Genomic DNA, 53,420 nt, shown 5'->3' with positions numbered 1-53,420 from the left:
CATTAGCTGGGAAGTGGAGACAAGTCAGCCTGGCAACCATACTGAGGAAACCTGCCAGCCTATCCCCGTCTGCTAATTATGTCTGGGAATACTAAAGCCTTGATGTCATTTCAGCTTGGTTGATCCTTGCTTTCTTTTCATGAGGTCTTTGTCCCATCCACTCACCATTTTTTTGGTCATCTTAATGTTCCGGGTGGTGAGCATATATATTTGCTCAATTTTCTATACCGTTCTCCCAGGGGAGCTCAGAATGGTTTACATGAATTTATTCAGGTGGGCTCACTATCTATCTAAAGTACCTGAGGCAGTGGCGGGATTAAGTGACTTGCCCAAGGTCACAAGGAGCAGCGCGGGTTTGAACCCACAACTTCAGGGTGCTGAGGCTGTAGCTTTAACCACTGCATCACTCTAGAAATCAAAATGTAGCAAAAGGGAGCCAAGTGTAGGACAATCAAGCCATTGTGACATCACTGATGAGGTTGACTCATATTGGTGGAATGAGGCATTGTGACACCAGGGAAAGGGTTTGGGACTTGTAGACCACCTTTTTGTAGTTTTACAACCACATTCAAAGCAGTTTACATACAGGTACTTCAAGCATTTTTCCCTGTCTGTCTCGGTGGCCTCACAATCTATCTAATGCACCAGGGGCAATGGGGGGATTAAGTGACTTGCCCAGGGTCACAAGGAGCAGCGCGGGTTTGAACCCACAACCTCAGGGTGCTGAGGCTGTAGCTTTAACCACTGCATCACTCTAGAATTCAAAATGTAGTAAAAGGGATCCAAGTGTAGGACAATCAAGCCATGAGGTTGACTCGTATTGGTGGAATGAGGCATTATGATGTCACAATAGCAGAGGCTTATCAGAGGCTGAAACTTCACACTATTTATTTATTCAATTTTCTATACTGTTCTCCCAGGGGAGCTCAGAACGGTTTACATGAATTTATTCAGGTGGGCTCACAATCTTTCTAATGTACCTGGGGCAATGGGGGATTAAGTGACTTGCCCAGGGTGACTAGAAACATAGAAATAGACGGCAGATAAGGGCCACGGCCCATCCAGTCTGCCCACCGCAATGACCCTTCCCCACCTAACTCAGTGAATAGATCCCACGTGTCTATCCCATTTGGCCTTAAAATCAGGCACGCTGCTGGCCTCAGTGACCTGAAGTGGAAGATTATTCCAGCGGTCAACCACTCTTTCAGTGAAAAAGAATTTCCTGGTGTCACTGTGCAGTTTCCCTCCCCTGATTTTCCACGGGTGCCCCCTGGTTGCCGTGGGACCCTTGAGAAGGAAGATATCTTCTTCCACTTCGATGCGACCCGTGAGATACTTGAACGTCTCGATCATGTCTCCCCTCTCTCTGCGTTCCTCGAGTGAGTAGAGCTGTAACTTATCCAGCCTTTCCTCGTACGGGAGATCCTTGAGACCCGCGATCATCCGGGTGGCCATTCTCTGCACCGACTCTAGTCTCAGCACATCTTTTCGGTAATGCGGCCTCCAAAATTGCACACAGTACTCCAGGTGTGGTCTCACCATGGATCTATACAATGGCATAATGACTTCAGGCTTACGGCTGACGAAACTCCTGCATATGCATCCTATGATTTGCCTTGCTTTGGAGGAAGCTTGCTCCACTTGATTGGCAGCCTTCATGTCCTCACTGACGATCACCCCTAGGAACAGCGTGGGTTTGAACCCACAACCCTAGGGTGTTGAGGCTGTAGCTTTAACCATGGCACCACACATGCCAATCTTATGAATATTTATTGTGGATATCCTGAAAACCTGACTGACTAGCTGGGGTGTCTACAACTAGTTCAACCCCTCCACTATTCCCACTTCCACTTTCTTTTAGTTAATGCTTCCCAACTGGTCATGCCACTGTCTTGAAATTGGGGAGGTGGGATATAATATGAGAATTTATATGTTAATCCACTTGTCCCTGGGATTGGTAGTGTTGAATCTTGTTGCTCTTTGGGATTCTGACAGGTACTTGTGACCTGGATTGGTCAGTTTGAATTCATCTACTGTAGATCAGGCGTTCTCTTCCAGTCCTCGGGACATATCCAGCCAGTCAGGTTTTCATGCTGTCTACAATGACTATTGAATAAGTAATGTGTACAGCAGTCCTATGTACTGTTATGCTATCACTCGTGTTCTCCACAAACAGTACTTCATAATATATTCATTTATAATTTTTACTTATTCATTGGTCTTCAGAAGTACCAATGATCGGGATGGTGTGGAGCTAAAGCAGAAGGGGGGACTTTTTCTTTGTACAGTCTTCGGGCGAAACATGTCAGAACAACAGGTCCCTTCCCGATAACTATTAACAAAGCGAAAACTCAGAAAATGCAGAAAAAAATAAGTTGAAAGATTATTTATTTATTTACTCAAGCACTGACGTATAGAAGCACTAAAGCACTTTATATAAAACATAACGGTCTAATGAGGAGGCTAATGCCACATAGTATTTGGCCACTCAAACCAATTGAATAATACTCGCACTTCTGCAGACCAATGAATAAGTAAAAATTATAAATGAATATGTTATGAAGTACAGTTTGTGGAGTCCACAATGACTATACATGAGATTAATTTGCATACAAAGGAGGCAGTGCATGCAAATATATCTCATTTTTATTTATTTCAAACATCATTTTCAAAAGTTTAATAATGTCTTTCTTTACTGAAATAAGTATTTTTAGAATTAGAGGAATGGAAGGAGAGGGGGGTGGCAGGATCTAAAAGATATAATATTCTGCCCAGGAAAAGGATCTAGGTGTCATTTGTTGAGGATGCGTTGAAACCCTCAGCTCAATGTGCGGCGGCTGCTAAGAAAGCAAATAGAGTGTTAGGAATTATCAGAAAAGGAATGGAAAACAAAGATGAAAATGTTATAATGTCCTCGTATCGCTCTATGGTATGGCCGCACTTCAAATACTATGTGCACTTCTGGTCGCCGTATCTCAAGAAAGATATAGCAGAATTGGAGAAGGTGCAGAGAAGGGCGACAAAAATTATATAAGGGATGGAACGACTTCCCTAAGAGGAAAGACTAAAGCGGCCAGGGCTCTTCAGCTTGGAGAAGAGACGGCTCAGGGGGGATATGATAGAGGTCTATATAATACTGAGTGGAGTGGAAAGGGTAGATGCGAATTGTTTGTTCCCTCTTTCCAAATAGTTAATGGGCTTGATAGACCTTCGATCTGTCCCAGTATGACAGTTCTTATGTTTTTATTGTGGATAGCATGAAAACCAGCTGCTGTGGTGTGTTCTGAGGGCTGGGTTGTGACCCCTAGGCTAGATGAACCCTTGATCTGATCCAGTATAGTATCATAGCAATTTTTATGATCTTATGAAAAATGAATGTGAGAGGAAATCAACTGGGCAGACTGGATGGACCAACTGGTTCTTATATGTTGTCCCCTGTTGTCATTTTGGCAGCCCTTCCCTGAGCCACTTCCATCTTTTTTTATTATCCTGACAAAGGTGTGGCTTCCAAAGCAGGGCACAGTGCGTTGGGTGGGGTTTCGCCGGTGACCTATAAAGGGACTCCATTACTTCTGTTTGCCAGCAACACAATATATTTTTTTTTTTCCTAGCTGGCATAGATTTATTCCCTATACATTTGGCACTGCACAGAATTTGCCTGAGCATCGGGCGAAAACTCCACTGAGCAATCATGGTTTGAGCCTCTGCCAGAGTGGGGGTGGGGCAGCTGCTCAAGCCCTTGGGTACCACAGCCAGCCACTACTTCAGTCTTACATGTGCAGCTAATGGTGTAAGATCAACTTTGGGGCACATCAGGCACAAAAATTTCAAGTAAGTCACTGCTACTGTTTTTACTCTCTCATTATTCGAGTGAGGGGGATGGATGGTTTTCATTGCTCATTTTACATCATCTTGAAAAGTTTAATCATGTCTTTCTCTGCTGAAAGAAGTATTTTAGAGTTACAAGGTAGAAGGAGAGGGGGCGGCAGGATGTATCCAGAATTGCAACCCTTTGACTTGGTCTGTACGCTGTAGTCTGTCTTGAAGATTTAGTATGAATCTGTAGGGAAAGCTAGTGGAGCAGAGAGGCATGGGAGAGCTTTCCAGGGCTGCGAGCTTGTGTTGTGTTTAGTATTGAAAGAGAAGGGATACCCCTGTCTCTCAGCCACTCTGGTTCACCATCAGTTGGAAGGGCAGAGCTCTGTGTGCTGAGAGGCCATGTTCTAGCTCCTGGAACATGCCTCCATCTGCATTCGAAGAATATGTGACTACAGAAAGAGAGTGTGAATGGAGAGTAAATGTCACCCTTGCAGTTTTCTATAGATATCTTTTTGCATGTGCATGCATAAAAAAAAATAACAAACATTGTAATGCTAGTGTATCTTCCTTTGCACACTCTTTCTGTACTGGTACCATGTTGGAACACAATGTCATGAAATGTGAGGGGTGGAGGAAAATACCAAGCACAAATAAAGCAAAAACGCTCCCCACAATGGTACACGAAATGAAAAAGATACTGTGATGTTGTTACATGTATTGGCTTATGTTCCACTTCTGAAAAATCTTTGTTTTAAGGGTTCCGTGTTTGGATGAATTCATTAGAAATGTATCTATAATTCAGTAATATTCAGTGCACTCAGTCTGCATGCACAGTTACACAGCCAAAACAACCTCGACCCATTTCCTAAAAGAATAATACTATGTAGAAATAAAACCATCAAGGAAAAAAAATAAGCTGCTATTCTTTTCCTTTGTTTTAATTTCTACATATTACCTTGGCGAGTGGACAAACGCGGCCACCACAGCTTTTCACTCAATAGTCATAAAATCTGCGGCTCACCGACCGACTCAAAAGAAAAGTTTGGCACCCTCCCTCAAGCTGGTCTACGGGGCAGTCATCCCTGAACCCATTCTGGAACAACAGTGTCATATCAACCTAAAGCAGCTTTCAACTACCTAGAGATCAAAACCCCCAACATGAGCAACAGCAGAAACTTGGAACTTCCCTACTGTGTGCTGGTTGTAATTAGGTTATTTTGTTCTGAATTGTTTGTACTTTGGTGCTAGAAAATTAGCAAATGGAACAAATGAAATGAGAATTTTAAAAAAACCATAAAGCAAATATATTGATAAAAAATAGATTGTAGTCTATTATGTCAGTGGGAACCCTGGAGATTTTTTTTTACTGTAGACACTATCCCTCTAATTCTGTAAACTTGTGCATTCAATTTGACAATTAGCACACAAAAGTTGTATGTGCAAGTTATAGAATATTTTCAATTATGCACATAATATAATAATTATCTGCTAATTAGCATTCACAATCACTTATTGGCTATAATTAGTGTTAATAGTAGTAATTAGCAGTTTGCTGCGTAACTGCCCTGATATTCTATAAAGTATTTTAGCCCGTTACATTAACGGGTGCTAGAATATATTTCTGTCTGTCTTTATTTCTGTCTCTCTTTCTATCCCGCTGTCTTTGTTTCTGTCTGTCTCTCTCCCTGGCCCCCTTTGTCTGTCTTTCTGTGTCTCTCCCTGTCCCTGTGTCTTTCTTCTTTTCTTTCTGTCTCCCTTCCTCCCGCTGGTGCTAGAATATATGTCTGTCTGTCTTTCTTTCTGTTTCTCTACCTACCCCTGTCTTTTTCTTTCTGTCTCTCTCCCTCTCTGGCCCCCTTTGTCTGTCTGTCTGTCTTTCTGTCTCTCTCCCTGCCCCTGTCCCTGTGTCTTTCTTCCTATCTCCTTCCCTACTTCCCTGTGCAGCCTCTATTTTCTTGTGCATCATCATTTTTTCCCTCAGTCTAGCTTCTCCTGCCCCTCCTACACTCAGTACTTTAAACTTCGGCCCGGCCTGTAGTTCAGGGGTTTCTCGGGCTGACCGCCACCCGTTGCTGGTGGCTCCATGCTCGCCCGCCGCGGCCTGCAGCCACCGACAGCTGCCGTGGCCGACTTCCGCCTCGGGGGAAGAGAGAAAGAGAGAGAGATTCACACACATGCGCACACCTATCTGCAGTGCCCTACAGCGCACAGAAAACGGGAGCACGCAGGTGGGAGTGCGCATGCGTGGCTTAGGGTTTTATTATATTAGATAATAATAATAATTTATTTGTATGCCGCCATTCCACGGAGGTTCTAAGCATCTCACAACACAGGAAACAATACATACGATTCCATCAAAATATCCTGGTGAAATACAACGAGGGGCTATACATACATTTCAATAATACATCAAAGTAAAAAGCATGCCATATAGATAGAAATGCAAGTGATAAAAAACATAATTAAGTTAAAAGAAAACCATTAAGATATCAGCTTATTAAATAAATAAGTCTTTAACAATTTCCTAAAATCTAAATAAGAAGAGGCTTCTAACATCATTTTACCAAGCCATGTATTCAATTTGGCGGCCTGGAAAGAAAAGGTTCGATCAAGGAACTTCTTATAATGGCAGGATTTTACAGAAGGATATGTAAGTAATTGCACTCTCCGTGTGTTTTTATTAGAATGACTGTGCACACAAAATCCATCGCACGCAACTGCAAGGGGACATCGACCTGGGAGAAGGGTGGGCAGGTCAGGGGTGTACGTAGCCAACGATGAGAGGCGTGCACAAGAGCCGTGCAGATAAGGAATAGAGAATGACACGGTGACAAATTTCATCACTGTTCCCGTCCCCGTGGATAACCGCGGGAAACCATCTTCATGTCATTCTTTAAGGAGAGAGGGAAGAATCAGAGTATGAATGGCCACAACCACTGACCCGCGAGCTTTGCTTTGAAGAATGCTGGTGTAGAAGGACTGAGGTTGAAACAGACACTACAGAATGACAGTCTCTGGTATCCAGAGCAGATATTGTGATGTCATAATGCCTCATTCCACCAGTGCCTAAGAGCCAATCACGTCAGTGATGTCACAATGGCTTCATTATCCTTGGCTCACATAAGAATCAGAGTATAAATGGCCACAACCACTGACCCGCAAGCTTTGCTTTGAAGAATGCTGGTGTAGAAGGACTGAGGCTGAAACAGACACTAGAAAATGACATGGGATTATTTCCCGCGGTTATCCGCGTGGACGGGAACGGTGATGAATTTTGTCACCGTGTCATTCTCTAATAAGGAAAGAGACCCACACACGCCGAATGATGCGACTATCAGAGTGACTCATTGAAAAATAAATGAACCCAAACTTGCCCGACGTGCTCACATTTTGCCTAAACCTGAGGGCTAACACCCAAAGGGGAACAATTAAAAGCGCTTTCCCCTTATCAGGGCTTGCACGATTAGCACGGCAGTTTCAACGGCAGTGCATTCAGTATAATGGCTCTCTTCCTCTCTTTCACCAAACCTCACCTTGGATGAACAGAGTTTTGCAACCTACAGAAAAATTGGCTGCTAAAAACGCTGACGGGCCTTAGTATATGTATCAGAATATGAGAGCTTATATGAAATCAAGTGAGGCTTCTTTCTGACAGCACAGCATATGTCCCAGGGCTGTTTGCTGCTTCTAGTTTCCATGAGTTGGCTGGGGACGATTGCAATTAGGTAATGAATTCTAAGCTGTTATTATCTCCAAGAGGAACTCTGTTTTCTCCTTAGACAGCAAAAGGGGAAAAAAAATTACCGTAAACATCCCGAGTGGCTTGATTATGCTGCCACCAATTGCCAGCCTGGGACTTTTCAACTTAGAGGAAGAGAAACTTACCCTGTATGCTTTTCAGGACCTGCTGGAGATGCATCATTATTTTATTCTGGTTGCTATTCTGAGATTTTGAGGATAATTGTGCAAAAAGATGTTTTTATTGGTAAATCCTGGGTGTGAAAGGCATTTTCTACAATTTTCTCATGTGGTGATGATGAGGAGATGCTTACTTTGATGCTGTTTGAGGGTAAGAGTGTTTGGAGGAGTTTGGACAGAGCATGAACTTAGAAACAAAGGTGGGGGGGATTTTTTTTAACTCTTTATTAATTTTCCATTCAAAAACTGTACATTAAAATATACATACAATTGACTTCAAGACAGCACTTACAATCGATCAAAGAAATACTACAAAACATTCCCCCCCCCCACTCTAATTCAAGAACAAAAAGAAAGTGGATGCATGCAGTAAAAATCATAAACAGCACTTTCATTTGGTCAATGAATACCAGAAAATATAATTACCCCCCCCTCCCTGGATGTGTAAATCAAATAGGAAATAAGGGGATAATCCAGCTAATCCGTGTTAACAAAATTTGTCAATGTACCCCACGTTAATTTAAATAACTTATTATTACACAAAATTTCTGAATTCATTTTCTCATATTTGTAACATAAGCATAAAGAATACCACCAACAGGAAAAATTAAGTCTGTCCCAGTTTCTCCAGTTCTTGGTAACCATTTGCATGGCTATTCCAGTCATTATGGCAAATAGTTGACTTTTATATCTATCCAATGGAGGTTTAGGCGACAACAATGTACCACAGATCACCACCTCATAAGACAACGCTTAAAAAAATTGGCACAGAAAAAAAGTCTCTCTTGGCACTATTCTATAAACCACATCATTAGGCATGGTTTATAGACTACATGTAGTGCCAGTCAGTGGCGCCCCCTTTCCTTTTTAACTTCTCCAGCATAAGCAGTATACCGATGTCAGTGTCCTCTCACCCTATGAAGTCACTTCCTAGGCGCGGGTCCAGGAAATGATGTCAGAGAGAGCGCTAATGCCGACGCGGGTAACAACCTCGTGCCGGGGAAGTAAAAATGGTCCGTGGGAAGGCGAGGAAATGTTTAAAGCAGTGGTTCCCAACCCTGTCCTGGTGGATCACCAGGCCAGTCGTGTTTTCAGGATCTCCCTAATGAATATGCATGGAGCAGATTTGCATGCCTGTCACTTCCATTATATGCAAATCTCTCTCATGCATATTTATTAGGGCTAGCTTGAAAACCCGATTGGCCTGGTGGTCGTCCAGGACAGGGTTCTTTTTGGAATATTAGCACAGGAAGAACAGAATGATTCCGACAGGGTCGTTTTCTGGGACATCTGTAAATATTCATGTGTGTCCATCCCAGAAAATAGTTCTACCCAATAGTTCTGGGTAGAATTTCTCATTGGAGGCATGGTCAGACATACTGAAGTTAGTACAAACAATCCACTCTTCTTGCCATGACACATGTTTTAGAACTTTGTTGGATTCACCTATGAGTGAGCAAACCAGACAAAGTTGCCATATCAACCAGCTGGTCCTGCACACCACCTCCCCTGGGCACCATTACTGCTCCTGGGATGAACCTCAATGCTTTGCTAATGAGCTGCCGCCTTGGCAACATCACTGGAGATCAGAAACACAAGGAAAAACAAGGTGATGGTTTCATGAGGGAGCGGGAAGAGATATCCCAAAACAGTGTAAACAGATCTCAAGAATTCATAAATGGCAGGTAGCTATTTACTTTTAAAGAGATAAGGCTTAAAAATCAACATAAAATGCAACCCAGAAGGAAGATCGAAATGGCTTCCCTCTTTCCCAAAATTTAGGACACAATGCAAAAACCTGAGGGAACGGTACAGTTTAGGGGCTGAAGAACTTATGTGTACTACGGAAGAGTGATTGCATGTGATCTTAAGGTGGCCAAACAGGTTGAAAAGGTGACAGCAAAAGCTAGAAGAATGCTAGGTTGCATAGGGGGGAGGTTTGGCCAGTAGAAAAAAGGAGGTATTGATGCCCCTGTATAAGACTTTCGTGAGACCTCATTTAGAATATTGTGTACAATTCTGGAGGCTGCACCTTCAAAAAGATACAAAAAGGATGGAGTCGGTCCAGAGGAATGCTATTAAAATGGTATTTGGTCTTCGTGATAAGGCGTATGGGGACAGACTTAAAGATCTCAATCTATATGCTTTGGAGGAAAGGCGGGAGAGGGGAGATATGATAGAGACGTTTAAATACCTACGTAATATAAATGTGCTTGAGATGAGTCTCTTTCATTTGAAAGGAAGCTCTGGAGTGAGAGAGCATAGGATGAAGTTAAGAGGTGACAGGCTCAGGAGTAATCTAAGGAAATACTTTTTAACAGAAAGGGTAGTAGATGCATGGACACTCTCCTGGAAGAGACAGAGACTGTGTCTGAAATCAAGAGGGCCTGGGATAGGCACGTGGGATCTCTCGGACAGAGAAAGAGATAATGGTTACTAAGGATGGGCAGACTGGATGGGCCATTTGGCCTTTATCTGCCATCATGTTTCTATGTTTCTAAGTAGTGCCTCAAGGATTTGTCCTAGTACCTGTTCTGTTCATTATCTTTCCGAACAATACGAGGGGCCGCTGAAAGGTTCTCAGCCCAACCAACAAAGTTGGGGTGGTCTCTATCAAGGGCTATAAACTCCAGCAGTTTTCCACTTTTTTTTTCATTTTGTATTTTTCCGCCAGAACAAAAAAAGTGGAAAATTACTGGACTAAAACCCAGATTCTCTAATCATCGCTGATTTTTAGTGCCAGTAGGCACTCAATCTCAGTAAAAAAAAAAAAAAAAAAAGCCTTTTAAATGATGTTTTTAACTGAATTTCATGGTACTTACCAGTGCCAAAAAAATCGGTGCTGGAACCACGCCTCCATAGGCGCTTTAGGCTGCCAAACACCTCTGTAGGTATGTCTAATGCCAGAAATGGCGTTATGTGGCCTAAAGCGCCAAAGGAGGACCGATTAATGGCAAAGATATGTGCTTGAAATGTAGGTCTGGAAAACCCTGCTCTACATTTCTGATGCCTGTCTTTCCCAGGGGCGCAATTCTCTATTCGGCACCATCACGTGACTGAAACAGGATCGGTGGCCGCTGATATCAGTGCTGTATAGAGAATCTGGGTCTAAGTGTATAGACTAGAGAATAACATGGGGACAAATTTTTCCCCAAACCCCGTGTGAACTCATTTTCCCACCCCGTCAAGTTCTTTCCCTGTCCCTGCCCCATCCCTGCAAGCTCCGTGCTCATCTGCACAAGCCTCAAACCCTTTAAAAATCATAAGTGGCAACATTCTAGAGCTCAGATTGTGATGTCATATGCCTCATTCCACCAATGCCTAAGCCCCTCCCTCATCCACCCAAGCCTCAAACACTTTAACATCATAAGTGGCAACATTCTAGAGCTCAGATTGTGATGTCATAATGCCTCATTCCAATGCCTAAGCTCCGTCCTCATCTGCACAAGCCTCAAACACTTTAAAATCCTAAGTAGCAACATTCTAGAGCTCAGATTGTGATGTCATAATGCCTCATTCCACCAATGCCTAAGCTCCGTCCTCATCTGCACAAGCATCAAACACTTTAAAATCATAAGCGTTCGAAGGCTGAGCAGTTAAGGCAGAGCTTACAGGAATGGGGCAGGGACAAGGACAGGGACAAAACTCACGGAGACAGGATAGAGAAATTAAGTTCCTGCAGGGGTGGGGAAAAAATTGTCTGCGTGTCATTCTCTACACTGTACCACTCAAGAAATCAAAATGTAGTAAAAGTGAGTCTAGTATAGGACAATCAAGCCATTGTGACATCACTGATGAGGTTGGCTCTTATTGGTGGAATGAGGTATTATGACGTCACAATACCAGCTCTGGTTATCAGAGGTTGAAACTTTTCTCACTATTTCTTCAGTTTTCTATACTGTTCTCCCAGGGGAGCTCCAAACGATTTACATGAATTTATTCAGGTACTCAAGCATTTTCCCCTGTCTGTCCCGGTGGACTCACAATCTATGTACCTGGGGCAACGGGGGTTAAGTGAGTTGCCCAGGGTCATAAGGAGCAGCGTGGGATTTGATCCCATAGCCTCAGGGTGTTGCACCTGTGGTATCCTCCTACTGCTGCCCTAAGGGCTGTCTGGCTGGCTCAGGGACCTCAATATCTATCCTTTTGATCTCCAAAGGAGTGACTAACAGAGCAGAAGGCATGGATGGGTAGACTGCATAGGCCAGATGGGCTTGATTTACCTTCATTTTTCTTTTTCGTACGTCAACAACTACTTTTCACGTGGCCGAACTATGCAAACTGCCTTTGTTCTCAGAGATACAGCTGCTCAGTGATCATTGTGAGTAATACCTTGAAAGCCAGACCTATTTGCACAGCTTGCTAAACAACCTGAGGATGTGTTTACTGATTTTTGGACTCTTTCTGTGCATCCTTTCATAGCAAGAGATTATAGAGTAAAATGAAACACCATCTATGGCTGAAATTGTCATGAGTGGAACACACAGATACTGGCTCTTGCTCTTTTCTGGGTCTCGCTGCGTCTGGGTAGGCTCTACCCGCCTACCCAGATGCATGGTGAGACCCCGAAAACAGCAACAATCATGACGCCAGCCGCAGAAGTCTAAGAGAACGCAGACACTGGCTTCTGTAAGGCATGGCGTTTCTGCTTTTCCTTGTTTCTTCTCTTTTTAATAGAATTACCACTTCCCCAGTCAAGCAGGGGCTGCATAAAACAGGCTACGAATTTGCTTATGGGAGAGGTGAGGGTGCCGGTAATCAAAAGCTGCTTGAGAACAATGCACTGACAGTATCCGTCTAACCTTTTATCAAAAAGGAATTTGATATTCAAATTCTTATAGCCCCGCTGTACATGTTCTGATTTTTCTCCTATGAAACTTGGCATGCATTAGCCTCCCTCCCCCCTCCCCCCCCCCAGCGGAGGGCAACAGGTTGTCAAAGATTTCTGTGTGGAAGTTTCCAGTTGCAGCTACCAAGTCCCAATTAACATGGAGTCTGGGAGTTTTGGACCAGTAAGAATAACATAACATTAGGAGGAGTGTGTGGCGCAGTGGTTGGATCTACTGCCTCAGCACCCTGGGGTTGTGGGTTCAAACCCTGCGCTGCTCCTTGTGACCCTGGGCAAGTCACTCAGTCCTCCATAGCCCCAGGTACGTTAGATAGATTGTGAGCCCACCGGGACAGATAGGGAAAATGCTTGAGTACCTGATTGTAAAAACCGCTTAGATAACCTTGATAAGCGGTATATCAAATCCTAATAAAAAAAAAAAATTATACAATACTCATTGTACAAATGTAAATTGTGTCCCATTTTATGGGAATTGGAGAAGTGAGAAAGAGGTAGTGAAGGTGGCATGCTCCTATAGCTTTTCAATAATTCAAAATAGGCAGTTCATCTGATTTATGGGCTGAACAAATATGATCATATTAGTCCATTAGCTACACTGGCTGCCTTTCGAAGCTAGGGTGCTCCAGCTTACCTGTCTTCACGGTTTGAACTATACGGGATAAAAAAAGTCTGCTTGAAGAATCAATTTCTTTGCTTATCCTACACTAAAACATTGCCGTTATAAAAGATTTCTTGACAAAACGTTTGCATTTTGGGCAGGCAAACTGAACAATCGGTTAAGTACAATCATTTCCCAGACTCAGTCTTATTACGCCTTTCGAAAATCTATGAAAACATAACTTTTGAAAAATTTGTAAATTAAACGTCAATTATACTCTGTATTCACTGAACTGTTCAGTCTCTCTTGAACGTGAACCGCCTAGAACTAAATGGTTTGGCGGTATACAAGAATAAAGTTGATCATTATTTATAGTGTGTTAGTGCATAGTGGCTCACTGGGGCAGGAAATCGAACTCAGTGTAAAAGTGAACCAGAGAATTTCATTGCGCTGGTTTATTGAGGTTTTTTTTTTTTTCAAAATGTACCTTTAAAACACGACCGTTTGAATCTTAAACAACAAATTTCAAAACTCCTGAGGAAGGTACCCTGAGTACCGAAACGCCTGCAGCGTTGAGTCGCTGAATGGTTTTATGTTACTGACAATAAAGACCCCGACTGGAACGTCTCGACCTTCCAAGTTTATTTAACGTTTTCTATCCTGCCCTAGAGAAAACCTTGAAGGTGGCTTACAATCGAAAACATAATTAAAATACACAATATACAAAAAATAACGCATAATACAAAACACAAATCAAAAAATATTCTTTTGTCTTTCAGGATTCTCACAGTGCTACTCATTTGTTTTGTTCATTTGAATGCTTCAGTGGGATTTTCCTGCTGCTTCTAGTGGCCAAATCATAGCCACATACTGTAATTAGGTGCCGTTGACTTACGCCTTAGCCGCTTGATGAATTACAGATCTAAAAAGAGATCGGTTTTGTTCTAGTCCATTAAGGTCCTCCAGCGTCATCCCTGTGGTTGTTTTCAACATGTCCAGCCATCTGATTGCCTGGTTCCTTCGATCTTCCCAAACATGATGTCCTTCTCCAGTGATCTTTCTCTTCTGACGGTCGTAACTTCATCATTTGGCTTCGAGTGACGTAGCTGGTTTGATCTCTTCCAGAACTGATTTGTTAGTTCTTCTGGAGGTCTACGGCCCACATAAAATCCTTCTCCAGCACCAAAACTTAGATGAGTCAATCTTCTTTCTGTCTTCTTTCCGCAGTGTCCAGCTTTCGCATCTGTAATTGACCACTGAGAAAATGAATGTGTGGACGTCTGATCTTCGTTTGGAATTTAGCCACCTGCATAACTTAATAGATGATGGAAGGGAAAGGCCAACTTTACCATTCAGTCTAGTCAGTTATGCTTATCCACACTGCTGAGGGTGTAGAGCAGGGGGTCTCCAAAGTCCCTTCTTTGAGGGCCGAATCCAGTCGGGGTTTCAGGATTTCCCCAATGAATATGCATTGAAAGCAGTGCATGCACATAGATCTCATGCATATTCATTGGGGAAATCCTGAAAACCCGACTGGATTCAGCTGTCAAGGAGGGACTTTGGAGACCCCTGGTGTAGAGTATCCCACCTGCCAGCTGTTCAGAGTGACTGATAGCAAAGGACCCTCAGTGCTTATTCCAGGCATTCTTGGAGTCCATTTCTGTTTTAGCCTCCGTCTGTCATTTCAGGAGGGACTCAGGGCATTTATTATGCCTTCCCTGAAAAAAAATATTGCCTGATGTTAAGAACATAAGAACAGCCTTACTGGGTCAGACCAATGGTCCATCAAGCCCAGTAGCCCATTCTCATGGTGGCCAATCGAGGTCCCTAGTACCAAAACCCAAGGAGAAGCAACATTCCATTATCTCTGAGTAAACAAAATTCTAGAATCTCAAAGAGTAACAACATTCCATGCTATCGATCCAGGCCAAGCACAGACTATGGACTTTTCCTCCAGGAATTAGTCCAAACCTTTCCTCGGTTGGCCCCCTTGCAGCCTTGTGTGGTTAGAGCTACAGCCTCAACACCCTGAGGCTGTGGGTTCAAATCCCACACTGCTCCTTGTGACTCTGAGCAAGTCACTTAATCCCCCTTTGCCCCAGGTACATTAGATAGAGTTTGAACCCACCGGGACAGATAGGGAAAAATGCTTGAGTACCTGAATGCAAATCACTTAGGCTATAAGTATTAAAAATAAATAATAAACTCTGTTCTATCTCTGTCAGCCAGCACTGCATCTAATTATATCTAGCATCTTCTGCAGCTGGCCATCTTTTCTACCCCCTCAACTTGCTGACGAGTTCTCAGACCAACCAACAAAGCTGGAGCCGTCTCCATTGAGAGCTATACACTTACCCTTTCCTTTACTAACGCAGAACGTGTGTTTTAGCGCCGGCAGCAGCGGTAACTGCTCCGACGCTCATAGGAGCAGTCACCGCCACTGCCGGCGCTAAAACCCATGTTAGTAAAGGAGGGGGGTTAGTCCAGCAATTTTCCACTTTTTTTCGTTCTGTATTTTTCCAACAAAATGAAAAAAAGTGGAAAATTACTGGACTAAGTGTATAATCTTTGATGGAGATTGCCCCAACCTTGTTTGGTTGGAGTGAGAACTTTTCAGAGGCCCTTCATATATGCTTTGGAAATGGGATTTGCAACTGGAGTTTTGGATACATATATTACCACCCTACATTTTAATGTCATGTTCAGGCTTTCCCATAACTCAGTGGTGCAGACAGATGATTTGTTAAAATGGGTATTAAGCAACACGGATGTTGACCCTGCCCTCGGTTCTCTCAGCCCATGCGGCGACCATAGACCGGATAAGCCTGACACCAAAGTGGAGGGGGGGGGGCAATGCCCACCCAGGTCCATCCCCCTGATCCAACCCTAATGCCACTTCTTAGAAATAAAGCTGAATATTAGCTGAATAGGAAAATCATTGCAGCTCATATGCAGTCTGGATAATGCCAGATCTTCTAGGCTCCCATATATGCAGCCCAGTGAATTATTTCTTAGTTGTACACAAAATACAACAATTTGCATATATACAAGTTGCTAACGGGAGCTCTGTAACTCAAACTAATCATAGAAAAGTACTATTTACACAGCCCAGAACTCCTTATCATCCTTACAGAGAGCAAATAAAAACTTAATTTAATTCTTCCAGAGCTGAATTTCCCTCCTGGTCTGTTCTTGGCACGATTAAATGCACAGAGATAATTAGCTGTGTGGCATAGAACATTCTAATGAATAATCCTATACACAACATAGAAACATGATGGCAGATAAAAGCCAAATGGCCCATCCAGTCTGCCCATCTGCAGCATCCACTATCTCCTCTTCTCCCTATTGGCTAAGGCTCAACATTTGCATCTCCTCTTCCTATAGGCTAAGGCTCTTTACATTGTGATGTCATAGAGCTTTATGGTTATAGAAACATGATGGCAGATAAAGGGTAAATGGCCATCTGCAGCATCCACTAGCTCCTCCTCTCCCTATTGGCTAAGACTCTTAACATTTGCATCTCCTCTTCCTATAGGCTAAGGCTCTTTACACCTGCATTGTGATGTCATAGAGCTTTATGGTTATAGAAACATGATGGCAGATAAAAGCCAAATGGCCCATCTAGTCTGTCCATCCACAGTAACCATTATCTCTTTCTCTCTCTGAGAGATCCCACATGTATGTTATAAGTGTTTTGAGCCATAGAAAGAATTTCAGATACTAGCCCTTTGTTCCTAGGTCCTTGTGGCAGGGGGGGTGTTGTGTAAGTCAAAAGAAGAGCTTTATTATTGAACAGCAAAGTAGCACAATCTGTTCATATCACAGACTCAGGCTAAACTGAACTGACGATCATTTTCAGGCGTCTTCAGTTCAAACTACGCACACGTAAATCCAGGCCAGGATCCAGCTGGGCAATCAGGACTGGGGTCTTCACAGAAAATAAAGGTAGGGTTACCAGATTTTACAATCGTATAATCTGGACCCAGGGCCCCGCCCATTCCTCTCCAGCCTTACCCTGTTCCACACAAGTCACGCCTCATTTCACCCCATCCCTGCCCCCTCTCCCAACCTTGACACGATGACATCCACGCATGCACAGAGACCCTACAGATACAGCCCCGAGTTTGGGGAAGGAGACACAAAGTTCATGTGGGGGCAGGGCTGGGAGCAAAAGAGGCGGGGCCGGGGGCGGGACCACGTGTCTTCTTTTTAAAGGTGGAAATCTGATAACCCTATTTGTACCTTTGGCCTTAACTGAATGAATGTATGCTGATTCTTTCCTTTTATTCATTGGAATTCCTTTCATTTTCATGATTTATTTATGTACACGGCTTTGTTCCTTGAATGGGTGTAAGCTCTGTATATCAAGCCTAGGGTTACCAGATTTTCGGGAATGAAAATCTGGACCCATGGCTTCGCCCCCAGGTCCACCCGAGTCACACCCCGCTCCACCCGAGTCATGCCCCATTCCACCCCCAACTCCGTCTCCAGCCTGGTTGCATGTCGGAAGGGCATCTGCACAAGTGCTGGTGTGAGGTGATGATGTCGCACGCATACTTAGGACGTCACCAGGTCACATTCGCGCATGCACAGATGCCATCCTGATGTCTCTGCTACCTGGAAAGCTTTTGAAAACCCAAAGTGCCGGGCTTTGAAAAGTCATACAGAACCCCCTGACATGTCCCCCGCCCCCTCCTGATGCCCTCCTCGGCCATGGCCCTCCAATGGCAGGTCTTCCTGATGGCGGTAAAGACCCGCCAGCCAATCTCCTGCCTCCTAACTTCCCCGGCCGTCCCCGCGCCTACGACGGGCTAGCACGCGGGCCTCCCAGCTCCGCGTTGTTTGCCCGTCAAGACGGGCTCTCGGGCTGCCTATTAATGCATGTTTTTGTTTTGTTTTCATCTTAACGTGCTTTAAAATTACATAAATAGAATCAAATGACATCTGTCAGCCTGCACTTTCTGTGTTTGAGTCCCGGATTCTAAAGTACCTACTAGTTTGCAAACCTTATATCCAAGTATCACCAAATGAACTTCTGATTTGCCCATTCTGTTAACTGAAACACTCCCCAAATCCTCTTCATAGGTAGAACTTGAAGCGCGTCATCTGAAAAGATTATGAGTATGTAAGGGACAGAGATTCAGGCGCATTCTCTCGCCTTGGGGGATGGTATATTTAATCCTCGGGAGAAGGAAGAGGCGTATTATATTTATAAGTTGGTCCAAAAGAGGAACCACGCAATTAAAAGAGGGAGCCCCACTCTCCTTTTCTGCAGAGGTCACTCCAAGGACGAGGGATTAATGATCCGGGGGAAGCCTCTTGCAAAGAATACTTGTGGAAAAAACTTCATGTTTTGCATAGTAGAAAGAAGAAAGCGCCTAGAAAGGTTATTTCAAAAGAAGGTAGGGTACTCAAGATCTAGCCGCTGTTTTAACCCTTTAATTGGCAGATGGTGAAAACGACTGCTTTACGTAACTTCATGTTGAACGAGAGCAACAGTGCCAAGGTAACGGGTGTTTGGAGATGCAATTGCAGATCTCCCATAAGAGCCATAGAAGACACGTTGCTTCTGAGCAACAAAGCCAAATAAAGGGTTAAAGAAAAGCGTTCCCCGGATCATGGAAATCTTTCCTTCACACTGATTCATGTGTGGAATACGTGAGAGGTTGTTATATAAAAGGAGATCTACGTGCAACGTCAAAAGGGCAGGGCCAGCACCCTACTGTCCTGGAGCCCATGAAGAAGAGAATCTGACATAGAGCCATGAAAATATGTGTTTCTTTTCCTTGCAGGATATCAAGTGGCCGGATGACAGACAGACTGGGGATGGTTCTGACCAGCCGGCAGGTGCGACTCCTTCAAGGTACAGACAACGCAGGCGTGCGCGGCATTAACTGGCATAGAAATTGTGACCAGCTAACAGCTTGCAAGCTGTGTCACTAAAATCATGGGCAAGAAAGATCTGTAAGTGGGCCACAAATACAAGCACCCCCCCCCTCTCCAAATCAACTTAAAGCAAGAAGTACTAGATTAAAATCTCCTGGCTTGATTTTATGATAGGTTTCCTCCCCTCCCCCTATTACTTTTATATAAAGTGTTATCATACATTTTATAAGCTATTCTTTTTATGGGGGGGGAATGTGCGTCTTCTATTATCTTCATGTGTCTTCCCATTTTTAATGGGCTTCTTCCTGCTTCAAACGAAACTGGAAATTCAATGTTCTCGACGCTTCTCTTATTCAGTTAATCCTTTAAAATACAATGTCCACATTTATCATGGCGGACCCAACACGGGCCGTGTTTCGGCAAAATACACCTTCCTCGGGGATCCGAGAAATTGAATGCACAACCTTTGCAAATGTGGAATAACGTAAATGTCTTGACAAACCAATCTGAGCACTGCAGAAGCAACCTGCTGCCCCTTTTCAGTGGTCTGTGTTGTGCTGTGTCTTACCTGTTCTAGAGAGACCCCACTGCTCCTCCCCCACCCCCACAATTCCCCTTTCGATCTTCCCCTTGTTCACACTGTCCTGTGCTGTACCAGTTGCAAGGCATTACAGTTCCCTCGCGCAGTCTGGGCTCTGTACAACAAAACGTGTTTTACTGATTTCCGCCCCGTGTCCTGGAGGCTAGCGGTTCTCTCATACGCCTCGCCCGGCTGGTTGTGGAGGTGGCATTGGACCACTGCTCTCACCCTCTTGCAGATTTCAATCCCTTATTCCATCTCAGCCTCACCGCTTCTCTTCCCTCAAAGTCCACTCTATCTGTCTTTTTGCACCTCTGCCCCTCCACGTAACTATCATTTACTGACTCCCTGATAAGTCCCTCTCTTCATTCCTCACTGACTTCGACTCCTGGCTTTCCCTCTTTTTTGAACATCCATCTCCCTCCCTCAACCTTGGTGATTTCAACATTCTTGCTAACAACCAGTGGTGTGGTAAGGGTGAGCGGTGACCCTCCCCCGCGGAGGCCCCCTTCCCTTTATCTTTTTGACTTCTCCGGCATGAGCAGGTTTGCCCACGTTGGCGTTGGCTTACCCTTTGACATCACTTCCTAGGATCGGGTCCCGGAAGTGATGTCATAGAGAGTGCCGATGCCGACGTGGGCAGCAACCTCATGCTGCAGTCTGTCTCATTTATGGCCTCAAGAAATCGGATAATGTAAGCTCGTATTACAAAAAAACTACACTGGCTGCCAGCGGAAGCACGCCTTTGCTTCAAAATCATAACAGGCTCATCCCCAATCTATCTATCTCATCATTTCGAATTTCCAGACACAACTTGTCGCCTACTTGTTCACTTTCCATCCTTGAAGGGCTGTATCTACAAGAGATTCCTCGATGGAACATTATCATTCCAAGCAGGCACATGGAATAAATGTTTAACCGACTTTATCTCAAACGCACTTTCCTATCAAACTTTCAGGAAGTCAATTAAAACCTATATCTTTGATAAATTTCTCTGCCTTGATGTATCTTTAAAATATTTCCAGATAAACTCAATTAATCTTACCATGCTTATGTAATTTCAAAAGTTTTTTGTATTATCACTTTCTGTATAGTCTCTTCCTTTGTAAACCTCTCTGAATTGCTTGTGGTATTGCAGTATATAAAAATAAAGTTATTATTAAAAAGGTACAGAGGAAGGCGTGGGGCGCATGTGCGCAACAAGGAGAGGAGCTGGTGAACAATGAGCAAAGATAGTTGGCTTAAATCTTACATGGTCAAGATAAGTTTAAGTTGTCAAGAACCAGCTGCTTCTCTTCAGCCAATGGGGATAGGTGGAACCTGTAATAAGGCACATCTGTGTGCAAATTAATAAAATAAACCACGCTCTGATATTTCTCTTCCAGGTTTCCTTCTGCTATGCACTCCGTTTGTAATGGGAGCTGGAGATACTGGAGGGGGATATACACCAGCCGCCAGTAACGGAGGCACGGGCCCCACGGCTGGCACACCAGTAACAGGTAAGGAAGACCCTGAGACTCTAAGCTCGGCCTTCAGCGGGAAAGAGAGAGTGATTGTGCCACGCAGTGGCTTAGTAAGGAGAGGCGGGCCACCCTGGGCACGGTCTTCCTAAGGGCATGGCAGCCCCCCGCTTGCTCACTCCTCACCCCTCTCCTTGCCGTGCGAATCCCTTTACGGCACTCTCTCTGATGTCACTTCCGGGACCCCGCACCAAGGAAGTGATGTCAAAGGGGAATAGGGGGAAAGGGGAGGAGGCATGCTCGCGGCAGGGGAGGAGCACCCCTCATCCTTACTACACCACCGGTGCCACGGACATACCACATCTTGAAAATCAGAAATATGCAGTGGGGCCGGACTCATATAATACAATAACATAAAATACAGTCTCGTCGCTTGTATTACGCAAATACCCGTAAAAGTTCAATACAGAGTCCATACAGGGATGGAACATTATTAGGAGATACAACATTCAGCCTGACGCAAAAGATGCGACATATGGGAACTGGACTTAAAATCAAATTAAAACAGTCCTCGGTACGAACTTATTCAGCAAAAATGACTTTACTTTCTTCCTAAACACCGGTCATTTCTTCTCTCTATAATATGTCTCGGAAGAGTCTTCCAAAACTTAGCTGCTTGCTAAAGAAGAGATAAGTCGAGTAACCATTTATATCTTACCCCTTTTAATGCTGGAAAATTTAACAGAAATAGATTCCACAGCTGGATATTTGCGGGGTAGTCATTTATTTTAAAAAATTTCTATTCAGATTACAGCAATTACATCGTTGAAGTCGTCGTAGCAATAATACACAACAAACTTTCACAGATCTGCAAACCTAGATCAAAAAAGATAAATTATATCAAATCTACAAATATGCTCTAACAAATAGACAAATAGGTTTTCAGGAATTTCCTAAAAGCATTCCACAACCGTAGACCAGTTTTTTTTTATAGTGTATGGCCAGTGGTTCCCACCAGACCAATTGGGTGTCCAGGCTAGTCCTAATGAATATGCATTATATGCCAATCTCTCTCATGCATATTCATTCTATGCAAATCTCTCTCATGCATATTCATTAGGACTAGCCTGAAAACCCGACTGTCCTAGTGGTCCTCCAGGACAGGGTTGGCAACCACTGGTGCATGCCATGTAGTATTAATGCCAGTGACCATATCATACAGTGTCATTTGATAGTTTGATCAATCTATCTGGCCCTCCAGAGGCTTGAGGGGAAAGAGCAGATGAAAGACCTTCTCTTCCATCCAGTAGCCAGGATAGAAGGAATACACACAAAGCAGCAGCATTTCTCCATGTTTACAGCCTTTGTAAAGTTGATGGAGCCATGAAGTCCATCCTCCTGAACTAAGCAGTCAGATCTTCTAAAATGTCGTAAAGAACTGGCCCAAAGAAAACAGAGAAGGTGACCAGTGGTGCTCAATATTTTTATTGTATCCAAGACCTGACATGTACGTGTTTCGGCAAAAGGGCCTGTTTCAGGGGTCGCTTTCCACTTCCATAGACAACTCTTCAAACAGCTCTTCTGGCCAGGTGTTGTCCTCCTTGCTGTTCACACTAGCGGTGTCCTCACCAGGCTCCTCCCCGATACCAGACTGTCCTGATACCAGTGGTGTAATAAGGGAGGGGCTGGACCGCCCCAGGTGCTGTCTTTGCAGGGGACACTAGCGCCTCTCTTCCTCCCTGCCCCCTCCCCGCATACTTCTTTGAACATTTGCCGGCTCGAGCACCATTTTCTACTTGCCGCTTGTGCCGGTGTCAGCCCTCTTATAATGTCACTTCCGGGTCACAGGACCAGGATGTGATGTCAAAAGGGAACCGACATCAGCACGAGCAGCGGGTGGAAAATGCTGCTCGCGCCGGCAAGCATTTTAAGAGGTACACAAGGGCAGGGGGATGCTCAAGCATTGGAGGGAGAGTGGGGGAGCGCACGACGGGGTAGGCACCATCCTCCCTCATTACGCCACTGCCTGGTGCCCTAAACTTGGGCACCGAAAACAGAACTCAATACTGTTCTGTGATGGGCTTCTATCTTTCAGTGCCATGACGAATGGCATTGATCGCTAAATTTTTTCGCTGCTTATTTTTGAGTGTCATTTACTAAATCCAGCCCCATATATAGATTTAGTGGGTATAAGTCCATATCTGAAACAGACTAACCTCAGGACTCAATCATCCAGTCTTGAAACAACTGAGCCATTTGGTTGTTTAATTGGAGCTGACATGCTACGACACAAAAATAGGATGACATAAGAACATAAGAATATCCTTACTGGGTCAGACCAATGGTCTATCTAGCCCAGTATCTTGTCCTCAAGGAGGCCAATCCGAGTCACCAGTACCTGGCAGAAACCCAGGAGTTGAGGGGTACAGATAGGAGTAGAGGTAGGTCATAGGGATAGTCTGGGACCACTGCACAGGCAATGGGTCTGATGGGCCGCCGCGGGAGCGGACCGCTGGGCGAGATGGACCTCTGGTCTGCCTCAGCGGAGGCAACTTCTTATGTTCTTATGTTATCTCAAAAAACAAGATTCCAGAATCCCTAATAATAGCAACATTCCAGAGCTGAGATTGTGATGTCATAGTGCCTCATTCCACCAATGCCTAAGAGCCAACCTCATCAGTGATGTCACAATGTTTGGACTGTCCTTTACTTATGAACATAAGAGTAGCCATACTGGGTCAGACCAATGGTCCATATAACCCCGTATCCCGTCTTCACGGAAGCCAATCCAAGTCACAAGTGCCTGGCAAACATTTTGAGTGGTACACAGGGGGCACAAACAACAGTCCTTAAGCTCTTGCAGCTTAAGCTTTTGACATTAATCTGGGCCTGGATTTGTACTTCAAGGCACAAACTCTTCCCTGAATCTTTCTAGGTACCGCACCTCTGTTAGGTCATAGGGGGCCTTTGTGGGTGCCAGTGGGTGCTGAGAACCCCTAATATTGAGCTTCTTCATTAGATCTAAGCAAAGCTACAGTTCGTGCTCTGTTTGGCACCCCCAATCGTTAGGAAATGTTGGTGCCTAGGGGTTAAATCGTAATATTCTTTTATTTACCTGCAGATTCCCCTGAGATGAATTCAAATTCTTCAGACAACTGGGGAAACCAATCAGTAAGTAATACATGTGCACATACATGTGCACATGCACACACGCTTGTGTCAATGCATGCAGCACCAAATATGTCTCTAGGTACTGAATAGCACAGCAGATAAACAATAATTATTTGGATGAGCTGCAGACGGCTCCTTGCATCCTCTTGGGATCCCGGTATGTTTTGAAATAGTCTCTGAGAAACCCTTGGAGGGGCTGCTCTGAAACGACTTTAATACGGTAAATAGGCAGCGCATGGTGCGAACTCCAATGCCACGTAGAAAACAACAGAACAAACGTCCAGCAGTCACAGACACAAATTCTTTAAAGATCTATAACCAGCATTTTGTTTGAAAACCACTATTACTTGCCTGTTGGTATAATATGGATATAGTATTGCATTTTTGTGTATATATTTCTTTCTTAAGGCTATAGAGGGATCTTCAAAACGTTTCCATGCTTTTATTTTTGTAAAACACTATTTATTAAATATCTCAAAAGCAAATTACGTCACTTTTCCACAAGGTGAGATGGCTTGCGCGACTGACTAGTCACATGACATTCTAGGACATGCCCTCTTACCACTTCTAATCTAATCTAATCTAATCCTTAGGTTTGTATACCGCATCATCTCCACGTTTGTAGAGCTCGACGCGGTTTACAGTAAGAGAAATAGGAAGGAACTACAACAGAAGGTTAGAGGTAGAAGTGTGAAGAAAATTTAGAGGACTTGGGATGCCAAGATATAAGAGTTTCCTCGATTCCTAAGTTGGAGGGAGACTTACATTTTTTGAGAAAAGCCAGGTTTTCAGATGTTTGCGGAAAACTTGGAGAGAGCTCAAGTTCCGAAGAGGGGAGGTAAGGTTGTTCCAGAGCTCAGTGATTTTGAAGTGGAGGGAGGTCCCTAGCTTTCCTGTGTGGGAAATGCCTTTTAGCGAGGGGAAGGATAGTTTTAATTTGTGGGAGGATCTGGTGGTATTAGGGTTTGAGGAATTCCAAGAAAGAGGGATAAAGGGAGGGAGGATACCATATAGGATTTTGAAAGTTAAACAGGCGCATTTATAGTGGACCCAAAGTGCAGAAACTTTTTGAAGAACCCTGGTACGTCATTTCATTTCAAATGATTTTCTTTCTTTTTTTTCCTTTATCATTATTTCTGAGTTTTTCCTGTTATGTTGTTTGATACATAAATAAAAAATTAAGCACATAAAAATCACTAATACTCATAGTCCAGGCTACAATTAAATAATGAGTCCAGATACAAGGGTACGCAGATCCCCCAAAATGGAGGTGTGATCATGTGAGACCAAAACAAATAAATTGACCCTGAGATATCCACAGAAAAGAAAATCCAAGAGAAACCAAAAGACACTGTGGAGTAACGATGTTCCTGAAATGGACTTTATTGAAAATCTAAAAGTTCCAAAAATCAACGTAAACAATCTACATAAAAGTAAAATGATCCACATAAAAACCTTACGGACCTAGTCCACTGAGAGCGTAGCACTGCTTTCATTGTATGCTAATAGATCTCATGCATATTCATTGGGGAAATCCCGAAAACCCGACTGGATTGCGGCCCTAGGGGAGGGACTTTGACACCCCTGTCCTAAGGTAGTAGATACCTGGAATAAACAGTCCAAAAGAATAATTGCTTTTGGTTTATGCAGCGCGTTTTCTGCGGAGTTCCACGCAATTGTTCTTTTGGACTGTTTATTCCATGTATATACAGTCTCTTGGAGAAATGGATGTGTGTGCCTGTCCTCTTCCAATACAATTGCTTATTCTGTGCTGTTTCTTTTTGTGCGTTTGTGGGGGAGGGGGGTGTGAGGTTCCCATCTTTATTTTATACTCTTTTCCCCCAGTTTGGATGAATGCTTTTTGCTTTTTTTCTAAAGTGTGGGGTTTTGTTTTGTTTTTTAACTTTATTCATTTTCAAAACTAATACAAAGTGCCATGAGTTTTACAAACATTAATAATCGGTACTTAATTCCATCAATAACACCCCTTCCTTCCAACAATTCAATCAAGAAATAAACCAAAACGATATCCCCCCCCATCTACCCACCCCGTCCTGGATATGCATAAAAATAAACAGAAAATTAAATAAAGACAATTTTGTTGAATTAACAAAGGATGTCAACGGGCCCCACACCAATTTAAATATTTTGCTATGCCCCCACATATCCATATTCATCTTTTCATATTTATAGCTTAAACATAAACTGGGTTTTTAAAAAAATGTTTCTCAATCATACTTATTTATTTAGAAAATCTTAAATACCACCAGTTTGATGAAATCATTCAAAGTGGTTTATATAATACTAGTATTTAATCCCGTTACATTAACGGGCGCTAGAATAGATGTGTGTGTCCGTATTTCTTTCTCTCCTTGGCCTTTTTTTTTTTTTTTAGCACACCCCTCCTCATAAAGCAGCCCCCTTTCTCTCTCTCCCTCCAATCCTCTTGATGCCTGACATCCAAGTAGGGGAAATCCACTCTCCCCACCTCCTTGCTCCTGCTGCACTTCCTCCTCGGCTATACACACGCACACACACACTTACATACACCTCTCCGGCTCCTCACGCCCCTCCTCCACCTTCCGCTACTTCGGCGGGGGCCAACATTTTCTTTATTTTCTTTTGTTTTCTTTTCGCCTGTTAGCCGTAGTGCCGTAGGAGCGCGTCTTGGTGCAGGCCAGGCTCTGGGAGAACTCGCACAGACCTCCATCACGGAAAAACAGCACTACCGGCCAAAGTTTATTTTAAAGTTTAAAGCCGCTGCGCACTCTCTCCCCCCTCTCCCCCCATCCAGTCCACTAAAAATGCTCAGCCTCGGCGGTTTCGCTTATGCCGTAGCGAGCGAGACAGGTCCCTCTCCTGGGGCGGGGCAGGGCCACGATGTGGCAGTAAAAAAAAGTTTAGATTTTTGCACTGGAGCAGCGGACCCTTCCTAACATGGTTCCCGGGTCGGTCCGCCCCCTTACTATGCCACTGGTTATGATCCCCCGATGGTGGCTATCGTTTCATGGCTCCGCTCCGCACCGCCTTTGCCTTAGCGCGCATGCGCACTCAGTGCCGAGGCCGGGGCTCGTGGGATGGTGGGGAAGCCGGGGTTGCGCAAGCGCTGGGCCGCACCGGGGGGGGAGAGGCAGGAAAAGAAGGCCGCCGCTCTTCTTTGGCGGCTCCTGAACGAAGGCGAGTCGCGAGTGTGGGGCTGTTACTGCAGCGGCACGAGGTGGAGAGCAGGGAGGCTGTGGTGACGTACTAAGCGTGCATGCGCACTCTCATGTCCGCGACAGATCAGGGAACACGACTTTAGAGTGCGCATGCGCGGCCTAGCATTTTATTATATTAGATAAAGAAATCACAGAATCGGAACAATAATCTAATAATCAATCAAAGATTGTCTCACCGCATACTTTTCCATCTACTATCCATGTTTAACAAGGAAAAAAATTAATATTTTCGTTAGTGTGTGCTAATGTCATTATCAAGCTATGTGTTATGATTGATTGGAAAATGATCTTGTTATGAACGATCCTTTCCTATCCAAAATATTGTGTAATTTCTTTCTCTTTTTCCACCACCTTGCTCTGTTTAGCAAATCCTAAAGCTTTAGGATTCTAAAACGTTACATTTATTGATGATGTATTTAACTTAAAACACTTTAAAGTTATTTTTAATCACCTTCTGATATTTATGTTTTGAGATATACGATATCCATATCTGTTTGTTCTTATAGGTTTTTTCCCCATTTTTTAAGTGTTCTATTATTTGAGGTGGGAAGATAATGACCCTAAATATATTTTTATGAATAGTAAATAGGTCCCATTGCATAAATGAACAATGCACTGTATATTGGCGTGTGATAACATGATAGATACATTGAGTAAAGGTAGCCCAAGATGCTTTGAAGGCCATTAGTAAACGTGGCAGCATTTCCCTGAAGGTCGCTGGTGAACATGGTGATGGGCTCCGTTTTCCGTCTTCTGTCTTGTCTCCTTAGAGGATTACCTGCAGGAATTTTCACTGCATGGGGGAACACTGTTACCAGAATCAGAGCTTTGTTAACTCCACTGCACTCTGCTCCAGCAGCCATTCTTTCTGTGAGGTAAGAGAACTCTTTAGAGAGGAACGTTTTGGGGTTTTGGGTTTTTTTTACTGTTGTTTTACTGGTAGGTGACTTCTTCCAGTCTTCTGTAATGAGTGTTTCATCAAAACAGGCTGTTAGGAAATCAGCTTTACTAAGCAAAAGAGGCTGTTAACTGCTAGCATATATTTTGGGGATCATAACGCATCTTGATACTTACCAGATTTTGGCCTAGTTGACCAAGAGCTCAGAAGAAAAAGAACCAAATTGGTTGATTCAGACTTTTTCATAACATAATTGCTTCATTTGTGTAAATAAAAAGGAGCTGGAAGTGAGCTTTAAATCCTTTATATAAGGTAACATGGGATAATTGTTGGCTGGTATACCCCCCCTTACTTAAGAACATAAGAATAGCCTTACTGGGTCAGACCAATGGTCCATCAAGCCCAGTAGCCATTTCTCACGGTGGCCAATCCAGGTCACTAGAACCTGGCCAAAACCCAAGGAGTAGCAACATTCCAGAATCTCAAAGAGTAACAAGATTCTAGAATGCCAAAGATTAGCAACATTCCATCCAGAATCTCAAAGAATAACAAGATTTCGGAATCCCAGAGAGTAACAAGATTCTAGAACCCCAAAGAGTAGCAACATTCCATACAGAATCTCAATAAATAGCAAGATTCTGGAATCCCAGAGAGTAGCAACATTCCATGCTACCGATCCAGCAGTGGCTTCCCCCATGCCTTTTTCAATAACAGACTATGGACTTTTCCTCCAGGAAATTGTCCAAACCCAGTATGCCCCTCTGGCTCTTCCCAGTGTTTCCTGTGTTAGTACCCCTGGCAGACTGGAGTTCTCTCTCTCTTGATAACTAGTGGGAGGTGATTCCAAATATCCACCACCCACATCTTTACAGATGCCTTCCCTTGCATTTCCTCCAAGCTTTCCTCCTTCTAACTTGATTGCGTTACCCCCCCCCCCCAAGTCCTTGAATGTCTTTCTTTCTTGATCAGTCCTGTCCCAATCCATTATTAAAGCCTGCCAAATATTCAAATGTTTCTATCCGATGCCCCCTTTCTCTAGGTTCCTAGTCCTCCCTTAGCATGGCTTTGTTGTGGACCGTTCAGATTTTTGGTAATTCTCTGCAAAATCAGTTAGAAGAGTAGAAAGTTCGATTGGAAAGTAAGAACCCCCCCCTTCCCCCCAACAGCAACTTCAGATACAATACCTGTCTCTGGACAAGTATTAATTAGTGGAAATCCTAAGAAATCCGTCTGATCCTGCTGTACTCCACTTTTCTTTGCTTTCTGGGATATGAATTAAAACATAATTTGAATAACAGACTTATTCTCCTCTTGATCTCTGTGTACCATGAATTCTGTAGAATCTTTTCAATATTGCCTGTGTTTCGAATCTGAGTTCAGTTCATCTGGAGAAAAATGATCCCTCTAAGCCCTTAGTACAGCTCACCCTAATTACCGAGCTATGCTATTATTTACTAAACTATTTGCCCATGAAATGAAATTCTGATTTGGTTGCCCTAAGAGGTTAATTCTGAAATATTTTATTCAGTGAAGCCATGCTCTCCTAGAGATTCTGGTGTTGAAATCTGGTAGATACTGTTTCTTCTTTCCAAAATATGCCACTCTCAGTCAGGAATGGCAAAATCTACAGAACTGTAAATCAGCCATCCTGTTGCATCAGAAACACCCCGGAGTATTGAAGCCAGGGCCTTTACTGTGGGTAGCTGGCAACTCCCAACCCAAGAGGCCTCCTAATTAGGTTGGTAGCAGGAATGAATTCCTCCATGAATATGCATGGAGCAGATTTGCATGCCTGGCACGTCCATTATATGCAAATCTCTCTCATGCATATTCATTAGGGCTAGCCTGAACACCTGATTGGCCTGGTGGTCCTCCAGAACAGGGTTGGGAACCACTGAACTAATATACATTAATATTTGTAATCTATTGGATCCAAACAATAATGGGAGTAAATAATTAAATACCTAGTTTAATAACATGAAAATATATTATGCATAATATAACAGTGCTCAATGGCCTGAGCACTTATGTATAATATATTTTCATGTTGTTAAACCATGACTTATATATGCTTTGTAATCTATTGGCCTTAGGCAGGAAAGTTATTTATTTTTTTCAATTTCTATCCCGTCCTCCCAGGAGCTCAAGCCAACATTCACAAAAGTTACATTGGACAGTACATTTGTTGATAAAATACAATACTATATTATACAGTACAGTCATAAAGGGCAAAGCTGGGCAGTACAGTAACCAAGGACGTTCATAGGGAATTTTTGGAGAAACATTACAGAAGGTTGAACCAGGGGGTTGCCAGCTGGTGGTTGTTGGCGGAGAGAGATCAGAGAAAACTTTTTGAGGTTGGCCCTTTAGTTAGGCGAAGAGGTATGTTTTTATTGCTTTCCTAAAGTTGAGTTCTTGAAGAGATCTGATCTGTGTCTTCTTTTTGTTTTGTTTGATTTTTTTTTTTTTCTTTTAATACATATTGATTTTAGCTTTACCAGCACAATGGATCTCATTACCAAGCCAGATGCAGCTCTCAATGTGCTTCCAGTAACAGTAGCAGCCTGTGTTTGAATGGTACCATGCAGAACATGTGTACTGTGGAGTGCTGCAACACATCCCTCTGCCTGAAACTCAGCCGGACCGCCTATTTCGGTAATAAAATTACGACTACAACTCCCTCCTCCAAAACCAATCAAACTGTATGCAAAAGCCTTTGCACCTTTCCTCTCTTAATGGGAAATGCTAGGGTTCGTTTTACTATGGATGTTGACATGTGCAGGAGCAGTTTAAGAGATTTCGGAGGCTCTACCACTCCCTCCGCCCCATTGTTTGGACAACGGCTCCCACAGTAAATTTAAAAAAACCCTAAAATATTGCACAGAATCATAAGGCAGAATGCACTCAAGGGTTTAACAAAGAATGATGGATGCATTCAGGACCCTAGGGAACAACGAAGCTGATTATTCACACTAAGGGCCGGATTCTTTGATATCGCCGGTAAAAGCTGACGGGTTGCTGTAGCGGCCATAAATCTAATGATTCAAAAAAGTCAAGTCATTCTCAAAGAACCATGCATGCAAATGAAAGTTGCAGAGCTTCACCAAATTTACATGAGATCAGTCGCTGGTGATAGCGATCGACACACGAGCGGAATAGTCCACGGAGAGAGGCATGGGTGAATAGGAGGGGCGGAGAACTATCAGCAATGCTACATCGCCGTGTCAATCATAGGTGCGCCAGCGCTATTGTATGGAGGGGGAGGTGCAATCATTGGCTTTCAACAAATGCGCATAAGGCACGCATTTAATACACACCTCTAATACACATGCTTTTGAGTTTTGATTTTCCCATGACTTTATGCCTATAATTTATGTGAATAGTGTGTTTTTAAATTTTTTTTAATCATGAGCCACAGCCAGAAACATGTACTCGAGAAGCGCTTTTCACAGTACTGGCACCCCCGGACCAGCTGGTAATTATAGGCCATTAAAAGCCGACACTTCATTTGGTGAATCACCCGGCAACGATGGAGAATCGCCCGGAGTGCTTGTTTAAATATTAATGAGCCCATTTTACTAGTAATGATCTCGTTGTACTAAATTTGCATGGCAGAGTCGGAGTCTGCTAGGAAGCTCGGAAGAGACCACGGTGAGCCATTCTGATAATCGGGCGGTAAAATACTGGCACGCTAAACCGGCTAGAACCGGTTTAGCGACCATCATTACAGGCACAGTAAGTAGACTTGGCCAGAGATACCCAGAGGCGTCGTAGAGAATTTTTACTGTTAAAACCTGGCGTGTTAGCCTTAGGAGCGACGTTTTACTTGCGTCATCCATGCAAATGTAGTGTGCATTGTTCTTCACAAAAATACGTTTTCTGTGAACCTTTCTGGCTGACAATGTTCCTGTCGTTATCATGACTGGAAAAGGAAAAGGATAAGAGCTTCCAAAGTCCCAAAGTCCCTCCTTGAGGGCCGAATCCAGTCGGGTTTTCAGGATTTCCCCAATGAATATGCATTGAAAGCAGTGCATGCACATAGATCTCATGCATATTCAGTGGGGAAATACTGAAAACCCCACTGTATTCGGCCCTCAAGGAGGGACTTTGAGGACCCCTGGTCTAGAGAAAGGGTGGGCAACTCCGGTCCTCGAAGGCCGGAAACCAGTCGGGTTTTCAGGATTTGCCCAATGAATATGCATTGAAAGCAGTGCATGCAAATAGATCTCATGCATATTCATTGGGGAAATCTAGAGCAGGGATGAGCAACTCCGGTCCGCGAGGGCCGGAATCCAGTCGGGTTTTCAGGATTTCCCCAATGAATATGTATTGAAAGCAGTGCATGCACATAGACCTCATGCATATTCATTGGGGAAATCCTGAAAACCCAACTGGATTGCGGCCCTCGAGGAGGGACTTTGAGAACCCTGCTTGAATGTAAACTGTGCTGAGCTCTATCTTTATAGAGAGGATGCGGTATATAAACTTAATCTTTAGTTTAGCTTAGTTTAGTTTACAAAGTCTTTTTTGCACTTAGTATACAGCAGTGGTTCCCAAACCTGTCCTGGGGAACCCCCAATCAGTCAGGTTTTCAAGATATCCCTAATGAATATGCATGAGAGAGATTTGCATATAATGGAAGTGACAGGTATGCAAATCTCTCTCATGCATATTCATTAGGGATATCTTGAAAACCTGACTGGCTGGGGGTCCCCCAGGACAGGTTTGGGAACCACTGGTATACAGTAAGTCGCCTGCCCTTCCAGAAATGCTTCTCAAACCTTTTGCAATTCTTTATTTCCTGGCCTCTATTTCGGAATATTGCCAGGCAGGCACTTTTTTTTTTTTTTTTGGGGGGGGGGTGCTTCCTGCATTTCTGAAGGATCTAGGGCAGGGGTAGGGAACTCCGGTCCTCAAGAGCCGTATTCCAGTTGGGTTTTCAGGATTTCCGCAATGAATATGCATTGAAAGCAGTGCATGCAAATAGATCTCATGCTTATTCATTGGGGAAATCCTGAAAACCCGACTGGATTTGGCCCTCAAGGAGGGACTTTGGGGACCCCTGCCCTAGACAAAAGGAGAACATGACGGGACATTCCTGAGTTCAGTTAAATTAGTCTTGTTATTCTTCTTATATAGTTACCTATTAAAATCTCACTTTTTGTTACGTTTTGGATCTGATAAATGGAGGACTTGCGTTGAAATTTAAGCATATTATTTTAGTACTTTGTTAAGGGCTCCATTTACGAAGCCGCGTTAGCGGTTTGACACGCGTATTAGCGCACACTAAACTGCCGGAAGCGCTAGCCGCTACCGCCTCCTCTTGAGCAGGCGGTAGTTTTTCGGCTAGCGCAGGGGTTAGCGCGTGATTAAAAGTCACGTGCGCTAAAGCCGCTAACGCGGCTTCATAAAAGGAGCCCCAAAAGTTGCATTTTCTTCGTAACAAGTTCTTGGCTTAAATTTTGCTTTCTGTTCAAGTTTATGCTTGATATTTAAATGTAAATTTATAAAAATAAAAAAAATCTTTAAAAAAAGACCCTGAGGGCTATATAACCTTTAACCAGCAATGTGAAACGCAACATCCATTCCTCTTGAACTGGCTTAATAATATTGTTATATGGTATAGTGTGTTTGTCTAACCTGCTTTGTTTGCTGTCTGTTCTCGATGGCACAGCGACAACCATGGCGCCCACTACCACCACCACCACCACCACCACTACTACCACCACTGTAGCCTTAAATGTAAGTATTGTTAACCTTCTTTAATAAAGCAGTCTTTTGATTTTAAAAATGCAATGGAATGTTGAGCTGCTGGAGATTCGACGTTGTCCCTGTTCCTGCCCCATTCCTGTAAGCTCTTCCTTAACTGTACAAGCCTCGAACACTTATGATTTTAAAGTGTTTGAGGCTTGTGCAGATGAGGACGGAGCTTAGGCATTGGTGGAATGAGGCATTATGACATCACAATCTGAGTTCTAGAATGTTGTTACTTAGGATTTTAAAGTGTTTGAGGCTTGTGCAGATGAGGACGGAGCTTAGGCATTGGTGGAATGAGGCATTATGACATCACAATCGGAGCTCTAGAATGTTGCTACTTGTGATTTTAAAGTGTTTCAGGCTTGTGCAGATAAGGATGGAGCTTGCGGGAATGGGGCAGGAAAAGAACTTGCCGTGATGAAAAAATGAGTTCCCGTGGGGACGGGGAAAAATTTATCCCCGTGCCATTCTCTACTACTGGACAACCCTTTCAGGAGCTGCCGTCACTTGGCAAAGCCTTTGCTAGATTTGATTATCTCACTAATAGCTCCTGAGATAATCCTGCAAGGTATAAGAAAAGAACCATCTATATACTGTATTCATTCGGTTTTACTTTGCAATGCATGAAAAAATATTTTTAATCAGCAAACCCAGCAGGTCTGAAATGGAAATTACTGAATAATCACACATAGTTAATACAGAGGTCTGGTTTTATAGAATGTCACTCTGTCCCCATGGGACTCTCAGGGGTAAAGTTATTCTGTCAAGAATATTGTAGTTCTCCCCTCCTTCCTTCCCTTGTCTTGTTGGTCATTTCAGACTTAATCTTTATTTCTATCTAGTCTGTAAGCCGCCCAGATGGTATTATCGATGGGCAGAATAATAAGTATGTAATAAATTTGAAACTTGTTACTTTACCAGCAGTAACTAGGTCTCATTGTATAAAATAGGACCTGTGCTAAAATAATACGCATTAGAAGTAAAATAATCCATCTTAACAGTTGCCCATGTTACATTAGTGTGAAGAGTTTCGGGTGACCAGAGCTGAGATTGTGATGTCATAATGCCTCATTCCACCAATAAGAGCCAACCTCATTAGTGATATCACAATGGCTTGACTGTTCTATATGTGGCTCACTTTTGATATTGTGATGTCATAAAGCCTCATTCTACCAATGCCTAAGAGCCAACCTCAGTGATGTCACAATGTCTTGAATGTCCTCTACTTGGCTCACTTTTATTTACATGCCCTAACTTTTATGCCATGATAAATCTAGGCCTTCTGCATGGGAGAGTCATGTGTTAGCTCATGCTAAGGCAAAGCCCAGATTTTGCCACAGTTTAGCAAAAGAATTTCTATGATAGTGCATAAATAAATATGCACCATATATCATGATGCCATGCATTCAGGATGACATGGATAAATCTAACTATGGGAAGTGACCTGATTAAAAAAAAAAATTGAATTGAATTTTTGGAATTATGGGTGATATTCTCCATGGGGCCAGTTTACTAAAAGGCACATGCTAACATGCTACTACATAAAACAGTGGTCTTCAACGCAAGGCCCATGGGCCAATGGCAACCCCTTGACGCCTCTTGGGGGGGCCTCATCATCATTCTGGCTTTATTTTCTGCTATCCTCTGCTCCGCTACCCAAACTCATGACAGAAAGAGGGAAGTGGGTTAGGGGAGGAGCTGCGGACTTGACGGACGAGGCATTTCTAAAATAAATAAAGAGAATGTATTTGGAAATGTCTCTACCTCTTTGAGGATACCCTAGTGAAAAATTGGAAGACAGACTGGTGAGATAGATGCCATCAGTGGCATAGTAAGAGGGGGGCGGTCCACCTTGGGCAAGAGCATCCGCTCCACCCCTTCCCACTCCACTCCTCCCCTTGCTACGCTCGCGCCCCTTCCTTCCCTTCCCTTGCACCTCACCGTCAGGAGCAACAGCTTTAATGTGTTCCTCCTGACCGTGTCATCTCTCCCGCTGATGCCACTTCCGGGTGCCATGCGTAGGAAGTGACGTAGGCGGGAGAGACAACGGGGTCACGAGGAGCCCGTTGAAGTTCTTGTTGCTCGCGGCGGTGAAAAACTAGAGATACGTGGGAAGGGAAAGGGGTGTGCATGCGGCAGGGGGTATCAGGGAAGGAGTGGGGGTGGGTGGGAGATGAGGGTGGAGGAGGGGCACCACCGCCCCCAGCACCTCTCACCCTTGATACGCCTCTGGATGCCTTGTTGACATGAGTCTTCTCATGGGACGATGGCTGGTGGCTCTTCTTCAGCTCATTTGGATCCAAAGTGACCCCGACTTAAAAATGATTGGAGACCGCTGGCATAAAGTGTTAAAGCATTTTGAGGTGCTTCACCCACATGTTACCTAGGCTTAGATTCATTAACCTGGCTGAGTCAGTCCGCTCCATGTCCGATCCGACGCAGGCCGACCGATTCCCAACGGGCCTGTATTCAAATGGGGGCGATCGGAGACGCATGCACAGAGCATCTACTTTGCCTGTAGATGGTCTGTGCATGTGTTTGATGTCCGTTTTTTTGGGGGTTTTTTTTAAAACTTTTTACTTGCGAGCACGCAGTTTTAATGGGCTCAAGTCAGGGCAGGAGAATCGGAGCAGAGATCGGGGCAGGAGAGTTGGGGCAGAGAGCAGGGCTGGAAGATTGGGGCAGGAGATTCGGAGCAGAGATTGGGGCAGGAGAGGCGGAGCAGCGCTTGGGGCAGAGAGCAGGGCTGGAAGATCAAGGCAGGAGAGTCAGGGCAGAGAGTAGGGCTGGAAGATCAGGGCTGGAAGATTGGGGCAGGAGATTCGGAGCAGAGATCGAGGCAGGAGAGGCAGGGCAGAGCTCAGGGCTGGAAGATCAAGGCAGGAGAGTCGGGGCAGAGAGCAGGGCTGGAAGATCTGGGCTGGAAGATCGGGGCAGGAGATTCAGAGCAGAAATCGTAGCAGGAGAGACGGGGCAGAGCTCAGGGCTGGAAGATCAAGGCAGGAGAGTCGGGGCAGAGAGCAGGGCTGGAAGATCGGGGCAGGAGATTCGGAGCAGAGATTGGGGCAGGAGAGGTGGGGCAGAGCTCGGGACAGGGAGCAGGGCTGGAAGATTGGGGCTGGAAGATTGGGGCAGAAAGCAAGGCGGCAATGGAGCAGGAGAGTCGGCAGGGACGTGTGCGACTGGTCCCCAGCAGTCACTTCTTCTGTTGATTGGCCAGCCCAGTCGGTGTCCCAGATTTGGTTAGTGAATCCCGTCCCTGCCTACTTTGCATGCCATTTCCCCTCATTTGAGTGCACGGATCAGAATCGGATCGGCACAGAGGTTAGTGAATTGGGTCGGAGGAAAATCGGGTGCAAACCGATTGGTATGCTTAGTGAATCTATCCCCTAGCTCAGGGGTATGAAACTCCGGTCCTTGAGAGCCATATTCCAGTCGGGTTTTCAGGATTTCCCCAATGAATATGCATTGAAAGCAGTGCATGCAAATAGATCTCATGCATATTCATTAGGGATATCCTGAAAACCCGACTGGAATACGGCTCTCGAGGACCGGAGTTCCCTACCCCTGCCCTAGTTCTTGAAACTGGTTTTCAGAGGGGATATGTCATGGGTGGAAAGTGCATTATCTGGTTAACATATTGTGATTAATGTGTGGAAACTGGATAACGCAGAGTTAACACGAGAGCACTAAGCATCTCCTAATAAGAGCCGTTTATTCTTTGCATTAGTGCACAACCTGCGAAAGCTCCACAAAATTTTTCAGCTTAGTAAAGCAACCCCCTTGTAACTGTGATGGAGTCAGGGGATGGCCTATTGCCCTTAAGGGTTGGTACACCATTACAACATGGCTTCTCTCGCGCTGAGGTTAAGGCTCTGCTTTCTCCTTCTATGAAGTCCCTGTCCAGATCCTGAGTAAATGACACTCAGAAGAAAATGTCATCCAGTTCCAAGACGGTGACTTTGAGCCAGTCCTGCTTTTCAACTTAAATTCCGAACCGGTGTGGCATTTGAGGTCCCTGATTCTACCTATCAAAATCACATCTGCCGGTCCCATAATGTACCAGGATCTGATGTAAAGTATCCCTCCTGGAACTGGATAACTTGGAAACTGTAAATAATATCAATAAAAGCCCCCGTGCAAAGCACATTCCTAGATGCACGCATATTAAACTCCAGGATACACCCAGCCCATGAGAGGAAAAGGTTCTCATTTCAACATTTCTGTGATATTGATTACTTTCTTCAGGGGATCGTCTTCAAATCTCTGCCTTTGCTTTCTAGGGGAAGAAATGCAGGAATTTTGCGTGCAGCGGAGTGGACTGCTACAAAACCCACACCAGCACGCAAGGGTGCAGGATGGGGTTTAATTACTGTGAGGTACAGTACAATGGTTCTTCCTGCCAATCAAGGCTACTGCAGGTCTGAGGAAAGATTCCTAGGACTAGCTGGGAAGTCTGCAAACGTTAAGCGTCAGTGGAACCATTTCCGCTGTAAATGTTTTGGCGACACAATATTCTTTAGGCAGCAGCTTGGATAAAATTAGACCCGTCCTGACCTTTTTTTTTTTTCAGTTCCAAAATTTTATTGAAATTTTATATAGTAACGTACAATAAAGCAGGAGAAACACAAAGCATAAATCATAAGCACCCTGTAAGTACGTACTTGTAAGCATGTACTTATAAGTACACACTTGTAAGTACGTACTTATAAGTACGCACTTGTAAATAGGTACTTATAAGTACGCACTTGTAAATATGTACTTATAAGTACGCACTTGTAAATACGTACTTATAAGTACTTATACTATATTTGCTCTAAGTGGACAAAATCAGTCATAGGGAAACTCATGAAGTAAACATTAAGAATCCACCCATAAATCATAAGCACCCTGTAAGTACGTACTTGGAAGCATGTACTTATAAGTACACACTTGTAAGTACGCACTTGTAAGTACGTTCTTATAAGTACGCACTTGTAAATACGCACTTGTAAATACGTATTTATAAGTACGCACATGTAAATACGTACTTATAAGTATGCACTTGTAAATACGCACTTGTAAATACGTATTTATAAGTATGCACATGTAAATACGTACTTATAAGTACGCACTTGTAAATACGTACTTATAAGTACGCACTTGTAAATACGTACTTATAAGTACGCACTTGTAAGTACGCACTTATAAGTACGCACTTGTAAATACGCACTTGTAAATACGTACTTATAAGTACGCACTTGTAAATATGTACTTATAAGTACTTATACTATACTTGCTCTAAGTGGACAAAACCAGTCATAGAGAAACTCATGAAGTAAACATTAAGAATCCACCCATAAATCATAAGCACCCTGTAAGTACGTACTTGTAAGCATGTACTTATAAGTACACACTTGTAAGTACGCACTTGTAAGTACGTTCTTATAAGTACGCTCTTATAAGTACGCACTTGTAAATACGTATTTATAAGTACGCACTTGTAAATACGTACTATAAGTACACACTTGTAAATACGTATTTATAAGTACGCACTTGTAAATACATACTTATAAGTACGCACTTGTAAATACGTACTTATAAGTACGCACTTGTAAATACGTATTTATAAGTACGCACTTGTAAATACGTATTTATAAGTACGCACTTGTAAATACGTACTTATAAGTACTTATACTATACTTGCTCTAAGTGGACAAAATCAGTCATAGGGAAACTCATGAAGTAAACATTAAGAATCCTTGAAATGAAACTCCTCCCCATCCCTGACCTGATTGCACAGCGTTAAGTTTCCAGTTGTCCCGAGCTGCTGTTCAGTGTGGGCCATGCCCTAAGACAGCGTTTCTCATCTCGGTCCTGTAGTGGGGGGCTTGCCTGTCAGGTTTTCAGGATATCCACAATGAAGATGCATGAACTTGATTTGCATACACTGCCTCCGTTATACACAAATTCCTTTCATGCTCATTCATTGTGGATATCCTGAAAACCTGACTGGAAAGGGGGAACTCCAGGACCGAGATGAGAAACAGTGCCTTAAGAATCCTTTCGTTTACACTGAATAGTGATCATCTGCTTATTTGGGGGGGGGGGAGGGGGGAGTGAGGTAAAGGTAAGAAAGTCATATTAGAAACGTAGTGGAGTAAAGGGAACTGATATAGCATTTGCATCCGCTACATATGAGGGGCACCACTCCCTCATGCCCACCCCAACCTATGTCTGCGGTGGGAGCGGGGTGTGTTGAAGGATAGAGTGGAAGGGGAATGGGTTAAGGGGAGATCAAAGGATAAAAAGCTGAGGGAGCTGAGAGGGACATTTGACGAGGGAGAGATTGAAAAGGAAGGAAGGAGCAGGAAGAAAAAGGCGAAAAGGAGGCAGACAGGGGCCGATGCACAAAGCATTAGCGTGGCTCAAATGGTTTCAACGCATGGATTAACTTGGGCAGGAACCATTACCACAGACTGCTTTAAAAAGGAAAATCTGGCAACCCTTTCCAGTGGGCCCCACTATCCACCCCAAGCCGAGGCCCTCCCCCTGACCTTGTACCTGACAGCCACTGAGGCAGAAGCAGGGGATGCTTTCGCAAGTAGTAGAGGGGGTGGATAATTTTCAAATGGCAATATTACCTAGATTATCCTGGAGGGGTGATGTTGGGATGATTGTGGGGGTGGGTGGGAGGGAAGCAGGCTGAAGAGCAGCAGCCCTGATCTGGCATAGTAACATGTTCTATTTTACATAATACATATTTATTAATCGCCTTTATAAAGAGATTCTTAATGCAAGAGAGTGTTTTATAAGTACACTAGCTGATGCCCCGGCGTTGCATGGGTATCTAATTATAGCAATAACACTGTAAATGGATTCAAAAAAAGATACTTTATAGTGGTGAAATAAATTATTTTTTTACAGCTTTATAAAAAGTACAATATTCAAATAATAATGTGAAATATTACTAACACAAAACTTGATTATAAACAACATTTTTAGTTTCACCTCCAGGAGCAAGAACATATACATTCTTGGGTGAACCCACCCTTGAGCAAGCAACATAGAGTTGTCCATGGGAAAAACAGGGGGATCTTAAATCCACTCCACAGTATGTAATAGTCTGTCCTTGTGATTTGTTGATTGTGATAGAGAATGCAAGTCTCACTGGAATTTGCAATCTCTTAAACTGAAAAGGAAGATCTGTTGGAATAAGTGGTATCCGCGGGATAAATACGGTTTCACCTTGTCCCTTTCCGGTTAAGATAGTCGCTTCAATTACATTGGACAGTAACCTCTTTACACAAAGCCTTGTGCCATTGCAAAGTTTTGGTGGGTCAAGGTTGCTAAGTAAAATAACTGGAGATCCCACAGCTTTTTACATTTTTTCCATTGACATGAATGGGTGAAATCAGATTTTCTGTTTGTAGCTCCGCCCACGTGTGCAGGTGGGCCGCGAGACCCCCAGAACATATCACCCCAGGTAGTGAGGGATCTGCATACCAAGTTTCGTTCAAATCGGTCCCACAGCTTTTTACATTATTTCCATTGACTTGAATGGGTGAAATCTGATTTTCTGTTTGTAGCTCCGCCCATGTGTGCAGGTGGGCCGCGAGACCACCAGAACATATCACCCCAGGTAGTGAGGGATCTGCATACCAATTTGCGTTCAAATCGGTCCCACAGCTTTTTACATTTTTTGCATTGACTTGAATGGGTGAAATATGATTTTCTGTTTGTAGCTCCGCCCACGTGTGCAGGTGGGCCGCGAGACCCCCAGAACATATCACCCCAGGTAGTGAGGGATCTGCATACCAAGTTTCGTTCAAATCGGTCCCACAGCTTTTTACATTTTTTCCATTGACTTGAATAAGTGAAATCAGATTTTCTGTTTGTAGCTCCGCCCACGTGTGCAGGTGGGCCATGAGACCCACAGAACATATCACCCCAGGTAGTGAGGGATCAGCATACCAAGTTTCGTTCAAATCGGGCAAGCCGTTTTTGTGTTGGCAGCTTTTTACATTTTTTCCATTGACATGAATGGGTGAAATCTGATTTTCTGTTTGTAGCTCCGCCCATGTGTGCAGGTGGGCCGCGAGACCCCCAGAACATATCATCCCAGGTAGTGAGGGATCTGCATACCAAGTTTCGTTCAAATCGGTCAAGCCGTTTTTGCGTGATCGCAACACATACACACATACACACACACATACACACATACATACCTCCGATTTTATATATATAGATGAAGCAGGGTGATGGCAGACAGGAAAGTAAATTACTTGGAACTCTATTTATTTAGGGGGTCTTTTAGTAAGGCGTGCTAACCGATTTATCACGCGCTAAATGCTAACGTGTCCATTATATTCTATGGATGCGTCATCATGTAGCATGCTAAATCGGTTAATGCGCCTTAGTAAAAGACCCTTTTAATTTGTTTTCTATCGCGTTAAACATTAGATTTGCCATAATTACAGTACAGGTTTACATTACAAGTTATTATCTTAACTTAGCACATACTAGGGGTCTAATATTAATAGACGTGATATACAGTTTACAGGTTACAATTTGCTAAAGTCCATATGGCGCAAGATTTTCAGTATAAGTTATATCCTAATTTGACACGGTTCATAGTCATTCGCGTGCGAGATACCAGCGCGCCAACAATTCGGCGCAAGACACCAGTGCGCCGCTGGAAAACTTACTTTTAAAGAGCTCCGAAGCGGGGTGTGCGTGGGAAACTCCCCCTAGATTACTTCATACTGTTCGCGCTGCCTTTGGGGGGGGGGTTGGAACCCTCCATTATAGAGAAAACTGAACTTTTTCCAAATTTTTTAGGGAAAAGTTCCGTTTTCTCTATAATGTGGGGGGTTGCACCCTCCATGCCCTCCCCAACAGCAGCGCAAACAGTATGAAGTAAAGGGTGGGGGGGATTCCCCGCACACCCTCCGTCGAAGCTCTTTAAAAGTAATTTTTTACGCGGCGCGCTGGTGTCTTGCACCGAATTGTCTGCGCTCGATTGTTAGCACGCTGGTGTCTCACGCGCTTTTGTCCCGTCACCATTTGACACACATGGACAGTTTACAGGTTGAATTTGCCATAGTTACAGTGCCAGATTTTTCAATACAAGTTTTCTTTACGTGACACATACCGGGGTTGTGGCCCACAACTTGTGGGACCAATATGCATTAATTGTTTTATTTTTCTTTTCTGCTTAGATGATAAAGAAATTTGCTGGGTCTCAGGTGTCCTATACTGGCGGCTGCAGCAGCAAATGCAGGACCGGCAGCCCCGTCTGCACCAGCGCATCCACCACGAACTGCTACCAGGAGTGCTGTAACGCCACCACCGCTGCCAGCTGCTTAAAACTGGACGGGAAAGTCCACTTCAATGGTGCGGGGTGTAGGAAGGGTGGGTCACTGATCAAACTCCTCATCTGCGCTGCGCTGGTGATCCTGAGCGCTCGGCTCCCGGCCCTTCAGTGGGTTTAGGGAGCCGAAAGGAAGCCTTCGTCGGCCGGCGCTTTGCCAGACCGCATGTCGTTACGGCGACAGGCCTGAACCCAGTTGCCGTCCTGTGCAAATTGAACGTTTTTACTTCTACGGATTTAAAACAGACGTCTGGTAGTTGTCGTGTCCTGTCAATCAGTTACATTTTAAATCTTTTTTTTTTTTTTTTTCTAAATCAGATCAGTGCAAATGAAAGTGGAAATAGTGGGCCTGGTGGGAAACAGGAGGTTCTGTTGGGAGAGGCCCGACTCATCGGCTTAGAATGAAAGGATGATTGTTGGATCACTTCTGCCAATCTCACTAGTCTTTTGGGAGGGTCACTTCCTCTCCCACTCCCTCAGCTATCCATAGAGACTACAGCCTTTCTGGGGCAGACATTCATTGTATCTGCATGTAATTTGGAGTATGGTGTCCTCGCTTGGGTGCTATTTAAAAGCCAATAGAAAGAAGAAAGATCAATAAACCTGGGGGGAGAGGGAGGAGGAAGAGGAAGAGGGGGATAGGAAATGAAGGCACCTTTTATGACTGCTCAGTGCTATAATCTGGGCAGTTCTGATAATCAGATGGTCATAGGGGCTGACATCAAAATTAATAGTGCTTTTCACATTTTTAAATGCACTGAAAATTTATACACACGGTTCACAAATCTAGACCTTTGATTTTCCTAAGGTTGTCTCCTTTCAAGGGGTAGCAGCATGGTGCAGAAAATCTGGTGGCCAATAGCTCACGTTATCATGGGTTGAACTAGAGAATGACACAAGGGCAAATTTTCCCCCATCTCTGCAGGAATTCAATTTCCCTGTCCCATCCCTGTCCCTGTCCATGCCCCATTCCTGTAAGCTCTGCCTTAACTGCACAAGCCTTGAACACTTATGATTTTAAAGTGTTTGAGGCTTGTGCAGATGAGGACGGAGCTTAGGCATTGGTAGAATGAGGCATTATGACATCACAATCTGAGCTCTAGAACGTTGCTACTTAGGATTTTCAAGTGTTTTAGGCTTGTGCAGGTGAGGGCGGAGCTTAGGCATTGGTGGAATGAGGCATTATAACATCACAATCTGAGCTCTAGAATGTTGCTACTTAGGATTTTAAATAAGTGGTTGAGGCTTGTGCAGATGAGGACGGAGCTTAGGCATTGGTGGAATGAGGCATTATGACATCACAATATGAGCTCTAGAATGTTACTGCTTAGGATTTTAAAGTGTTTGAGGCTCATGCAGATGAGGACGGAGCTTAGGCATTGGTGGAATGAGGCATTATGACATCACAATCTGAGCTCTAGAATGTTGCTACTTATGATTTTAAAGTGTTTGAGGCTTGTGCGGATGAAGACGGAGCTTAGGCACTGGTGACATCATTATGACATCACAATCTGAGCTCTAGAATGTTGCTACTTAGGATTTTAAATAAGTGGTTGAGGCTTGTGCAGATGAGGACGGAGCTTAGGCATTGGTGGAATGAGGCATTATGACATCACAATATGAGCTCTAGAATATTACTACTTAGGATTTTCAAGTGTTTGAGGCTCGTGCAGATGAGGACGGAGCTTAGGTGGAATGAGGCATTATGACATCACAATCTGAGCTCTAGAATGTTGCTACTTATGATTTGAAAGTGTTTGAGGCTTGTGTAGATAAGGACGGAGCTTGCAGGGATGGGGCAGGGGCAGGAAAAGAACTCGAGGGGATGGGATGGGAAAATGAGTTCCCGCGGGGACAGGGAAAATTTTGTCCTCGTGACATTCTCTAATTTGAACCTACAAAAATATTTTAAACAATACACTCCCTTTACCATCCTAGAATGATTCTAAGATCTAAATATAAGCCTCCGTTTAGCCTTTTTTGAAGCCCAAGTTATGTTATCCTTGCTTGATTCTTTGAGCGACACCCTGCAATTTTTCTGGTTCTCAAGGAAGAACTTAAATAGCCACAAGTGGCATCACACAGTTCAGTGTCTGATTGGACCAGCTAACCCAAATTATGCAGAATGAACTGGGGACAGGGGATGTCACTTTGGATGACTGTATGGCTGAGGTGGCTGCTTCCTGGGGATGCTGAGGAAGTTTAGAAAATGCCTTCTTTGTTATTTTCAGTGTTAGACAGGCTCAGACTGGCCACCTGCCAGTCTGCTTTGGAAATATTACAGCCCAGGATGGCTAGGAGCTTATTATAAATCAGTCTTTTTAGTGAAAAGCTTTTTGTAAACATAATTCCAAAGCATAAATAAATCTGAAGATCTTTTTAAAGATAAGGAGCTATATGGTATAGAGAAAATAGATGCCTATAAGAATTTTTCCACTCATTATATTGAATTATCATAACACCTGACACAACTGAATGCTGGATATAAGTTTAAATTTTATTCTCTAACTATTAATTAGAGAAATACACACATATACTCTCTCTCTCTCTCATGTCATGAATTCCATTTTAAGGAAAAAAGTATATTAGCAAATTTTCTGATTTGGATGGATGGATCTGGTTTTTGTTTCCTAAGTGCATCAATAAAGCAGAAAAAATACTTAGCTGTCCACAAAGAATAAAGCACAGAATCCTGATCTGTGGTCTACATTATAAGTCCCTCTTCTCTCGAAAAGAGGAGATTGAGAGGGGACATGATCGAAACATTCAAAATACTGAAGGGAATAGACTTAGTAGATAAGGACAGGTTGTTCACCCTCTCCAAGGTAGGGAGAACGAGAGGGCACTCTCTAAAGTTAAAAGGGGATAGATTCCGTACAAATGTAAGGAAGTTCTTCTTAACCCAGAGAGTGGTAGAAAACTGGAACGCTCTTCCGGAGGCTGTTATAGGGGAAAACACCCTCCAGGGATTCAAGACAAAGTTGGACACATTCCTGCTCAACTGGAAAGTACACAGGTGAGGCTGGGCTCATTTAGAGCACTGGTCTTTGACCTAGGGGCCGCTGCGTGAGCGGACTGCTGGGCACGATAGATCACTAGCGGCAATTCTTATGTTCATCGCTTGTGCACAGAGAAATGTGGTCGCTAATTATTTCAACTTCTCCTCATGCTGTTTTTATAACTGCAAATAATTGCACCGTGATAGCTGAAAATGTACAGTAGTCCAAAGAAACATAAAAATATCTAAATGAAGGTTGTATTCATTTTTTTTTTAATGTATAGCCTTAATTCTATAAATTATATGGTTTCCTATCAGAACAGGGAAGCTTCTTGTTGTTCAACTTTGAATATAATTCTGTATTTTTCCACTAATTAATAAAAGTTAAAATATATGCCAGGTCAAATGTCCTGATGATGACTGGATTATTGAGATGAATCAGACAGAAACTTTTCAGATTTGCAGAGGAATGTTTCTCAAAGCTATGAAAGAATTCAAACACTCCTGGCACAGATACAGAGGACAATGGTAATGGAAGGAGATGCCTGGCGACCGAATAGGGTCAACACAGAGACTAACGGGGCAGGCTTGATAAGTTATTAGGCAGATTCTCCCTAATTCTATAAACTTACATGCCCAATTTGATGTTTAATATGCAAAGTTGCACACTAGTCCTGTGGTCTTCAATAATTTTTAAGCTGGGGCCATTTTGGATTCTAATGAGCTGAAGGAAAGCCACTAAATATTTCCCATGTTGGGAGAAGGAGGATGTCCATGATACTGCTGATATCCATCCCTACAACCCACCTTCAGATTTCATTGGGAAGTATTCTCACGGTTGTGACCATTTCCAAATGCATTCTTTTGTCTATTAAAAAATGTTTTGTCCTTCAATCATGAACGGCCCACCACATATTTTTCCTCACGATCACCCATTTTCTGATCCGGCCATGCAAATTAGCTAAAACCCCATGCAAAATAGCCAAGCGATTAATGCACTAACATTACTTGGTTACTTAAAAAAAAATTTAAAAAAATTGGGCGTTTTAGGGATCGTAAAAACTGAATTGTCTAGACCTGTTGGTAACTGTTACACACGCAAAATATCTGCCCCATAAAAAAATGAAAAAAGTCCCCCACCGCCAATTATGGCCCTCCCTAACGATCCCTGACAAATGTGGTCCCTCTGAGACAGGCACCCCTGAACCACTGTCCCCCCAAATCCAAAACAAATAGCAGGAGGAATGCCCACTCCCTCCTGCCACCAGATGCCCTCCCACCCCTCAGAATGTCCCAAAAATGGCAGGAAGGATGCCCATTCCCTCCTGCCACTGAATGCCCCCCCCCCCCCCCGAACCTTCTCTTACCTTTTTTAAACATTGGAAGCTGGAAGCCCACTCTCAGGCTCCTGCTTCAGGCCTGCCTGTCTAAATGATGGGCCTTCCCCTCCCCAGTGCTTCATGTGATCCACAGGGAGGGGCCAATGGCCCTGATTGGTTCAGATGTCTAAGGCTATTAAGTGCCTTGGATTATCTGTCCATGAGCCCTGCTCTCCATTGAATAAGCAGAGGATAGCTGCCTGAAACCTGGAACCCACCACCCTGGTTTAATCCTCTGCTGCATCTGCGCTCTCTTGCTCTCTCTGGGCTACTCTGTTGTTTTTAAGGGTCTTTGAGGTAGAGAATGACACAGGGCAAAATTTTCCCCGTCCCCGGGAGAACTCATTTTGCCGCCCCGTCCCCACAAGTTCTTTTCCTGTCCCTGCTCCATCCTCATCTGCACAAGCCTCAAACACTTTAAAATTATAAGTGTCCGAAGCTTGTGCGGTTAAGGCAGAGATTACAGGAATGGGGCAGAGACAGGGACAGCGACAAAAACTCACGAGACGGGATGGGGAAATTGAGTTCCTGCGGGGATGGGGGAAAAATTTGTCCCCGTGTCATTCTCTACTTTGAGGCTCATTCTTGCAGAATATAAAAGGCAGAAAGTACTTTCTAAAAATACAGCAGAGAGATTTACTGTTTGTTTCCTGGCCACAAGAGCAATAGGTTACGGAAAATGACCTGCTAAGCAAATACAAGTATTGTTTACATATTAAATTCAGTTCAGCCTGTGCATAGTCAAATAGGAAGGGCTGGCTGAAGTTCAAAGTATGGCGTCTGTTTGTTAAACCTCTCTTCTTCATAAGGAGAACCTGTCACCAGTGTGAGAGTAGAAGGCAACAGTGCTAGGTATAAAAAAAAACCCCTAGGTATCAAACAAAAAAGATATCATTTACATCAATATTTGAACAGAGGCCAATGGACTTATTGGGCACACAAATTAACCGGGGATATGGAACCTCTTGCCAGCCAACGATTTGGGGGCTATGGTCGGCTCAAGGATACGCCTAACATTCAAAATTCAACAATCACATGAGCCGTTATTCTTGGATCGACTACTAATGCCTTACTCCTCACTTAAGACACTAAGATCGACGCAACAAAATTTATTAACTATCCCTTCTTTGAAAATAATTGGGACCAGAAGAGCAACCATTTTTTCAGTACTAGCCCCTCAACAATGGAATAATTTGCCAATCTATTTACGTAACGAATCATCATTAGACAAATTTAAACGTGGTTTATAAAGATGCATTTAATATATAGACAGAACATTCTAATAAACATAACACCTAGTCCCCAAAGAATTAAACGAATAGGACGTCAATTTGAAATTATAAGCGTTTTTCTAATCTTACTCTTCTTATTTTTCTTTTCCTTTAAAAGGCCATTAATATTTAAACTGATTAACCAATCCAAACATTATCTTCATATCCTGAAAGATTTTAAAATAATTAAAGCATTTTTAATCAATTTTTATTATATTCTTTCTTAAATGACCCCTTCCTTGTGTGCAAACCTTAAATGTTTCTTTTTTTCTATAAATTGTAATTCTACCCATTACCCAATTGTTCCAGTTTGTATTAATTTGTAATAGAACAAAAATGATTAGTATGTATTATTTTATCTTATTTGTATTTGTCATCCCTGCCTTTTTTCTATATATTAGAAATATGTAATACGCATTGAAATATTGGATATTGCGTAAAAATCAAAATTTATTAAACTTGAACTTGAACCTAGCTGTTCTGGCTGGGAAAGAGAATGGCGGTGGCGGAGGGGGGGGGGGGGGAGAGTGAGGCTGTAGAATAACCTTACCTTGAGGCTACATTGTCATCATGCCAGAGATTAGGGTTGGCTCAAGGGACTCCACCACAATAGGCTAATCTCTCTCATCCCCATGATCCAGTATCTCCCCCGCTCTCTCAAGCCTCTCCCTCCTGCTGGACCATGTGAGGCACTGGCTCAGCATACTGATGATAAAGGCTGCCAAACTCCTAGTCTAGCATCGCTCCTTCTAGAAGTATGAAGGTAGACCGGACTGGGATTTTTTGCACCTTTTGGCACCCTGGGTCAGGGCTTCACCTGACCCAAAGGTAGAACCAGCTCTGCCAGAGATTCTAGTTGGGTAGTTTATTTTTGAATTTGGTGCAGCGGGAAAACCAGCTGTCCTGGCTGAGCAATTCAGTTCTTGAGGAGGAGGACAGGATCAGGCTTCTTCTGTTCCTCTGCTATCATGTTTCTATAAGGGTGGTAGATGTGTGGAACCATCTCCCGAAAGAGGTGGTGGAGACAGAGACTGTGTCTGAATTCAAGAGGGCCTGGGATAGGCACGTGGGATCTCTCAGAGAGAGAACGAGATAATGGTTACTGCGGATGGGCAGCATTTGGCCTTTATCTGCCAACATGTTACAATGTTTCTATAACCATAAAGTTCTATGACATCACAATGAAGGTGTAAACAGCCTTAGCCTATAGGAAGAGGAGATGCAAATGTCAAGAGCCTTAGACAATAGGGAGAGGAGGAGATAGTGGATGCTGCGGATGGGCCATTTGGCCTTTATCTGCCATCATGTTTCTATAACCATAAAACTCTATGACCTCACAATGCAGGTGTAAAGAGTCTTAGCCTATAGGAAGAGGAGATGCAAATGTGAAGAGCCTTAGCCAATAGGGAGAGGAGGAGATAGTGGATGCTGCAGATGGGCCATTTGGCCTTTATCTGCCATCATGTTTCTATAACCATAAAGTTCTATGACATCGCAATGCAAGTGTAATGAGCCTTAGCCTATAGGGAAAGGAGATGCAAATGTTAAGAGTCTTAGCCAATAGGAAGAGGAGGAGAGAACTGCCGTTTGGCCTTTATCTGCCATCATGTTTCTATGTTTCTCAGAGGTTGCTCACCCTCCCACCCAGCCCTCAATTGAAGGGTGATTGTTCAGAATTTTAATTTGGCAGCTTTATGCCCAAGTTGTTTTGTCATAGCAAAAAGAAAGCGGGGGTGTACACATGCAAAATATATGAGTTTTAAAGAGCGCTTTAAGTTCAGGGCTTTAATTTTCACCAGGAGGTAACAATTAGGCCTTTGTTTGGTGGGTTTTAGCCAGAGCAATGCCAGCCCAACAAGCCCAGCTGAGCACAAAGCAGGCTTTCCATCTGTTGTGGCAGGCAGCTTATATTATTTTACATTCTCAAGCATTTATATTATTCAATTCCAATTTACTTTGAAATAAGCGAAGCGGCGGCCAGTTTAATTCCAAAGGATTGTGTCAGACGTTTTTCTTTCTGTGTCAAGTTCTGTTATAAAAGGGGTTTCATGCTGCTCGTACCAGTGAGGAGGTCGAAGGGGGCACAGAGGTGTAAACCATTAAACAGTTGGGTAAGGAGGGGGGGGGGCTTGAAACATTCCATATTTGTATATCTTGGAGGAAAGGCTGGTCTCAGATCCCCTGTTAAATCCAGGTCACATGGTGGGACCCATTTTTCTTTATTTTTGTGCTTCGGAGATAATGCAATCAAGATACAATAGGTTTTGCTTTACGAAAAGCCCATTAAAAGAGCATTTTTCTTCTATTCATACATTGTGAATGGAAAATATGCCACTAGAATGAACAAAGGTAGGTAAAAAGACTGTCTGAAAATAGGCTTCTACTAACGAGAGACAACGGAGAACATTTTTCAAATGAACCACATTTCTGCTGTAAAGTGTTACACAAGATCTAAGAAACTGAAGGAAAAACTGCATTCTATGGTATCGCTGTGTTCCTCTGGCATCCACAAAGTACACATGGCTAGAGCCCCAGACAGGTGGCAGGTCTCTTTCATTGCAACGATTTGTTATACTAATACACAGAGGTAGACAAAAACACACCAAGGAGAGACCCTGCCCTGCGGAGTTTACAATCTAGACCAGTGTTTTTCAACCTTTTTACACCTATAGACCAGCAGAAATAAAAGAATTATTTTGTGGACCGAGCATCGGTTGAAAAACACGGGGCTAAGTCATAGGCCAGACCCCGCCCATCTCTACCCAATGTCCACCCCATACCCCGCCCCCATAATAGTACTAATTGCACCTTGCACGTCCCGTGCCTCATCTGGAAGCCTTCCCTCCGACATTGCAACGTCAGAGAGAAGGCTTCCGGCTCAGGCGCAGGATGCACGTAGGAGCCACTGCCCGTGGCTTTGTGCACTGAATCAGTTAGGAAGAGGGAGCTGGCTCGAAGATAACGCCGCATCGATCGCACCGTGGACCGGTGGTTGAAGAACACTGTTTTGGGCCTGATGCATGTGCTGGCCCTGTGGACCGGCAGGAAATTTCTGTGGACCGGCACTGGTCCATGGACCGGTGGTTGAAGAACACTGATCTAGACAGACAGACAGCACACGCTACGAAAAACAACTAAGAAGTTCAAACAGAAGGCTTTGATTAAGGAAGCTACTTAATAAGGAAAAATACCAAGCTGGTCAGTACACTGAGGTGAAATAGAGAACAAACTCATATCAAGGGCTCCTTTTACGAAGGCACGTTAGGGCCTTAACGCGCGGAATAGCGCACGCTAAAATGCCACGCGCGCTAGCCGCTACCGCCTCCTCTTGAGCAGGCGGTAGTTTTTTGGCTAGCGCGTGCGCTAATCCAGTCCTTCGTAAAAGGAGCCCCAAGTTGCTTTGACAACCAGACCTCAAACAGCCAAGGCGCTACTTAATTGATTTTTCGTGCCCTTACAAGGGTGACGTGTTCATCATCGGTCTTGGTATGATCACGTGAATATGAATTTTTTTTCCATTATTTTTTAACGGGCTCAAAAAAATGGAAATGTGCTTATGATTAGATGAAGGAAAGGCACTTATCTTTTATGCCCGACGGCTGCCCAACCGTTTCTCTCAAGGTTTCATCAGGCGCTCTGCCTCCATAAATACTCGCACAATAACCAATTTTCTGGTAGAAAAGTTTTCTAATATATTCACTTTCCCAGTCGGGCATAAAAGATAAGTGCCTTTCCTTCATCTAATCATAGCACATTTCCATTTTTTGAGCCTGTTAAAAAAGAATTTAAAAATTCATATTCACGTACAGGGCAGGAGTAACCAATAGGCCAAGTAGGCACGTGCCTAGGGCCTGAAATGGTCTGGGGGGCCCGATGAAGGAGGGCATCAACATTGTTTTTTTCCAAACAGCGATGAGCCCCTTCAGCATCGATCGCCATTGTGGGGCCCCCCCCCCCCCGATCGGCAACGCGGGCCCCACCCCAATTGGCAACGCGGCCCTCCCCCCAATCGACGAAAAGTAAGACAAGCAAGCAATGCGGGTAAGAAAGGCAACGGGAACTGTAATTTTGCAAGCGGTGCTGGTTGCCCAAAGCTTCCCTCTAACGCAGCTTCCTGCTTCCGCCTGGGTGCATGGTGGGGTGGGGCGGGGCAGGGGGCCCAGTGTACTTGTGTGCCTAGGGGCCCTCAATGAATTAATCCTGCCCTGTTCACGTGATCATACCAAGACCGATGATTAACATATCACCCCTGTAAAGGCATGA

At 43.7% G+C, this 53,420-nt stretch overlaps 1 protein-coding gene across 1 annotated transcript; it reads left to right on the top strand.

Moving 5' to 3' along the window:
• Positions 1-3,768: 3,768 nt before the first annotated feature.
• LOC117364619 lies at positions 3,769-43,780 on the top strand. Its single transcript, XM_033954003.1, has 9 exons — positions 3,769-3,831; positions 18,980-19,050; positions 21,039-21,152; positions 24,235-24,284; positions 28,273-28,377; positions 30,893-31,055; positions 34,075-34,142; positions 38,441-38,536; positions 43,358-43,780. The coding sequence occupies exons 2-9, from the start codon at positions 18,996-18,998 to the stop codon at positions 43,628-43,630; spliced, it is 924 nt and encodes a 307-aa protein (XP_033809894.1). The 5' UTR covers positions 3,769-3,831; positions 18,980-18,995; the 3' UTR covers positions 43,631-43,780.
• The last annotated feature ends 9,640 nt before the right edge of the window (positions 43,781-53,420 follow it).

The sequence above is a fragment of the Geotrypetes seraphini genome, chromosome 8, assembly GCF_902459505.1.
Source record: "Geotrypetes seraphini chromosome 8, aGeoSer1.1, whole genome shotgun sequence".
Taxonomy (NCBI): Eukaryota; Metazoa; Chordata; class Amphibia; order Gymnophiona; family Dermophiidae; genus Geotrypetes; species Geotrypetes seraphini.
This window is presented reverse-complemented; position numbering and strand designations above follow the sequence as displayed.

Excerpts from the sequence above, each read along its gene's own strand:
- LOC117364619 (XM_033954003.1), top strand. The coding sequence starts at position 18,996 with ATGACAGACAGACTGGGGATGGTTCTGACCAGCCGGCAGGTGCGACTC. Across the intron at positions 28,378-30,892 it reads GCAGCCATTCTTTCTGTGAG|CTTTACCAGCACAATGGATC; the intron begins GTAAGAGAACTC and ends TATTGATTTTAG. Across the intron at positions 38,537-43,357 it reads TGGGGTTTAATTACTGTGAG|ATGATAAAGAAATTTGCTGG; the intron begins GTACAGTACAAT and ends TTTTCTGCTTAG.